The 70,006-nt window shown below is 37.5% G+C and overlaps 9 protein-coding genes across 11 annotated transcripts; 3 read left to right on the plus strand and 6 right to left on the minus strand.

Moving 5' to 3' along the window:
* Positions 1–8,798: 8,798 nt before the first annotated feature.
* LOC141648163 (uncharacterized) lies at positions 8,799–11,182 on the plus strand. The gene is made up of 3 exons (XM_074456651.1): positions 8,799–9,348; positions 10,312–10,419; positions 10,795–11,182. The coding sequence occupies exons 1-3, from the start codon at positions 8,938–8,940 to the stop codon at positions 10,825–10,827; spliced, it is 552 nt and encodes a 183-aa protein (XP_074312752.1). The 5' UTR covers positions 8,799–8,937; the 3' UTR covers positions 10,828–11,182.
* Positions 11,183–16,268: 5,086 nt separating this feature from the next.
* Positions 16,269–22,859, minus strand: LOC141648160 (magnesium transporter MRS2-3-like). 2 transcript variants are annotated; one of them, XM_074456648.1, is made up of 8 exons: positions 22,361–22,859; positions 20,500–20,748; positions 20,259–20,387; positions 19,206–19,366; positions 18,858–19,089; positions 18,009–18,310; positions 16,864–16,910; positions 16,269–16,519 (listed from the first exon to the last, which is right to left on the minus strand). In XM_074456648.1, exons 1-6 carry the CDS (start codon positions 22,739–22,741, stop codon positions 18,026–18,028), a joined length of 1,437 nt encoding a protein of 478 aa, XP_074312749.1. In that variant the 5' UTR covers positions 22,742–22,859; the 3' UTR covers positions 16,269–16,519; positions 16,864–16,910; positions 18,009–18,025. The 2 variants fall into 2 exon arrangements, with proteins under 2 accessions (XP_074312749.1, XP_074312750.1); XM_074456649.1 differs by lacking the exons at positions 16,269–16,519; positions 16,864–16,910 and adding an exon at positions 17,724–17,812 and having other exon boundaries at positions 17,909–18,310.
* LOC141649786 (uncharacterized) lies at positions 16,385–17,195 on the minus strand. Its single transcript, XM_074458466.1, has 3 exons — positions 16,985–17,195; positions 16,864–16,910; positions 16,385–16,519 (listed from the first exon to the last, which is right to left on the minus strand). Exons 1-3 carry the CDS (start codon positions 17,193–17,195, stop codon positions 16,385–16,387), a joined length of 393 nt encoding a protein of 130 aa, XP_074314567.1.
* A 1,583-nt stretch (positions 22,860–24,442) lies between the features above and the next one.
* LOC141648162 (serine carboxypeptidase-like 17) lies at positions 24,443–29,667 on the minus strand. The gene is made up of 14 exons (XM_074456650.1): positions 29,449–29,667; positions 29,012–29,148; positions 27,646–27,728; positions 27,356–27,478; positions 27,067–27,169; positions 26,922–26,959; positions 26,737–26,838; positions 26,368–26,454; positions 26,113–26,262; positions 25,654–25,725; positions 25,366–25,484; positions 25,140–25,265; positions 24,984–25,041; positions 24,443–24,761 (listed from the first exon to the last, which is right to left on the minus strand). The coding sequence occupies exons 1-14, from the start codon at positions 29,625–29,627 to the stop codon at positions 24,678–24,680; spliced, it is 1,461 nt and encodes a 486-aa protein (XP_074312751.1). The 5' UTR covers positions 29,628–29,667; the 3' UTR covers positions 24,443–24,677.
* An 8,652-nt stretch (positions 29,668–38,319) lies between these two features.
* On the minus strand, positions 38,320–39,625 carry LOC141646328 (splicing factor SF3a60 homolog). The gene is made up of 2 exons (XM_074454253.1): positions 39,519–39,625; positions 38,320–39,391 (listed from the first exon to the last, which is right to left on the minus strand). Exon 2 carries the CDS (start codon positions 39,325–39,327, stop codon positions 38,482–38,484), a length of 846 nt encoding a protein of 281 aa, XP_074310354.1. The 5' UTR covers positions 39,328–39,391; positions 39,519–39,625; the 3' UTR covers positions 38,320–38,481.
* Positions 39,626–40,152: 527 nt separating this feature from the next.
* LOC141648164 (putative F-box protein At1g23770) lies at positions 40,153–42,255 on the plus strand. Its single transcript, XM_074456652.1, has one exon. It carries the CDS (start codon positions 40,301–40,303, stop codon positions 42,014–42,016), a length of 1,716 nt encoding a protein of 571 aa, XP_074312753.1. The 5' UTR covers positions 40,153–40,300; the 3' UTR covers positions 42,017–42,255.
* Positions 42,256–42,487: 232 nt separating this feature from the next.
* On the minus strand, positions 42,488–44,804 carry LOC141649787 (uncharacterized). Its single transcript, XM_074458467.1, has 3 exons — positions 44,502–44,804; positions 43,756–43,820; positions 42,488–42,770 (listed from the first exon to the last, which is right to left on the minus strand). Exons 1-3 carry the CDS (start codon positions 44,802–44,804, stop codon positions 42,488–42,490), a joined length of 651 nt encoding a protein of 216 aa, XP_074314568.1.
* A 3,490-nt stretch (positions 44,805–48,294) lies between these two features.
* LOC141648166 (inositol-tetrakisphosphate 1-kinase 3-like) lies at positions 48,295–56,409 on the plus strand. Of its 2 annotated transcripts, XM_074456655.1 has the most exons (10): positions 48,295–48,946; positions 49,736–49,817; positions 51,215–51,247; positions 52,070–52,190; positions 52,443–52,535; positions 53,841–53,960; positions 54,069–54,245; positions 55,034–55,089; positions 55,179–55,263; positions 56,074–56,409. In XM_074456655.1, the coding sequence occupies exons 1-10, from the start codon at positions 48,780–48,782 to the stop codon at positions 56,163–56,165; spliced, it is 1,026 nt and encodes a 341-aa protein (XP_074312756.1). In that variant the 5' UTR covers positions 48,295–48,779; the 3' UTR covers positions 56,166–56,409. The 2 variants fall into 2 exon arrangements, with proteins under 2 accessions (XP_074312756.1, XP_074312757.1); XM_074456656.1 differs by lacking the exon at positions 53,841–53,960 and having other exon boundaries at positions 48,326–48,946.
* A 772-nt stretch (positions 56,410–57,181) lies between these two features.
* LOC141648165 (F-box/kelch-repeat protein At1g22040) lies at positions 57,182–60,267 on the minus strand. Its single transcript, XM_074456654.1, has 2 exons — positions 60,176–60,267; positions 57,182–59,040 (listed from the first exon to the last, which is right to left on the minus strand). Exon 2 carries the CDS (start codon positions 59,002–59,004, stop codon positions 57,631–57,633), a length of 1,374 nt encoding a protein of 457 aa, XP_074312755.1. The 5' UTR covers positions 59,005–59,040; positions 60,176–60,267; the 3' UTR covers positions 57,182–57,630.
* Between the last annotated feature and the right edge of the window lie 9,739 nt (positions 60,268–70,006).

The raw sequence follows: 70,006 nt of genomic DNA on the forward strand, positions 1-70,006 counted from the left end.
TTCGATCTAACTAATGAACCTAACCTAGGAACTAGGATGGCCTTGTCTTGGCCGTGAGGGTGGCCGTGGTTTGGGCCGTGAGTTGGCCGTGTCTCTCGTCTTTCTCATTTCGTTTTTCTTTTCTTGTTTATCATTTGTTCTTCGTTGTTTTGTAGCTTGTAATTTATAGTTTGTTTATCGAGTTGTAATTTTCGAGTTAGTTTTCTTTTATCGAGTCAAAACCTCTTTCAAAAAACCTTAGTCTTGTTTGGTTAGACGGTTGTTCCCCAATGCATGTAAGAGCGTAGTAAATCGCATGTTGTTTAAAGCAACATGGCCCGATTTATGCTAATGCATGCTTTGGTGCGTAGCCCAATGTCTAATTCGATAAGATCAAGCGAAAGCACACATCACGAGGAGTGACCCAAGGCCGTGGGTCATGTAAGCCGTGGGCCACCCCTCTTGTGCACGTTTTTCTAGGCCGATTGGCCGTGTGTGTTATCGTGTACGATTTTGTATGTAGCAATTGTATTTAGATCGAGTTGTATTTCTAATTTCTCATTGTGTCGGCATGAAATGCCCGGGTTGTAATAGGTAGATTCCAACGGCTCCCCCATTCCCCCTTTAAGCCTTGTTTGCTTTGTATGTTGTTAGATTAATCAACCCACATGCTAAATTACAACTTTGACAAAGTTAGTTTAGTTGTATCTAAATCAACATAGAAACTTCACATGTTAGGGTTTTGAAAACAATGTTTGCATTTCATATATCGTAGTAGCTATGACCTTGTTTGAAATCCGACACTTGACTTAGTAGAGGCCGTTATTGACGGGCGGGGTTAGGTGTCCTTATGGGCTTCCTAACACGTACCCTCACCCCTTACTCAAGATCTATGGTTTGTGGATCCGTCTAAATACCATTGGATTACGAGAGTCATTCAAATCGAGTTATATAGGGTACAAGTCTTTATCTTTAATCACTCGTAGTCGATTGGCTTTATGCTTTTCGATGAAAGGTGTAAAGTTGACTTGAACGGTTCCAAGTTCCCAAAAAACTTGGTGGCGACTCTAATATGTCTTAATTCGATTCGAAAGAACCTCGAGTCGATTATGCCTAGTGTGGATCCCGCGGACGCAGTTCCCGAGGGCCTTGTCCACACTTACATAAGAAGTTTGTAAAATACGAAGTAAATTCTTTTTATAGTTACCTCTCATCATTTATTAGGTTATGATTCTTGTTTTAATAGATCTATTTTACACAATTTTTGTGTAAAGCGGCCTATTACAGTATACCAAGAAATTATGCAAATAACTCAATTAAAAACCCAAAAAAAACCCCAAATTAAAAAACCCCAAACTTTGACCTCCCCCTCGCCGGCGGCTTCTCCGGTCGCCTCTCCGAGTCGCCGGCGAGACTCCTTCTAACGTTTGTTTCTCCTTCCCCTCACTGTCATCCGGTGAGTTGTTCGTATTAGCTGATCATTTGTGTTCATTTTCTTCAATCAATCGCGTTTGTCATTTTAGGGTTCGGGTTTGTTTCCGTTTTCGCCTTCGTGTAATCGACTGTTTACTCGCTTTTGTTGATTATTTCGTGACTGATTAGTCACCGGGGACGCCATCTCCTCCGATCGTCGTCCTTGGTGTTTGTTTCGTTGTCTGGGTTTTGCATTTAGTCGGGGTTTTTTCGTGACTGATTATTTCGTCCTTGTTTTTTCTGGGTTTTTGCATTTAGTCTGTTTGCTGGGCTTTGTTCTTGGTCGAGGGGCTTCTCCCTTTTCCGGTTTTTGAGTAGGTTCGATGCTGTGGTGTACTGGTCTGCTCCCGTTTTTTCAGTTTTTCTGAGTCGTTTCGGTGTTGTGGTTTGTTGTATCCCTTCTTCCGAATTGTGTAGCTATGTCTTCCGCTAATATTTATCAAAAGTTTCTTGAAACTTTTGCTAGTGCCCATGTCAGCGATGGGTTTATGGAGAATAATGGGGATAGGATGTTAGGCTACTTTATGAATTTGCAGGGGTCAACTCCGTTAATTTTAGCGGAGGTAAAAGAGCTTAAAGATAAGGGGAACGGTCTTTTTAGGCAAAATGATTTTGATAGTGCCGCGGAGTGTTACGATGAAGCTTGTAAATTACTTAGTTTGAGTTTGGGAGATATTGGAGGTGAAGATATTCAATCGGTATCCGACCTTCTTTGTTTTCTCTTATGTCTAATATGGCTGCATGTGCCCTGAAACTTGAGGAATACTGAGTGCCTCGGGTTTATCTTTGCATGATTTTGAACACATTCCCTCGTAATGTTAAGGCACTTTTTCGTAGGGCGGTTGCTTATATGAAGTTGAAAAGATTTTCGAAAGCTGAATTGGATCTGGTTAATGCTTTAATGGTGGAACCAAGTAATAAGGATGTGTTAAGGGAATTAGAGGTGGTAAAAGGTCATCTTCTCATAAAGGGAAATGGAAAAAGAGTGCTGGAAGTTGCTAATGAAGATTGCGTGGAGGAGAACAACAAGAAGTCAGATCATGTTTTGGCATCTGATGTGAGTATAAATGATAGGGGTGAAAGCGTGGTTACAGAGGTGATGGATGAACAAAGTGAGGTGAGTATAATGGATACTCAGAGTGTGAATATGGAAGAGACGAAGGTTCAAAGTATTGGTGCTAATAAGTCAGTTCTTGAGTTCTCCAAAAAGGGAGGTGGTAGTTCTACTTTAAGGATCCCAACAAGTGCTTATAAAAAGTTGCTGGAAGGGAGAACGGTGAGCTTTTACCGTAAACGTGATTTGTCAACTTTAACAATTCGAATCCTTAAGGGTGAGACTACTTAGGAGATAGACTTTATAAAAGAACAATGTCACCAGAAGAAGAGGAAGAAGAAAAAGAGGAGCGGTCCCAAAAAGGGGAAGTCTAAGATGATGGGGGCAATGAAGGAAAACATTATCCCCTCCGATATTATCAAGGTAGAACCTGATAGTCCTAGCGTAAGTTTGAGCTCGTCCTCTACTGGGGCCGGGACGTCTTGCGCATCTTCAGTTTGTGACAATTTTCCTCCTTCCGGTACTCATGTCCCCCAAGCTCAGGATGATTCTAATGACCATCAGCCTTTCGTCCTTTCACACTAGTAGAAAAAGTCTCATTGACATCGGTTATTTTACCCCATTTACATCGCTTTTGTGGCGATGTTTCTGGGGGCGACGTATTTAGTATTTTTATGTTAACATCGGTTTTAGAACCGATGTAAATAGAATACAATTAACATCGGTTATAGGTGAAAACCGATGTTAATTGTGTTTCAATTACATCGGTTTCCAAGTAAAACCGATGTTAATAGCATCTAATTTACATCGTTTTTGGTGTAGAACCGATGTAAATATGAACTTATTTACATCATTTATTAACTAAAACCGATGTAAATAGTTTTTTGTTATTTTAAAAAAAAATTACTTTTTAGGCGTTTTTAATGGGGAAACCGCCTCAAATGAGAGCTTCAATCAATTAAAAAAATTACATTTCCAAAACCCATAATTTATAAATATACATTGTTTTGAACATAAATATTCTTACATTTACACATAAATAGATACCTCTAGAATACCTCTGACTAAATAATGACATATTGATAGTAAGATACAAAATGAAATTAAAAAACTAATATAATAGTGTAATACTCCTTGTTTGTTCCATATATTTGAGCTCCTTCTAACTATCAACATTGCGTCGAGTTTTCATCCTTAACTCTTCATGGCTTGGCGGGGCAATTTGAAAACAAATCAATGTTTATTGGAGCCTGCATATGTACAATACTACAAATTACTATTGAGAAGGGAAATGGAATGCTTCGACAGACAAAATGGAATGCTTCGACAGACAAAAGAACGATGTTTATGTAATGAAATTATGAGTTATGACAATACCTTTCCAAGTTTTGCAAGGCCACAAAAACTGTATCAAATGGTACACCCATCAGTCCATTTCTTATCATAGATAGTAATCTCAGCTGCCAACGGAGATAACTTGTTGAGTGTTGGACATTCTTCGTGAGTTAGATTTATGATTTCCGTCGGTTGAAGAACCATCTTTCGATTCAATTTGTTTGGATCACTTAGCCGACGTAACATGGCAGCCTGCATTATAATATTATATAGAAAGACATGATGCGTTTTCATCAGCTTTCAAGTCAAATAATTTTAAGAACTGAATCAGCATATCAAGCATAGAACCTATGGCACAAACACTCAAACAAAACGTTGAAATAGGTCCGTTAGATACAGAATATTCTATGCTCACTTTAGGTCAAGCTGCTTAGAATTAATAAACAGCAGAACCAAATGGCGTTTCAACTGAAGACAAATTAACGAACACATGGAAACTTAGGTTCCAACACAACAATGTTCCAGTAGATTCAACTTTACTTGGTAGTTACTTATTGCTTCCAACCTTCAAACAAACATGAGCTGTTAAACTTAGCATGTCTTCCTAGAAATAAAATTCCTCATGTCTCAAAAATCGACTTTTAAGTATCCAAATGAAACACTATCAACTAAAACTACTACAGTATCACGTTTCAAATTTCAACAAAGTATCCGTCTATACAATTATGTCTAGTTCTAAGTTGGAATTGAACAAATACTTGTACATGTACATTAAACTTATTTCGCGAGCCAATTTAAGTGTCAACCAAGTGAAAGTAATACTCCGTACAAATTCTTGCCACTTATTAAATTCTGATTTACGGGTTAAATTGAACTTACTAAAGTTTGTTATAGAATCATAGAATTAAAAAGGATATTCTCTAAATTAAATGGCAGTGTTAATCAACTATGTTAAGACTGGTACTAATTTGTCACCCAAAACAATCAACAAAATCACAGTAAATCAAGGAAAGTTTGCAATCAAACGCATTGATATACCGGAGTAATGATAATCCATTGCAAATCAGGCTTATTCTTCCCATCACCACTACTCTTCTCTTTCACCTCCACACTCCCTGCAACATCTTCCCAACTCTTCCTCCCACGACTCCTCAGCTCCACTGCCATCTGTGCCTAAACTTACAGAAGTAAAGAACAATGACCAAAAAAAAGCTCAGAATTCCTAAACTAAGAGAATTCTAAAGTTTAGAACTGCAAGTTACTATTAATTAAAACGTGAAGTAGCAATTTTGACATCAAACAAATCAAACGCAGCAGCTAAAACTCGATTATCTAATAACAATTTTAAGTCTATAACCTCAATATTACGGAAGGGAATCAATCAAACAAACCAAATGGTTGGAGTAAATCTTTAACCTCATTGGACCAAAATTTTTAGCAATAGACTTGTCCATTGATTCAATTAAAAATTCATGGGGCAATCTTCTATTGTTAATTTTTCCGTGATCTCCTAGTTTAGTAAACCTGCAGGTAAATAGAATTGATAAACATGTTTATCTAATATGGAACTTATTAGTCCAATTTTCAAGTAGATTAAAAATTTGAGATAATAATTCAATAGCAACAAATATTTTGAATCAAATCATAATATACAAAACAAACTATAGATTACATTAATTAAAGCATTTTACCTATTTCCCAGAAGCCTCAAATTGATGCATATTGAATTCAATCAAATATGCTTAATTTGGAGCAAGATGAGAGACAGAGGAAAAGGGACGCGGTGATGATGGCAGATTTGTTTAGTAAAGAAGAGTGTTTTCAGGCTGTGTATGGAAGGAAGCCAAGTTGAATACAAATCAATGTTTATTGGAGCCTGCATATGTACAATACTACAAATTACTATTGTTCATTAAAAGTATCTACGTATTTGTTACCAATCTACAAAGTTTGACCTGAGTACTCATAGGAGAAGGGAAGAGAGAAACTTATTGCAGAGTCGACTTCTATTGCTATATTTTTCTCTTGGTGTCAAATGAGCCACAAGGGCAGTACAATATCGGGGTGGGGGAATTGGAACCTGGGGCCTATTGTCCAAATTACCTCCTCCTTAACCACTAGGCTAAGATATCTTCGGTCAATTGCTATATGGCTTGAGTAGCAGGTGAAATTACTAGTTATTTATTCTGCTTACAAAGGTAGCTCGACCTAACAACATGTTCGGCGTTTAAGAGGCCATACAAATATCCAATGTTAGAAGTTAGAGAAATGCTTACCAATCTATTCTAGAGTATGGTTGATAGCAACGTGCTTGAAAATGACCCTCCAATCGGCCTAGAAAATGTGTCGGACCTAGTCCCGAGAGACAAAATCCATGCCATTTTTAAATGATGTTGGGATGAAGCATGGCCATCAAAGCCGACTGGAAATCGATCATAAAATGGATATATCAAGAACATTGATTAAACCTTCCAAAGATACAATGACAGAGACAGAAATTGGATAGACTATGTCAGTATTTTATTTAGTTCATAACACTGGCATTGAACAATACCCGCTGCATTGCACAAATTTTCAGCACTGAGAAAGCTGAAACTCACATAATTTTTTACAGAGCGCATACTATTATATAATTAAACCGTTCACAAAAGGCGGTCCAAGAGAAACATCTTAGGCCTATCACTGATTCACTCCTAGTACAGAGATCAACAAACCACTGATTATCTTTCAGTAAGAACACAATACTATGCGCGAGTGAACTCATGTTGTTATGTTTGTCATCCTTCAGTATTCCGATGATTATAGTTTATTCATATCGTCAAACCCCGGTATCAGGTATTTGGACGATAAAAAGTGTCCAGTACAAGTAACTAAGCATTTAACAACATACTAAGGGATATCGTGCCATAGATCAACAAAACAACAACCCTATTAGTAAAGAGAGGCAGAAATAGAAGAATCTTATTTTATTGGTGTACACACAAATCTGACAACATTTTTTTTATTTTTGCGCTCAAACCAAATTCAAGTACATGTGACAATGACAGTATAAGACGTCATAAAATGACGGAATGTAAATTATGTGGTCGACGCCTTAGTAAAGCGTCAATAGGGAAGCGTCTTAAATACAAGGAATTTGTAGTAGTGAGAATAATTATAGCTCTTGAAAGCGACATGCGAATACAAAGAGAGAAACAAAAGAGTGAGAATAGGAGACCAACCTACTATAGCAACAAACGCTGTCGGGTTGAGTAGAGCATGTATCATAGATACACTGGTTTTCTCACTTCTAATGTTGTGTATTGCAGTCTTCAGAAGGCTGTGGAAACATGGTAATGACGAAGGTTTCATGACAAACTAACAATAAAAACAGATGGATCCATCTTTGGTTCTGTTTCTTAGTAATAATGGCTTAAAAGACGACAAGCTAAGAAAAATCAGTTTCAATACAAACACATCCAATTCAGATTAGGATACAGCCATGCACCCAAACAATCAAAATCATAATAATAATAAAATGAATTCAATAAAACCAATATAAAAGGTGAATTAATCAAATAATCCACAACATATATATTCATCTTCAAATATCTGAATATTCCTGCAAGATTTCTCCATAGTGCGTATAAAATATGAACATAATCATCAACAAGTTACAATATAGATACAATAACACAATAATTATACCAAAAAATCTAATTAAACATAAGAATCTAAAAATTAGGGTTTATACCTCAAACAGGAGAGAGAACAAGGGTGGGGTTAGTGACGGACCAGTATATGAATAGCGGTGCGGCGTGAGAGACGAGAAATCCTGGTGGTGACATTTGTGGTGGTAGAGGGTAAGGGGTGATGGCGAGAGGTCGAATGAAGAGGCGATGATAAGATCAACCAGTTACTATATGAGAAAGTGAAGCGTCATGGGAAAGAAGAGGCTAGGGTAGTTTTTTTTGTCTATTAATTGAGAATGCTTTAACCTCGGTCATTTAAAACCGATGTTAATAATACCGTAATTACATCGTTTGTGTTAAAATCGATGCTACAAGTATTTCTGTACATCGTTTTTTTTAAATAACCGATGTAAGGGAGAAAAACTGTACACGTTTTATATCAGTTTTTGTAAGAACCGATGTTTTTTATGAACATTTACATCGTTTCAACTAAAACCGATGTCTTTGTGGCGATGTCAATAGGACTTTTTCTACTAGTGTCAGCTCGTCCTAAGAAGGGTAAGATTCTCTCATTTGAGAAGCCATCAGGCGCCCCTGTTACTCCTCTGTTTTGCAGGTACCCCTCTACTCATCATGTGCAAGAGAGACGAAGAATCACCACGTTCAAGAGGAATCAAAGCAAAGGAGACGAACCTCCAAGACACAATTTATCTACTTTCTCAAAAAGTTTCTCAAAAAGTAGATCTCTCTCCCATAAATTTCTACGTCCTCGTGGCGTAAGTGTGTCTTGTTGGAGGTACTCTTCTGAGGCTCAGTTGTTAAAGAAGAGAAAAGAAATGTTCGTGCAATTGGCCAGCTCTGATCGTCCCGCTAAGAAGCCTATATTGATTGTCAACCCCATCTGTAATTTATTTGCTTTTCCTAATAATGTAGTAATTGATCCGACTCCGAGAGTCGGGTAGTTACTTTGTAAGAACATTTTCTTTACTGCTGTCAAAAAAAAAAAACTCAATTATTTAAAATACACCCATAATTTTGCGAATAAATAATTACAAAATAATAATCTACGGAATGATTAACTATTACTCATATATACTTGTATAATATTCTCATACATCATATTAAGGTGAGACGGTTTTTCAAGAGACTTATTACCAGTAATCACAAGAGTAGTGTGCTCCACCTAGCATCACCCATCTTCCCACCTTCCAACTGTAATTTTATTTCACATGTACTCTTCCATTTTATTTCATTCCCTTATAAACTCCTCACACCAACACTAGTTCCTTCACACTTCAACTTTTAGAATTGCATTTTTTTTTTCTCAAAAATAAAAAGTTGCATAATTCTAGAAACTAACTACACACTCCCATATACTTCTACATACTATCATCATATATACAGTATTACATTTACAAGTACAAAATGATGAATGTAATAGCACCTACAATAGAGTGCAATAGTGGATGTGAATCTGGTTGGACATTATACTTAGAACATTCTACTAGTAATAATATTTCTCTTACTTATAAAAACACAAGTTTTCAAGGTAAAAAGTTGAAAAGTTTTGATGAAAAACAAGCACATAAAGATGTGTTATTTTACGAGCAAGAAGATGATGATGAAGAAGAAGATTTATCAATGGTGTCTGATGCATCATCTGGTCCACCTCATTTTGATCATGATAATATTGATGAAGAAGTAGAGGACAATAATTTATATTATTATTGTAATAATAATACTAATGGGAAGAAAAGAACCATGACATTGTATAATAAGGCAAATGATGATTTTGCTCTTGATGATACTGCCAGCTCTCATGTTTTTGCCTCCAAGGTAATGTGTGTATAATTTTTTATAAATTTATTATTTTTGGACTAAATAAACATATGTTTAAAAAGTACTATAATGTCTTAATTAACAACTGTACGTGTGTACTGTGACGGAGTCAAGATTTGTCCTTAGGGTTGAAATTTTTAAGGAGGTGAATTACTAATGGCGGCGTAAGGTAAACTAGGAAGGAGATCGAAAATTTTACATTATTAAAGGGGGCAGCTATTAGATTAGGACCGTATGTAATAGGAAAATGAAAAGACGTCATCAGGTGACACTCAATTTGGGCGTCACTCTCTCACATAGGATGAGTGTGGACCCCTTCAATTAAGAATGGTTGTTAGAGGGTGACATCCAATTTGGGCGTCACCCGGTGACGCCCTATCACTATCGGGTGATATTGTGATGTTAAGTTTGAAAACCCCTTTGACATGCATAATGGAAAATGAATATGAAATGCATGTAAGAGGCCAGGCCGCCGGGGTAGTATAGAGTTTAGACAATAGATACACCTCAGTGACCATTAGCGGAGCCAAGATTTGAGCTTAGGGGTGGAAAAGTTTAAGGGAGACGGATGGGTAGTAATATAGGGTACACTCAATTTTATTTGAAAAATCTAATTAAAAACTTTGAAAATCTCAATCGGGGTAGGGCCCTACTAACCCTCCAGCTCCACCATACACTCAGTGCACAAATTCTTATTATAGACGGACATTATCCGTCTATACGTATAGACGGATACCATTTCCCCTCACAAAATACCCATTTGCCATAAAGTGAGAAGCACATGAAAGTGTCCCACCTTGTCCCCCCTACCCATTTTATTAGAGGTCTTTACCCGTCTGTTCGCCCCACCCGTCTATACCAATACCTACTGCACTCAGTGATAAGTATGAATCGGTGATGTTATTTCATTTTCCATACTTATATTACGTGTTATGTCACTTATGCATAATGTCTTTACAGGAGGTTGGCGGTATACGTGTGCAAAAAAATCGAGGTGCTTCATTAGAGAGAGTGATAGATTATTCGTCACAAGCTTATTCTGGTACTGATCAAGCTCATGCTCATCAGGTAATATTTTTTTATCATACTCCTGCTGTTCTTTACATTTATTTACCTTTTTTTTATTTTCTGTAAAGGATATTCTAATCAACGGTAAATAAATGAATTGCACAAATATAACTATGACACTAGCCTATTAAGTTACCCTTAAATCCTGCTCTAAGAACATTTTTTACCCATTTCACAAACTATATTATGCCGAAATTATTTGACTAATTTGTACTTTAAACCCATTTAATTACACAAGAATTTGTGATTGGCATAAGACAATTTTATTATAGACGAATTCGTGTCTCGATCGACTTAATTACTACTCCGTATGTTACATTAACTTGTGCTATAAATTACTAGTAATAATATTAACATGCATGTATCTTTGAACAGGTGGTTTTAGAGAAAAGAAAGAGCAGAAGGTAGCAAAGTAAAGCAGAAGGCTTATTAGTAGGATAGTTACGTGATTAAGTACTAGGAGACCCTTAATTAAAAGTCTCGGAGGAGCCTTCAATTTTCTTACAGTTTTGTTTATTAATTTTGTCTGTTAATTTAGTAGGAGACCCTTAAATCCAAGGGCAGATAAAAAGGTCCATTCATTCAGAAATAAAAAGTGGGTGTACTATGTTTCTCATAATAAATGTACTACGGACGAAGTATATGTCAACTCATTGTTGGAATAGCGAGCTAGTGACTAGAGATGTAACATCGCATGTAAGTCCTAAACTTACTACTGTGTATGTGATCCCAATACCATAAATTTCACTTTGACATCTCAACATCATCAAATCTTTAGCTACCAAGTACGGAGTTTTTTTTTTTTTTTTTTTTTTTTTTTTTTTTTTTTTTTTTATGACGAGGAGGTTGAGTCCCCTCGCCCACGATTCCCGCATCACCACATGCACTATAAAGGCACCCAAACCAGTAGTCGATCCGAGACCTCTCAACTCCCGCATTTTTTTTCAAGCGAGGTTTAACCCAAACCAAGACTTGACTAACACCACTTGGTTGTGATTTTTTTTTTTTTTTGGAAAATGAGATAACGTCATTAATAATAAGAAAATGATTATTGTTAGAATCGCGATTCAAAATACCATCCTATAATCCAAAAAGTGCAAAATAATTCAAATCGTCATATGATCGTTTGTAGGATCATTCAGGATCCAAAAAGTTCTTTCGCACTTGCAACTCTAAATTAAAGGTATACGAATGTATTGATATGATTATAGAGAAACACGCCATTAAATAAACCTTTACTATAATACTCGTACATCACAAATTATACCTTCGTACCAAAACCAAAAAAAAAACAAATTATACCAAATTTTTCTTACATAAGCTTGTTTATCCAAGCTATTTGTATGATCCTTGATTCGATCTCGTGATCCAATACTACCACTCCATTTTCGATTCAAAGTAGGCTCCATAAATAATGTAGAGTCCATCATGTTAACTAACTTTACATAAGACTATATAAGAGGATAGTAACGAATTGTGATATTACCAGGTGGCACCATTTTTATTTTTTTTTATTTTTTTTTTGGGAAATGCACATGGTGCCCTTGAGGTTTGCCCTTTTGCACGATATACCCAAAATTTTGATCCGGAAAACTTTAAGAGATTATAACTCGTGTTTAAGAAATCGAAATGTGACGAGGTTTTTTTTCAAATCGATCGTCTTTTCGAGAACTACGATTTGAAAAAAAAAAATCAAATTTGGAATTCGTTACCAAGAGATATGGTTACTCAAAGTTAGTTCGGTCAAAAAAACTTCGGAAAATTCACGTGATACCCTTAAACTTTGCCATTTTGCACATGGTACCCAACTTTTTAAGTTTGTGTACATTATACCCTTCATGTTTGATTTTCATGCACAACATATCTTTTTTGTCGCTGTAAAAATAAATCAATTGCGCATAACTCCTAGATCGGAATTCAGAATCGGCCAATTTTTTTTCGTTAAATGATTATCTCGTCATAATCTATGATTTGAGAAAAAAAAAATTGCTGACTGACATTTTATAGGGTTTTTTTAACGAAAACCTCAAATCAAACATATCTTCGATCATAAATTTCCGAATTACCAATTTCGTTTTATCAATTTATAGATCTCGAAGAGTTAATCAATTTGGAAAAAAAAATTAGTCAATTCCGATTTCTGGTCTATAATTTATGCTCAATTGAAAATTTTAAAAACGATAAAAAGGACATATTGTGCTTGAAAATCAAATTTCAAGTATATCATGTGCACAAACTTAAAAAGTTGGGTACCACGTGAAAAATGGCAAAATTCGAGGGTACCACGTGAATTTTCCGAAAAAACTTTGACATACTAAAACTCCTAGCCACGGGATCCAAATACGACTATTTTTTTTCCAACCGTAGTTCTCAAAAAGACGATCGATATGAAAAAAAACCCGTCACATTCCGATTTCTTAAACACGAGTTATGACCTCTTAAAGTTTTCCGGATCAAAATTTTGGGTATATACATTTTTTTTTGGTGACGAGGGAACCCGCAGCCGCTACCTTCGGTGCGCACTAGGTAAACCCTCGAATATATCAGTATATGTGATAGCCTGCAAACCACGTATAGCAGGTAAGCCACACACCCGAGGGTGCGTGATAGGCTCGAAGTCTATAAGGCATGGACTCGGGCCAAGAATGCTCCACAAAATTTTTGCTCTTAGGGAGGCTTGAATTTGGATCTCGTTGGAATTTCACAGTATCATTTATTTAGTATTTATAAAGTTAATTATGTTGATTTTTTACCAATATTTTCTCCTCAAATATTTAATGGAGGAATAATAGTGAAAGAATGTCATATTTTATATAACAAATCAAGAATCTTCATATATGAAGTATAATTTTTTTAAAAGAATCGTAGTTATTGTACATCTGAAAACGTTCAGTCAATTATCGACTATTTAAGGGAAGAACGAGCCGAACAAGCTTGTTTTCAGTGGAGAAAAATCTCGTACACCGTGGTGATCGACCCAAACAATCCAAAGACCAACAACCCAAAGAACCAAGTAAATTGAGAAATACGACTATAGAACGCACCCCAACCAATCTCCCAACGTAAAACCTAAAATGCAACCCAAGATTACAATAAAAACTCCTATAAAAGGAGATTATTAGAACAGAAAAAGAAAAAAAAATTAACTGTCATCAGTTTAATGTCATCAGCTTAAGACCATTTTAAATTGGTTAAATATCGTTTTAACTTAAGAGGGTCCTTACAAGAATTAGTGCCAAATTATACTAAGATCCGTCGTTGTTTCCTTCCATGTCCTGTCTGCTTTGAAAGTGGCATAAGTGCTGGTGCACTGGGAAGTCACACATTAATGTGCACTTTCTTACAACTTGTTCTCAAAATCTCTTCTAGATCACAAATTTTCATTTGAAATAGGTATATTTATTCTTAAGTTTAAGACTGATCTAGTTTAAATAAGAGTGATAGGGCGTCACGGGTGACGCTCAAATTAGGTGCCACCATCTCACAACTATTGTTAATTAAAGGGGTCCCCATTCACCCCATATGAGAGGGTGGCGCCCAAATTAGGTGTCACGTGGTGACGCCCTTTCATTTTCCGGATTGGATTATATTTGGCTTGATGAATTACATCCGTCTTAAGGGGGAGATGATTATGATAAAGAACATCATAGAACTAATATTATAATGTACTGTACAATGTAAATGAAAGATTTGATATGGAGTATTGGTTAAGACAAAAGCTTCCTGCATTTAGAATGCTTTTAGCATCCTAAGCTCACCTCACGTGTCCCTTCATTTTTTTAATCTCAAACCACTAAACATTCCATGTGATTTTCATTAATGTTGTTGTGTACCTAAAATTATCTGCATTTCTTGGCAAACTGTACGATCGAGTTATTACTGTTATTTGAATCGGTTCGGTTCTAATAATCGAATTTTATCATAGACCTAGTGGCTAGTACGCAACCCTACCGGTTAGTGGTGGAGCTAGCAAGGGTATTCGCCCCTGCTGACGGATAAAATTTCAAAGTTTTTGTAATAATTTACCATTCTTTTTCGAATTTCCCTTATACCATTACCCCTTCGCCCCCGCTGAGATAAAATCCTGGCTCCGCCGCTGCTATCAAACTAACCAGAGCGTCTATATTAACAACATAAAAAAGATTGTTTGATTACGTCGTAAATTGCATCGAATAACTTGTACTTCATCATAAAAAAAAATAAAAAAAATAATAATAATTTACTTTATCATTTTGTTTTATTAAATCATATTCCGAATCCAATGAATGATGAATCTTTAGTATCGTCCTTCCTAATAATGTATGACGAATTATGGAATGTACTGGATGATGTTGATGTCTGTGATCTGTCTAAGTGCAAGCATAAAGCAGAGAAGTATGGGAAGAACATGACATGTTATAAGAATCAGACACCAAAATGGTGCCTTCAATTCCCTGCAGTTTTGATAAAGGGAGCAACCTAACAGTATGGCTTCCTCACTTTTACTTTCTTGTTTTAGATTGTTTTTCTGGCCCATTTCTTCTTCTTTCCATTTAATTTTTCCCATCTTACATGGCCTGTGTTATTCAGACTCGATTAAAAGTTTCTGTAAAGATGATGGTCCAGCTTACTAATGTCAATTTCATGCGAGATAATGCGAATAGTCAGAACAACAAAGTTCATAACACCCTCAACTCGTTCATTGTTTCTTTTATTTTGTTAGCGCTTATTGTAACAGTGTGTTTATAGCATGCTTAAGAGCAACTCCAATGGATAGCTACAATCTCTTGTAGCTTGGATTTCCGTCTCATCATTTCAAGCAACCCTGCTTTCCGGCTACAAAGCCGTTTAGTGGTAAACTACAATACCATGTAGCTTGCATGGGTCACACAAGTTAAATTACTATTTTAACTTTAATTTTATTCAATTTTTCACTATATTATTCAAAGCATTAAATTTCAAGCATGTAGCTTGTGTAAGCTACATTAGCTTTCAAGCATACATTACTTTTTCTTCCCCAATGATTATGTTGTAGCTAGGTAATTTATGTAAATTGCAAGCAGGTCCAAAAATTGTACCATTGGAGTTGCTCTAATCTGTTTGCGCAGGGCAAATAGTAACAGCCACAACAATATAAACATTAGAGTTAATCTCAAAATGTTTTGATGTCGGCTAACATGATTTGTAATTTGACTGTCACAGACCGATCACACACCTCAACAATGAGATAAAAAGGAAAGTTAAAAGAAAATGGAAACGGGATAATATCGATATATATGACGATATGTCGTAAAATGGTTGGGTTAATTTGAATGTCCCCAACTCCCATGACAAAAGTGTTTAAAATTGGATGCAAAAGAGGCGCAATTTTGCAAACAGAGTTATCAGTTGTGAACAGTAATGCATGTGGAAAAGGCACTTGCAAGCATGATCTTACTGAAACGCTACTGCACTCACTTCCATCCATTGCTCCAACCTTAAACTATGTTTTCTTTTCCTTACATGATTGACAGGTATGAATGATATTTTAATGAAAGATAAACAAATGACTAGGACGGAGGGAGTATATGATTAAATATCGTCAAATGCACTCTAATGTGAATTCGTTTTCAGATAAAATATAATGATACAAGTTTCATAAAAAAATTTGCAAATTTTCAGGCTATCTAATTTATATTGTTCTTTACTTCTATTCGTAATCCTCGTTCAAACAATCTCGACTTTGACGGATCTTTCCCATGATATAAATCAATTACGGCAACTTTTGTAAAAGTAACAATAAGATAAGATTTCAATTACTCACATAATTTATATATACTTTTATATACATCTGTAAAAAAATTTTAGTTAAAAGGTTGAAATCAGTTGACTGTCAGAATCAAGAAATTTAGGATTGGAACGAGTATTAATCAAGTATAAACACCATCTCAGAAATTATAATAATTAAGAAAAATTGGGCATAAGAGTAGAGTGCAATGTGAGGGATCTACTTGTTCTTGTCTAACCACTCAAGAATGCCCTTTTCTGATTCTGAAAGTTCCTTCTCATCCTTAGCTCTTAGGGTCCCTTCCACAAATCCAAAGTAATCCTTGTAATTCCGCTTGTAGTAGTTATCTAACCGCTGCATTCATCGACCAACAGCTAATCAACAACATTTACCGGCCAATATGATATAAACTACAGTAACGCAAAAACAACGAGGACAAAGAAACACACTCATATTACGAACATAAAATGAAAACAATATCTGCAAGAGATTGAATTTATTTGGGGATGCATACAGTGAACCAAATTTGCGAAAAGTTTAGTTGACAGGACGGGCTTTTTTCTTTTGGTAAAAGGAGCCATAAAGCCATAATGCTAAGGTGATTTTACAACCACGCCTCGTATCTTTACCAATTAAGGTAGCTGATATCTGCGGATTAGCACTGTAAAACAAAGTTAGGAATAAATAAATGTGTGTACCTCCTTGTCATTCTTTTCCTTGTTCTCCTCCGACTTCTTTAAATACTCTGATCATTAAACACCATAAATTAGACATGATCTTCGAAATTAAAAGAGCAAAAACTACAAAATTGTTGATTACTTTGAAGAAGGGCTGTCTGAGAATCATTGGATTCAACAGCGAGCGCCGCCGCCACAATAGTAGTAGCAGTAGAGGATAGAAGAAGGCCTCTTCTTCCTGCTTGACCAACTTCTAATTTAGTAGTTGATGTCGGAATATTTGTGACGCGTCCATGGAGTTCTTGGCCATTACTACTGACTGCAAATTTGCTAGAGACAACTGCTAGATACATGCTTTCTTTTCCTTAGTATCTTTCTACATGAAAGCTTTACAATTTGTGGATTGAGATATTGTTTATGTGGCTGATATTTCTCATCACTTACAAATATCTATTCTGCCTATCAAAATGCTAGAGTGCTATTGTAAGTGTGCATAATGGAGTTAAAACAAACTTAAAACATGACAAAAATGCCCTAAATTTCGATTTACCAACAACAGTAAAGCCACCAGTTATTTATCACCTCCTAATATTATACCCTAAAAAGGGTTTCAGTTTTTTTTATCAATCTCTATAATACCCTAAAATGTAAAAAAAAAAAAAAAAAAAAAAAAAAAAAAAAAAAATTATGTAGCGAACGGAAAAAAATACTGTATTTATTATTGATTAGTATCAGAAACATAATGCCACATGATATTCGTTTCTGTAGCGTGAAAAAAAATAAAAAAAATTATTGGACACTGCGTGGAAAAAAGTTGTTCCACAGCAATAATCAGAAGATATTATGTACAAAAGGCGGACAATTAATCTTGTGCAAAACCATTTATTTGTACAGCCAAGTGATCAAGGCATTCGTTAAATGAGGTATATAGCATTGAAAAGGTTTGTGGTATGAATACAAGAGTTTTATACTCCCTCCGATTCACTGGAATCATACCATTTAAATCGAATACTCCTCACATATATTCAATTAATGGTATGATTCCAGTGAATGGGAGTATGAATACAACAGCTTAGACTGTCAAACTTTAAGAAATATATATGAAAGACGTTACGACAATGAGTGCAGACATCCTATAGATGAAAGCATGAAGCTTGAAAAAGCACCTGAACTGAAAGAGGACTTAAAGGAGACGCTTGTGTTTGCACCACGCAATAGCAAGGAAGTAGAGAACGACAGCACCTGTGGCCCCACCACCTACAGTCCATAAAAATTCTGGATCTCCGGCTTTGTCTGGGTCAAATAGTTCAATATGAATGTTCATCCCGAAAGCACCAGCAACAACCACAAATGCGCTCACGACCAGGGTGGCTGTAGTTAGCATGACCCCCATTTGCAAAAGTTGATTCTGCTTATCATCCAGCATTATATTGATATAATCTTCAGTGTCATCCACATACTCCCTTAACTATTATTGACAAGGAATAAAGAGGTATTAAAGACTGATTCTCATTTAATATATGGCTTTGCATGATGACATGGTTACTTAAAGAAAGCTCCTACACAAGTCAAATTTGAAAGATTTGAATTTTTAAGGATTGATTGGAGCAGAAAAATGCAATCGGATTCCTATGTGCATGACTTATAGATTAAAAGGTAAAATCTACTGCACTGCAATCAGGTTAGCCCCTAATAAAAAAATCATTTATTTTTCTTATTATTATTTTACCTTTTCATTGATGGTTTCAAATGATGCTTCACGTCAGCCGACACCAAATAATCTTGGGATTAAGGCTCAGTTGTTGTAGATGTAGTTCAATTTTTGAATAGCTAACAAATTCTAGGCTTATAAAAATTGTTAAATCAACTAACAGCTGCTAAAATTTTACAGAAATTGCAGATATTTGGTCCAATTTATACTCAATCTTGAGTTTGTTAAGACTAATTAGAAACGAAACAATGCAAGAAAAATTAGATTGGATAACTGCTGAATCAGATTTACATAACTCACACACCGTGGTCAGTTTGTTAAGCGTTCCATCAATCTGAACAAAATAAGCCTCCAAAAGCATTTCAAGCTCCTCTACATCAAGGTGTTTGCTTACGGCGCTATGTGTCATGCTGGTCCGTGTCCCGCTTCTGGCTAGGGTAGGAGCCATACCATAATGGTGGTCATGGAGATTGGCAGCATCACTTTCATATCTACCTGAACCCCCGTGAATTTCTGGTGGTATTTCAGCCGGTATCCTGGAACATAATAAATAAAAGCTCAGGGATTTTCAAGTTGAAAAAACTCAAATGAAAATAGCTGCTGCTAACCAAGGGAAAAAAAACAACACTTGACTGATAGAGTGATAGCTTACCTATCATCCATATCTGGTTGAACATCCTCATTCTCATCGTCAAGTTCATTCACAGAGGAAAGAGAAGATCCATCAAGGTTCTGTTCAGCCAGCTTTTCAGTAAGATACATCTCAGCCATATCATCATCGTCATCAAGTAGATGCTCAAGTTCATCCCTCACCTGAGCATATTTTGCAAAGGGAGCATCATATCAAAAGACATTCTTTTTATTTTTTTTCAAAAAGATCAGTAGTTATCTATGATGGCGTTATCTATCAGTACTTATTCTTATATGGTACCTAACTTGCATGTCTCGCCAAACCTCGAAAATAGCCAAAACATTGTTTTAAGCGCGTCTACAAACAGAAACAAATGATAACAGATTGGCCACAATAGGCACAAAAGCAATTAACTATAAATTAGAGAAGCACCCCACGGATCACATATGGTAGATAAAGGATCATGTCTACATTGCTGTTAAACGATCTACCATAGGTTCTCAATAAAAGAAAAACGAAAAAACAGAATAAAGAAACTCAATGGAGTAAGAATGTTGTTATCGAAGATGAGCTGGAGAAAGTAGTTGAAACAAAAAGACAATCAGAAGTACGTAGCTATAGCACGGCATATGTGAGAGAACTTTTTACGGGTTCTTTCTGCAGCAAATTACTAATAACATGAAAGTCAACAAACAAAAAAGAATCATGTTTTATTCGATGAGATTGTAGAGCGGAAAGTTAGTTTAGATTACCATAATTAAGGACAAATATATTCCTGATCTATACAAACCAGATACTTCTAGAAGGAAAAAAGGAATAGATCAGTTAAGGGATGAAGAGAGTAAAATAACCGAAAAAGTATTGAACTCCCTGCGTCCAATGGTAAGAACAACAACAACATTACTCCAGTGCCTCAATGGCTCCCGCAAATTGCGAGGTAAGGGAAACAGAGGTAAGAATGGTTCGTAAAATAAAAGAGTAAACAGAGGTTTTAAAAAAGTGATCTAAACAATTTTCCATAAATGAGTGCAGGGGTAAGCATTTGAGTTCTCCTTGCTTACTTAAGATACTAACCTTCTGGACACGCCCAGTTAGAGCAACAAGACGACTTTTAATTTGCCGAACACGCTCCAAGTTGAGGGTACTAATTTTAGAAGTTAACTTGTCCAAGGCTGGATGTGCTTCTTGCTCCAGTGTCCTTGCCTAAGTTAATAGTTAAACATAAGTAATAAATCCAGTAAACACATCAAAAACACAAATGATAATGTTAAGGATCGTCTCATTCAAAATTCTTATTTCTTATGCCTGGTATTACCTCATGGTCTAAGGAACTACAAGCTGCTTCAAGACAAGCCTCTAGTGCAATAAACTCGAATGGAAGGACCTTGACACCATCTTTATTTTTGAGATCTTCCTTCTCCTCTAACTTACCTGTCTCCTCATTCATCTCTCGACGTGGAGGGAAGCCACAAGAATCATCTACAGGGCTACCATCAATGCTTTCACCCTCTTCAAGAGCATATAGATTTGGCCACTCAGAATCATCAGCATCTCCACGTGCCTCCTTATGTTATAACAGATGGCGAAGAAGTAAAAGTTAAAACAAAAATAAAATGCAATCTAAAGGGAAAAAAGACAATTGTTGATCCCAGACCAACTCCAAAGTACAAAACCATTCTCATCGATACACGCAAAATAAGCTCAAGATACTATTGATGACAAAATAAGATGTAACGCCAGGAAAAGCTAAATAAGTGAACGGAAATAGTTTAGAAAAGCCCAAAGGAGATAGTAGGCAATCCATATTTGGTAACAGCTATCCCATGACGGAATAAAATGCAGAAAGGAAAACTAAAGTAAGTACATAATGGATGAATCTACTACAGGTACCCAGTAGGTCATAAATCCTACAAAGTACATCATTCAGGAATGGATAACCTGAATATCATCAGCATCAGTTGGGTAAGTAGGCCAAAGTGATTTGCTTAGCTGGCCCAGATCACTCGATTGTCAACTTTTGGTGTCTCTGATCCTAGTGCACTCTCTAAAACTATTCCTCGCACAACAATCTCCTACTGCCTAATTCAAAGCTAGCTACCTGTAAAAGACATACAAATGCACCTAGTCATCCAACACTAAATTATACATGTATTAACCTTTTTTACTTCTTCACTTGAATGCAGAATTATTCGCCTTCTATCCATTGACCATTGCAAGTTGATTATACTCTTATCCAACGGACGATGTCTGTCTAAACTACTCCGTACTAGTTATCTACCAATGCAATATTCATGCAAAGTCAAGAAGAGAAAACTAAGGGGAAACAGTGGAGTAAAACAAACAGAAGGGTGATCATGGTTACTCAACTACACAAATATCCGGAATGTGATACTCTATATAAAATAAACTTTCCTATTCGGACTATGACAGCTTAACCAACAGCATTTTGTAAGATCAATCGACCTTTTATCACATAAAAACCTCCAATCGCATTATTGTAAGCAATCCAAATATGAATAAGCAAAATTCTTCTATTTCGGCCTATGCCCTTATCGAATAACGAAGCTTGATGAGATACATACTACTCCGCATTAGACATTAAAATCACTCAACCCCACCCAATTTCCGTGGTACAAAACTGCGATTACATGATCCATATTGGCTATTAAACCCTTGGTCCTTTGCACCACTCATACAACTAACTAAATTTTCGGGAGCCATTGAGGCACTGAGGTAATGTTGTATATACTCTCTATCATTTGGTTGCCTATTCCATTTTGGGTGTCTAGTCAATCGTTTACCTCTTTATTTTAAGAATGCATTTGATGGGCAATTTGATCCTCCATACTCAAATTGGTCCATTTGTCTTCTAATAATCAGCCCCCCCTCCTCTTTCCTTGGTCTTTGTGTCAAAATCAAAGGTAAACAAATTACGGGACAGAGGCAGTAACTAACTACAACACTCCGAGTCCAACACTTGGATACAGACCCTGTCATTATTGTATACAACTAACTGCAACACTCCAAGTCCAACACTTGGATACAGACCCTGTTGATCATGTTTTTCCAAATGACACGAAATGAAAATTACCCTGATACATTGCGGGGTAAGGGGGAGTCGGATAAATTATATTTAATTAAATGACTATTACTTGACGATATTAAAAAAGTCAAACCTGAAGTTTAGTAGCTTGAAACAAACGCAACAACCTCCGTTGCAATTCATCAACAAAAGGAGTAACAGAAGGATCCTTAGAATTCAACAACAAAACCTCTTGTGCAGTAATAATCGCCTTAATATGTTCCAAATTAATAACAATAGCTTTCTCACGACCCAAAACCGTTGACGGGTACGATAAAAGCGGGTCGAGTATCCGTAAGTCTCGTGCGGGAAGACCCGTTCGTCTCATGATCGAGTGTTTTCCTGCTTCAACTACTTGACCCTGCCCCGTTTGATCAAGGACCAGCCATGCTCGGACACCCATGCCCTTTTTACGGTGGCCTAGACCCGGGACAAATCCGGGTCGGGTCAAGTCTGGCTCCTCGTCGGGTCTCATGGGTTTGTGTTCTGTACAGTATGATTATGATTATTCGAGTTTAGATGTTGGCGGCCGTGGAATTTTGTTTTGTAGCTGGGGCCTGGGGGAAGCTCGGGCGGCTGCGCGTTTATTGACTTCAGATGGTCACTGTCGACTTCTCGACTAGTGATGGACTTTGATGAGATTGTTTCCTAACAAGAAATTGAGAGCAAGTTTCTATTAAGGGTTTTGGATTGTATTTTGACAATATTTATTATTTAATGGTTCTAAATTTATTCATAAAAATAAAGGAAAATATAGATGAAAGAGAAAATTATTATTTAAAGAGATTATGAGACGGAATGGAGGAAAAGAAAATGGGGATGATCCATTTCCGTTTTATAGAGAGTAGTGATTTTGATTTTTTTGTCTCAATTTTTCTTTCTTTTTGAGGGACCTTCTAAGTTATTTTTTTATTTTTCATTAAAGTACCCTTCACAAAAAATATAAAAAATAAATATTAAAGAGTCAAGCGGGTCAGACCCTTCCGAGAAAAGAAAATCAACTTCAACTTCAAAAAACATCCCTTTACACGTTAGTTCTTCTCTCACATTATGTAAAAGAATAACAAATTTACGCGCGCATTAATTAATATCATTAGTATTTTATTTAATTTCCTCTTTTGAAACCTTAAATACAACGAGAAAAAGGATTGTACATCAGGTGTACTACTCATACTTAATGAGTTTTTGTGTATTTTTTTGAGTTCTGAGTTTATAAATTACTCCCTCCGTTCCGGTCAATTGTTGTCCTTTGGTTTTGGCACAAAGACCAAGGAATGAGAAAAATGCCAATAACTAAATGACAAGTGGAACAAATTGAACGAGAATAATCAAATTACTCATCAAGTTCATTCTTAAAATAGAAAGGACAACAAATGACTGAGACACCCCAAAATGGAAAAAGGACAACAAATGATCGGAAGAGAAGGAGTACATTTTAGTTTTATGACGTCAAAAATCAAATTTTCGTGAGCTTATATGTAATCTTTTTGAGTTATAATATAACTTTTTGAGATTGATGTTTAAGTAAATGAACTCAAAAACTTTATAATAAAACTTAAAAATTTTAAATTAAAACTAAAAACTATACGATCTAATGTAATACATCAGATGTATAATCCACTTACTGAAATATAACCCTTAGGCTGTATAAATCATTTTCTTTAACACACAAATTCTCATTTGTGACGAGTGACTAGTACTTGACCCGTTGCAAGCTTGTGACAGATATACCCGTCACAAGGCAGACTTGCCGTTTCTTTAATTAAAAAAGTGACTAATTTGATCTTGTGGTAATGTTATCTACATCCTCCTTTAGATTTTCTCTCCAATTTTCTCCTCTATATTTAAAATCACATTTATTTTACCCACTCCTTTGACATTTGTCCAAGCAAAACAAGCAGCATTATAAACCAATGTGAACCGAGAAGGTTGGAAAGAGAAGGTCAATAGAATACCTCATTTGATGCGACTTTGTAAATTAGAAGCATTTGCGTTGGGTAAGGAGAGAGTGTTCCACCTACACTATAGTCATATTCGACTCGAATCCTGTTGAACTTGAGACCTCTATATTTACATCCGATCAAACATTTACCTGTTGAACTAAGCTATGTGGGTGTGTAAGAGAATACACTCCTTGATTATTTATGCCTACTCAACAAATTAGACGAGAATATAATTACATCCGATCAAACATTTACCTCTTTATTAACATTCATAAATCAGGAGTACAACAGTCTTTAACAGCATGCAGTCGACAACGAGGAAAAAATATCACATTACAGATTAACAATACATCAGGAGAAGCACATTTCAAATGATTGGTGAAAAATTATCGGATACTTGCTTGAATTGGCTGCACATACTCAATCCTAACGAAGCTGGCCGGATTGCATTATTAGCACGAGACAGGATTATAAAGGAAAATAATTCACCCATCTATTGAAAATTTCGTAGCATTCTCTGCGATAATATTCTGCAGCTGCGTGACCTCCTCCCTGTAATTCCAAAATAATAATAAGTCATTAACTTACCATACAGTCCTGCAGCATTTAAGTAGGAAATCTCGTAAATTATACAGATGACATGAAAGAGTCACATTAACACTTCAAGTGTTGGACACAAGTCCAAAATGAAGTGCCGAGGTGTTATCGTGTTAATATGCAAAACACAGCCAATTTAAAGTGTCAAAATAATCTAAAGATGGATGTTTTGCTGACCTTCACAGTGGCGTAAGTCAGAGAATAGACTGGTTTCTTCACATATTTCCGTGTATAGCTACAACAGATTCATCATTAGTAAACTTATTTTAGAGACAACATAGATCATGGAAGAAACACTATTAAAAGTAATATGTATGCATTTCAGAACATTACCCGCCAACTTGAGCATCGACAAACCAAGGTCGCCAGTGCTCTGATAGAGTCAGATTTAGGGACTGTTTTAGGGAGTTTATCCATTCTACCACAGCAACAAACGGAATAACCATGTCTCGGTCACCACTGGTACCAACATGAAATCGACATTATCAGCGAGTTCAGTAATCAGAACGTATATAATTTAGAAGGGAAGAGAAAAATAGATAGATAAGGACTGAATTACGTAGTGACTAAAACGTTCAGGTTATATTTTGCGAGGTCTTGATGTACATTAACAACACTTGGTTGATCTTTTGTGTATGATATAGTCTTGTTGCACCTGTTCCAGCGCTTTACAGTACCCTAATCACATCATTTCAAGCATATAGCAGATGATCAATAATAATAATGAAGTATTACAATACTAAACTAAGGTTCTTCCAGACCCGAGAATAAAACTGAGAACTGGTTTCATTCATTTCTGTAAAAAAAAAAAAAAAAAAAGAAAAGAAAAAAGAAACTTGAATCATACCTCGCGGACATGTAAGGCCTCCTGGACTGATTTATCATTGGCCCAAGTTTCTGACAGACTGTAGTTAAAATTCTGCAAGGCAAAGAGGTTATTTTAGGAAAAGTTGGGCCCGTTAACAGCGGCAGCATTATCCGAATGCCTCAAAGTCTCTCCCCTATGGCTAGGTAAGGTGTGTTAGGTGTATATGTAGTCTTTTCCTGATGTTGATTCTTGATTCAACACACAAAAACAGTTTCTGTATGACCCAAATTAAAATGTCGTGTTGAGAATTGCATTGTTTGACTTCGGCTTCACACTATAAGAAGCTCAAACAGTTTATTAAGTCATTTTTCTTCCTTCCATCTTATTCCAAAACCATTACTAGTGGTTGGCGAGCTAGTCTGTGGTGCCTTTGGAATTGCAACTCAGCCGAAGGGCCCCATATGAAGGAAGGAAAAAAGCAGAGGCTAGAAGGCTTACCCGGCACAAAAGTTTTGAAAATTGAGGAGTTGAAAGGATATATTCATCCTTGTCCTCTATGAGAGATCTTCTATTCCATCTATCGTCTTGTGGTCTACCAAGTGAACATTTTGGCTCCAATATGTGATTAGGCCATATACCATTGACACACTAGTCAAAGATTGAAAAAAAGATAGAAGTTAGACCATTATATCTAAGTACCTCGGCCTTCAGTAAGGCTGTCACAGCATTTACAGTAAAAGGGAAGTTGCAAACCCTTTCATAAATGCCGAGAGCAAGGATGCATTCTGTGTTGTCCGGATCCACATTTACATAATTCTCGTTGCAAGATTTTTTTAGCGTCTGTTTGGTGAAATGAAGGAAAACATTTACAAATATCAGTCATAATTCAAAGCAGTACTCAATAAGCAAATTTAACTGCATTACAGTTTCGACTTGCCACAGTCCAACTTTAATTTACACAATAGAATTGCAAATGCAACTCATTGAGCGATGGTATTTACGACCTGAGTTGCAAACCAGTTAGCATTAAACTGACCGTGAGCATCTTGTTGCTCCATTTGCACCCAAAAAACAATAGAAGTTCAAAAATAGAGCCTAGAAGAAGTAGTTTATGCCAATTACATGATAATATTTATCTGAAATGAGTGCCATCCTATGAGCAAACGGTACTTTAGAATTCGAATCAATGAACTCGTCAGTATTAGGGCTTCCCACCATGTATCCCTGCAAGTATCCAAAAAATGTTAAAACATGTACCAAATTCGAGGGAAATGCAAGGAGTTTGGGACCTGATTTTTTCACCTTACCTTTAGGTTCACGTATGGCTGCTTATCAGCTTCATTACCTGCGGAGTGTTGAGTGAAAGCGTGAGGATATATATATATATCATTAAAGCAGCTTAAAAAATAGATGGTGTTCTTATTAAGTTCAGAACTATGGAGATGAAAAAACCTTCTACGACTAGTTTTGTTAGTAGTGGGACTATTATTCCGGAGTATGCATCACCGCCAACATAGAATGGAACCTGGAGATATTGCGGGTGCTCCTCCAACCACTGTATACCAATATACCATAACTCAAAAAATCAACCAATGTACACTAAATGAATAGGAGAATAACTAGTGATCTAGAGTTGCTACTAAACTTATGATCGTCATTAAAGAAGCGCAAACAATTTAATGAGCGGGTTTGCTTTGTTTCATCATATCATGTATTTAAATTAGACTAGATACGTACGTACCTTCATTAGGAATTGGTAAGCTTCATTTGCGGCTTGTGTGTCTGAGCTTGGCCATCCTTCGGGAGTAGTCGAGTACGAGAAGCCAGTTCCAACTGGTGAGTCTAGAAATATAATGCTAGCAGTCTGCACAAAAACATATACCATATCAATGCCTACGGTATATGTAATGTAGTAATATACCGTATAGAATTAATATAAATGGTATATACTCCCATATACCATATCTGTTACGACATCAGAGTATATGAGTCTTAAATTTCATTTATTTCCTTCCTCCCCGAGTATAATACCTTTGTCCAAGAATGCTCGTAAGATCTCAACCGGGGGAAACCCCCTTCTGTTAGAGAATGATCAAGGTCAAATTCTAGTGGACCTACAAAGTCACATTCATGTAAACTAAGTTAGATTACAGAAGATACTTAAGAGTTTCTTAGGAGACTGTTGAAATGTAGCATTTCCGAGTTCTGATAAACGACATTTTTTGCAGCATGTAGCTTGTGAATGCATTTCTGGAATAATCTTAACTTCCAAGTTCCTACAGCCTAAGTGTAGATGGCCTTAATGAATCATACAGATAATAGAACGAAACAAAACGATCCAACCTAGCTAATTAGTTACTAGATCAGTAATCATACAGTCCGGTGCTAAGTTACTGTTAGACCTGAGCGGCGTGCGCAGTTGACCATCTTACCATCGTTCATACGGAGTATAAACTTTCAACAAATTATTCGTACTAATTTAATGCCACCAAGAAATTGAAATTCTGCTAATATAAGGCCAAGAAATACTCCGTAGTAGGCACCGACAGAGTACAGAAATGAACAATCAATTACACAACCAACCTTATCACTAGAATTCTGGTGTAATACTTCATATTGAGGTACAGTGTACACCGTACATGTCAGTTATCGATGTTTAACCCATACTATCTCGAATTTACAGTAATCATTTAACATTGACTTTGACCGTTATTTATCTTAATTACTCGTAATGACACAAGGGAAAATTTGTCTTGCCTGATTTATTCTGAACAAGTAATGTATACTCCGTATTACAGTTTTCTCGATAAAATGGTGCTAATATTATACGGAGCACATTGTAAGAAAATGTCGGGTTAAACTAAAAGTCGTACGACTATTTATTAATGAATTGATCTTTTCTTTCCAAAAAAAAAAAAAAAAAAGTCGTACGACCAATAAAATCATATACGGCGATAATGAATAGGATGAAGGGAGTAATGTTTAGCCTAATTTGCTTTAAATGAGTTTCTGTTTTTTAAATTTAATTTTTCGAAAGTAGTTTTCAAGAAACACAAACATCATATTGATGTTTCTATTTTTATGGGCAAAACATGGTAATTGAGTTTTTGAGAATCTGCAATTAGCTTTTAAATTTATGATATGTTTGACAAAAAAGTGTTTTTATGTAAAAAAAAACACTTTAAAAAACAAGAGCAAACACACACTAGAAACATTATGGAAACATTATCTTATTATCCTCGTTATCCTTAGTGCACCAAATAGCCAAATATATTGACTTTTAGGCCTCAGTATGAGCTAAAAGTGCACTAAATTAGCAAAAGTAGTTTATATAACGAATAAGATTTTTACTTTGAATGATTGAGCAATAAATGAAAACAAAAAAAAGAGTACCTACCAATTTCATAAACAAGACCATTCCACGAAGAACAACCAGGACCACCCGTTAACCAAAGAAGCAGAGGATCAACCCTTGGATTATCTTCAGATTCAACAAAATAATAAAACATCTCTGAGTCTCCAACGCTTATGTACCTAACAGGGGCGAAACCAGGATTTCAATTACGGGTACTAATACTATTCTAGTTAAGCAAACCCGTTTAGTTGCATTTATTATTACATTGTTATAGGTGGTCATTTGTATGACAAAATTAATCTTCTTAATTAACTTTTTAATGTTTGTAGCGCGTGCCACCCTTTGCCTTTAGACCAATACATTTTTCTATAATATGATATATATGCATGATGTGTAAAGTTGACTTTAAAAACTACATATTTTGATAAGTAAGAAGATTAAAAAGTGGGACAAGGGAGTTCGATAAAAATATGACATACCCGGATTCGAGATTGAACGGGAGCTTGCCGGTGAAACCCGGAAGATATGAGACGGTCTCATAGGAGAATGTGGTATAGGATAAGATGGTAAGGACGAGGAAGATGAGGTGCAGGAAATGGGTAGTAGGTGCCATGAGTTCCATGAGAGTGAACAATTTGGCTACAAATTGTCGGAACATGTGTTTTGCTTGCTCATTTATAGCCTTGCGGCCCCTTTGTGTCTTTCTCACTTACTAGTACGAGATGTTGATGTGGCAAGACTAGCAACAACGAATTTTCGAGCTGGAATAATTTTTTTGCACAAAATCTCATTGAAGATGACACGTATCCGTCACTTTGGAGTGACGGATACCATTTTCTCTCACAAATGACCCAAATAGAGGAGAGATGGAAGCACATGGGGGTGCCCCACCTTGTCCCCCCTATCCGTTTTGTGAGTGGCATTATCCGTCACTTGCTCCGACCCGTCTTCAGCAAGACTAACTGAATTTTTTGGGTTACCTTAAAAAAAATTGATTTTGTTATCCTATATTTTAATATTATCTTCCTGTCTCACAAGATAATATTTTTTTTTGATTTACCATAATTATAATCCCCTATTTACTAAAAGAATAGGTAAAAATATAAATTTTCCCGCTTAAAAACATTTCCTAAAATAAGCTTTAATTTCTTTTTAGCATATTCTATAAGTGTGGAATCTCTCGGCAAAAGAAAAACTTTCATTGAAAAACTCATTTCATGCTTGATGCAATTTTGATTTTGATTTTTCAAATCAAAATATAACAATGAGAAACGTAAAAATAAAAAAGATTAGTTAGTTTAAATTTCAAAAATAATACACTAAAATGGTAAAACTATATATATAGCATACAGTGCACGAAATCTAAACTAGTTATTTACATTATTTGTCTCCAATGTGATAATCAGACCATAAATTTCGACACATCATATATAATCTAACACTTGTAACCTTTCCAGTTAAAAACTTACTTTTATGAAAAAGTATTAAATTAACAATTATAAATATAAATATCTTAATATTACATCATAACTGTGTATAATTTTTTACACATGCCATTGTTTTACACAATAATATATTGAAATATTAGGAATTTAACATCATATATTTCTGTACAAATGAGAATCAATTAAACATATACAAATTATACAAATTATTGTATTAAGTATTGTGATGCTTCTTTTTAGAATAAAATGTTCGGTTGAATGAAATAAAATTCTACTACTGATCAAAAATATATTATTACTGTTCCGGGTATAATTCCAGAGCAGATATTTGTTACCACTCGTGGCTCGTAGAATGATGTCTTTGCTTGAGTCCTCCTTGCGGTGTCCTGAAACGATGAACAAACTGAGGGCTCGGCTTTGGCCGAGCGTACTCACTCCGACGCTCAAGTCAGTAAACTTAGAGAGAAGTTGTTGTAACTTGGCTAAGAGTGTATTGTAGAGAGATAAGGAAGATAATACCAAATGAATAGTGGTTATTAGGTCAATTTGTGGATCCTTTCCTCAATGAAGGTTGAGGAGTATTTATAGGCTTTTACCTTTTGTCACGTAGTGGCCAAGTGGCCAAGTGGCTAGCAGGTGGAAAGACCGTTCTACCCTCGGCCGATGGACCTATGGCAGGCTGGCCGAGGGGTCTTGGATATGAGTACGCGAATCGTGTCACGGGGCTAGTTAGTTGTCCGGCCGAGACCCAGGTGACCGCCGATGGATTGCATCGGCTAGGCGCATCTAAGTTGTTGACTTTCTTTGTGGATATCTTTGACCTTGCTCAATATGTTGACTTGGTCAGCGGTGCAGAATATGCCCCATCAATTTGCCCCCAGCGTAGTCTATGCCGTGGTATGGGCTCCGATGTATGTTGAGCGTATATTCTGCGCAAGTATTTTTGCAAAATTGCTCTGCATCGGCTCCTTCTGATGCATCGGCGTGGTTCTTGTTAGGCCGTACCATGTCCCCCCTCCACATGGATGCGTAAAGGGCATCCGATGTGGAAAAGAATGTGACGCTGGCCGTGACCGGTCGAGAGTCGGTTGTTTTTGATTGCCCCGACCGGTGCTTCCTAGCTTGGTTGATCAGGTGGCCGACGGAGAGCAGATACCTAGGAATTTGTTGAGGAAGGTGAATAGGCGAAGAGATGTGAATGGGCGTGTTGAAGACGCTTGGTCACTATTGCATTGATTGACATTCAACTGTTGCAACGATTGACATTCCGTGGTTGCATGTCCGCACGTGTCGTTCGTTGATTGGTTGACGCTTCATGGGCTGTGCCCTGATTGGTCCTTCTTTATGGGCTTTTCCCTATAAATAGGGCAGTTCTTCCGTGATTTTGGCCACCAATTTCATTTTCTCAAATTTTCTCCAAAATCTTCATCTTTCTAAACTTTCAAGAGCTTCTCTTTCTTCCAATCTTCAGTCTTCGATCCGGCGAGTGTTTTTCTTCGAGGTAAACAAACAAATTCTCCTCTTATTTCGTTAGTAATTGTTTGTGAACATGTCTTCTGTTGATGCCGGGACTAGTACTTCTGCGCCGGGGGGTTCCCCGTCGCGTCTTGACGAGGAGGTGATACTGGAAGCCATCCCGCTAAGGTTTGGGGGCCCTAGGTCTCCTTCTCCCGTAGTTGTTCTGCCCCTCCTGGAGGAGTTGGAGGATGAGGATGATGCTGATGATGTTGATGATGTTGATGATGATGATGAGGGGGCTCCCGTTGATGGTGGGAGGACGACTATTCCGGATCATGGTGAGGCCTGCACGACTGGCCTCGACCGTGTCTGGACAAATAAATTCGCAAGCAGCTCCGGAGAGACTCTTTTCGGAGACCACTTCTCCCTCGGTGAGGGGTATAAAATTGTTATCCCTGGGGAGGGTCAGGCGGTATGCTGCCCTCCCCCGGGTCATATCGGCGTGCATATCAGGCACCTGGAGTATGGGCTCCGGTTTCCTTTGAATGAACACGTCATGGCTATCATCAAAGCTATGAACGTTGCCGTGGCCCAACTGCATCCGTTGGCCCTGAGGACGATAGTCGGCTTTGTGTGGCTCTGTGTCTTTAAGAGGGAGACCCCTACGGTTAACCTATTCCGCCGACTCCATAGTCTTCGGCCGTCAAAATCCGGCAAAGTGGGGTGGTATAGCGTACAGATGGAGCCAGGCTATGTCTCCGTGAACAAGCTTACTTCCTGCAAAGACTGGCAAGGGCGATGGGTGTACGTCCAAGTGCCGGAGGACTACCCATTGCCTCGGTCTTTCCAGAGCCCCGTTTACTTACGGTGCGAGACCCGGGAAGAGTATGAGAAACACGTCTCCCGGGGTAGCAAGGTCAAGATGGACGCTTCGTTTGTCCCTCTTACTGCGGATGAGAAGCGGGCAATGCGTTTGTTTGATGCCGAGGAGGGATGGTCGCCCCGACTCAGATTATTCTTCAGGATGAGATGCTATGCCGCGTCGGCCTCATACCGGCCCTCAACTGGGGTGAGTGGGGTCGGTGTGAGGCCCACCTTTGCTTGTTACGTTCCTTTTTCAGAGTTTTGTTTTACTTTATGTAACTCTTGCTTGATTTCTTGCAGATCGGTTTGGTCAGGATCTGTCTGAGAAGGACTTGAAGAGGCTAGGGCTTGATAAGGACGGGAAGGTTGTCCAGCGGCATCCTACGGCTGAGGCGCGTGATCGCAGACTAGCCCCTAACGAAATTATGGACAAGCAGACGAGGGGGCTGGATCAGGAGACGGCCCAAGCACGGGTTCTCGGAGGCGTGCCGAAGAGGTCAAAGAAGGCAGCGTCCAAGTCGGCGGCGGTTTCAATGCCAACTCCCTCTTCGACCCCAGTGGTCCAAAAGGATCATGTGGAGGTCATCAATATTACTGAGGGGGAGGTGACCGTTGCTAAGGTCCCTTCTCCGAAGAAGAGGAAAGATCCACCGTCTGCTTCCACCGTTGCCGGGGAGAAGCCTGCCTCCACCAGCCCTCCAACTAAGAGGGTCCAAACTGGTACGGATCTAACTTGTGGTTCGGATTTAGCCGGTTCGTTGGACATTCCAGATGACAGGCTTTCTGATGTGTCAATGCATGGTGACATGGATGCTCTGTGTAAATTTTTTGTAGATCCACCTTCGGCAGCCGGCGTTCTGACTGAACGGCAATCGGGGAAGCAGCCTGAGAAGGCTATTGAGCAGATGGGTGATAGAAATGTCACCGTTGACTCCTCAGCTCAGAAGATTTCTCCCACCGAGCTCGTGGCGGAGGGTGAGAAAATATATAAGAGATTGGCGAAGTGGACCCGTCTAGCCGGCTCCCTCATCATGGAGCAGGAAAAGGCCATGGTCCAATCTGGGCCACTGACTGCAAAGCTTAAGCTTGATCTTTCTGCTGCGAGGGGGGAAGCCGGGAAGGCTAAGCGGGATCTTCTTGCTGCCGAGAAGCGTGTGGAGGAATCTGAGAAGCTGCTGAGGGCCGAGAGGGTCAAGGTTGAGGATGCTGATGCCGCCACGGCCAAAATGATGGAGGAGCTGGAGAGGTATAAAGGCGCCTACGACGCTGTGGTTGCCAAGAGGGACGAGTGGGAGGGTCTGTTTCAGAAGCAGGCGGAGGCGCTCAGGGACGCACATGCTATCCTTGCTCAAAAAGAGAAGGATATTGAAATGCTTCAAGATGATCTCCTCCCTAAAATGTGCGTCCAATTCCGGGACCAGGCCGAGAAGGCGACCAGGGAGGCAATCAGACGGCTCATCACCGACGGTTCCTTCCCGTGGGATAAATTTGATCAGCTCCTGGATGAGATGTCCGATCTTTGCGGAAGCGTGCTCGCCGAGAAGCGGAGGCGGCGAAGGCGGCTCAGATAGCGTTGGCCAAGGCGGCCTATGATGCAACGGAGGCCGAAAAGGAGGCTGAGAGGCTAAAGGCGCTTGAGAATGTCGAGCCTTTTCTTAAGCCGGCCACCGAAGATGCTGCTGCCTCTGATGGAGGGCAGCAACAGGCATAGGGAGACGGGCGGTCGTCACCAGACTCACCCGGCGTCTCGGATAGCTTTAGCTGTTCGGGGGCCAACTATTGAGCCTTTCCTCCCTGCCATCTTTTGGCGCTTCAATTGACATGCTTGTAATCTTTTGCTTTTCTTTTCCTTGTTTGTAAAAAACTTTCTTGGTAGGTTGTGTTTAGGCTTACCCCTATGGGGACGGCTGTCGTCTGTATTCTTCTTTCAATCATTTTTAACAAAGTTTGTCCCATTGGCCTTTGGCCTGGCCGAGGCTTTGATCACAATTCTTTGTTTATCTTCTTGCGTTATTAATTGAGTGCCTTCGTTTTTACCTTTAGTATGGCTGAGGCAGCTTGAATGCATATCTCAACTGCGTAACATCTTTGCTTGACAGGGCTCGATAGCAATTCTTCTAGCGTACCGGTCATTGTGTCCCCGTCGCTCTCGGCTAATTGCCGAGGTAACCGGGGTTATGGCTTGATAGCAATTCTTCTAGCGTACCGGTCATTGTGTCCCCGTCGCTCTTGGCCAATTGCCGAGGTAACCGGGGTTATGGCTCGATAGCAATTCTTCTAGCGTACCGGTCATTGTGTCCCCGTCGCTCTCGGCCAATTGCCGAGGTAACCGGGGTTATGGCTCGATAGCAATTCTTCTAGCGTACCGGTCATTGTGTCCCCGTCGCTCTCGGCCAATTGCCGAGGTAACCGGGGTTATGGCTCGATAGCAATTCTTCTAGCGTACCGGTCATTGTGTCCCCGTCGCTCTCGGCCAATTGCCGAGGTAACCGGGGTTATGGCTCGATAGAAATTCTTCTCTTTGGGTGGCAATTATGGAGGGGACAAGCACTTGGATGGAAAACTTGGCTGTTTCTTCACTTATGATCACGCGTTGGGGTGTCCACATTGGGTTTGAACACCTCCGCCGCTATACAAAGTACTTTCTTAAGTTGTCGGTGTTCCAATGGCTCATTAAAGGCACACCCTCCATGTCTGTCAGTCGGTACGTACCCGGCCTCATTTCTTCAACCACCTTGTAGGGACCTTCCCAGTTGGCCGTTAGTTACCATGAATATTTCCTTTGTTGGTGGCGGCCGACTTCCTTAGGACTAGATCTCCTACTTTTAAGTCCCTCTTGTGGACTCTTCGGTTGTAGGCTCTTCTCATCCGGTTTTGGTATACTGCCAAGTTGAGGCGTGCTGTGTCTCGGCTTTCTTCGACCAGATCTAGGGAGGTCTTAAGGCCTTCCTCATTTTCGTCTGGGTTAAAGGTAGCCGTTCTGAATGTTGGCACCGTCGCTTCAATTGGTAGGACTGCTTCGGATCCGTAGATTAAGTGGAAAGGAGTGTACCCCGTTGCTTCCTTCTCCGTGGTCCGTAGGGACCACAGTACGCCGGGTAGTTCATCGGCCCATCTTCCTTTAAGGTCTTCCACTGTCTTCTTCAAACCGTTGAGGATTGTCTTATTGGTCGCCTCCTTTGTCCGTTGCGTTCTCGTGGGTGGCGGACGGATGAGTATGCATACTTGATGCCAAGCTCTTCTAACCAGTTCATTATCAGGTCACTCCAAAATTCTCGGCCGTGGTCAAATACCATGACTTGGGGCAATCCAAAACGGGTTATAACATTTTCCCAGATTACCTTTCTAACGGCCGCTGTGGTCTTCGCCGGTACCGCTACGGCTTCAACCCATTTGGTGAAGTAATCAACGGCGACGATCAAGAACTTCCTTCCTCCGGAGGCCGTTGGAAACGGCCCTAGCATGTCCATCCCCCACTGTGCGAAAGGAAGGGGGCTGAGCACCGGTTGTAGGTGGTCGTTGAAGTGCCGGGGTAGGGTGGTCGAAGAAGTGACATGTCGCATGGGGGAGGGTACTACGTGTGGCGGCGGATTCAGGGGGAGGGTAGATGTTACGGAGGGTATATGACGGTGGCTATGAAGGGGGGAGGGAAGTTTGGCCAGTGGGTTGAGGTGTGGGAGGGCATATGGGATGGTCGGCGCTCGGAGGGGGCGGGGAGATCGAGATGGTCGGCGACTCGGCGTAGCAAATAGCAGGTCCCTTTATAAAATAAGATGAACAATTATATTACAATAATTTATTAAATTTTAAAATGCGATTTTCAAAGATAACTCGTGCATGCACGGGTTCAAAAGCTAATTTACATTATTTGTCAGCGTATCATATAAGAAATTGATTTTCAAAGACAACCCCTCGTGTTTCCCGTCCTCCAAAATTGTGATTAGCATGTATAGTCAGCGTATCATATAAGAATGCTCGCCGGAGAACAAGTTTGAGAGCGAGAGCAATATCCTTACTTTTAGTAGCGACGGTTAAATTGCCGTTACTAACATGACAATAATCAATATCAACAAGGTTAGAAATTTTTTTGGGATATTCTACGGTGTTCCCCCGTGGTTTTCGGTTTTCTGCGTTGTACCCCTCCTTTTTTATATTTTATGGTATACCCCTAAACTCTATACATTAATCTATACCACGACCTTATTTATTATCTTTGCTAACTTAGTTTCTTAAATGACCTATTAAATCGTCTATTTATCATCCCAATTACTCGATAACCTACTTATTTACTTATTAGTTCGCCGAATTACTCATTAGCCCAAGAAATAATATACGAAACTAACTAAAAGTTCAAAAAATCTCCATTATCATGTCATGAATCATAACAGATGTTTTTAATAGTAGTTGGTGCTTATTAAAAGTGATTTGTGATGTTTCTCATATATAATGTTGTTATATAATTAATAAGTCAGAATAAAGGTCAAAGTACAGTCGTTTGATAGTGATAAAGTTAGTGGAGAGTTAAATGATGCTATGATGGAGAAATAAGTAAAAAATTTATGGGTATAATATAGAATTTAAAAAAAAGAGGGGTACAACATACAAAACCGAAAAACTCAGGGTACACTGTAGAATATCCCAATTTTTTTTTAGATTCTCCGACATGATTTTCTTTTTTGGTGAAAAGAAGCCGGGTTACTCCAAAACTAAAAGTACAAGTACAACCCAAGATGTGTGAGTCTAGTGGAATTCCAGGGTAATCTCAAAGCCTCCTAAGGAGGAATTGCGAGGTTCTGGGTTCGATTCCCTAGATGAACACTTTCCTGGGGACCTGACGCCCGGAGAGGGAATAATCCCATGGAAAGAACTCGCACAGACAGCGCCAAGCGGTGGGGTCAGATCCAGGAGAGGATCCAACCTCCTCGTCATCAAGAAAAAAAAAAAAAAAGTACAAGTACAAAACAAAACAAAACAAATACTCAAGAAGCGTTAAAGGGAACAACACGAGGCCAAGAAACGCCTCTAATGAGATGTCCTAGTACTCATATCCAAATTGGTTAAAAAAAAAAAAACAAACCAAGAGGATTATGTGCAGGCCGGGGCATGTGCTCCCGCACAGGTTGCATGGTCCCAAGGCCGGCCTGAGCATTGAACAACTTTTTAAGCCGATCCTAAATCATTCTGTAACTAACGTTCTGCCGTTACTGTTTATGTTGCTGCGTTGATTAGGCTCTCCATTGATTCAAGAGCTACGAAAAACATATTTCGTCTTAAAATTTAGAGTGTATTATCTGCTGTAAGTAGTATATACTGTAACACAAATTCTCCCTTATGACGGAGGATATTCACAAACTCAGAATATTGCACTCATATTTGTCTCTCACAAAAACCCATAGGGGGTGAGAGAAGGAGCACATGGGGTGGGTGCCCACCTTGTCCCCTCTACCCATTTCCACTCAGAAATTAACCGTCGCAAGATCCGACCCGTCACAAGGGAAACCTACTGATACTGTAAACTGTACCATTACGGAAATATCAGGAAGCATTCAATGATTGAGAATTGAGAATCTATTTTTCAGCAGGCTAAGCCGGAAAGGCGATAAGATAGTAATCAGTTTGAATTCTAAAGCATGTTCATAATGATTAACAAGTACAAGTAAACAAATGAGAAATTCAAAGATACAATTTAATAAAATTTGATAAAGCGGGTCATAAATTAAAGGGAAGTAAATGGAGAAATGGAGATCAGATCAAGCCTTGTCTGGAAAGGTCTTTAAAAGTCTTGGTATCATAGACATTACCATCAGCGTCTTCAAATTCCTCGTCCACCTCAGGGCGCCATTTCAACAACCCCTGCCTCTCCTTAACAAGTTGCCATAGATTACAAGCCTCTTGTATGCTGGTAATCTCATGGAAGCTTTTGGTATTAGGGATTCCAAGGCAACGCATCCCATTCTGGTGTCGTGCTCCTTTGAAGTGCATCTCGAAAGCCCTGCGCCCAAAGTAAGTGTGGTCCCCACAAATCTCGCACTTAAACTCTTGTCTAAGACCATGTAGCTTATACAGCCAATAAGGTATAGGTCTCCCATCCCATCCCATCGGCAACTTCAGCGGATTATATATCTCCTTATCATCATCATCGCCATCCTTGTCATTATCACTTTCAACATCATCCTCATCTTCAGCATCAACATCTCGCTCACCTGGAGTCATGGCTTGCTTGTTCTGCACGTGTTGTCTAGTTTGCTCAAGCGTATGGCTTAGTATCTCACACAACTTTTTCACTTTCGCTTCCAACAAAACCGTCTCCTTCTCCTTCTCCTCCTTCTTCAAATGTCGTCTTTCCAATTTATTGTTCTTGGCTAGTAGGAGTCTTTCAGCTCTTTGCCTGACCGTACCTCCGGACTTAACGCCAAGGGTATCCAAACCCTCCTTGAGTTTTTCCAATCCTAACTCCATCAATTCCTCCACCGTGTTAGCATCGACCATCAATGCCTCAGGTTCGGGTCTAGGCCTCTTTTTACCCCTCAATTCCTCCTCCAAATCCTTGAATATCCTGTCCAAGAACATTAAAGGCCGAGCACGGTCCATGAAAGAAATCAAGTAATTCAACACGTCTTCAATGTAAACACGATACTGGGCCGTGGGCTTAAACCTGGAAGGGATCGTCTGTTCATCATCAATACCAGGGAAATTCCGAAGATATTGAATGTAGTCTAATTGGTGGCCGAATTTAGAATTCTTGTATTTGTTATATAACAGATGAAGGTCTAAATACTTACCAAACCCTTCTTCTCCGCTGAAGGTTACAGATTGTGCAATTTGCGCCTCCACTTGAGAAAGCAACTGTATGATATCCTCGCCATCGCGAACCACCTCCTTTGAACGCCCGTTATGTTTATTAGACTCCTTTATTTCATTAAGCATTCCATAGAATACGGTGAAGACATTGTTTTGGTTTTTACTAGCTTCCATGATTGCTGATTTTTTGTAATTGTTTTGCTCTAATTTGTTTTGATAGTAATCTGAGGTGAACCAAGGGCTGTTTATATAGCAAGCAAAGAGTGATCTACGTCGGTTTACGCCCTACACTCCTAGTTTAAGGAGGAAAAAGACGCTTATACGGGTAACTTTCCTAAACACGGTTTAACTTTCCTAATCACACGGATAACTTTCATAATTACATGGATATAGGATTTAATTGAATTTTATAAATTAACTTCATTACTTGTCACTCAAAATAACCAACTTATTTACTCACAAAAAAGGAAAAAAAAAAACACCAAATAACCTTTTTAGTGTACCAAAAATTAAAATTTAACCAAATTTATTTTTATGGTTGATATACTCCCTCCGTCCTAATTATTGTTTATTTTTAATTTTTGCACATAATACCCGTCGCAATATCCGACCCGTCGCAAGGGAGACCTACTGAAATTAGAATCAACAAACCTCTTGTCCTTTTGTTCTTCTTTTCACCATCTTCTTGAGTTCTTTCCACATATCAATATTTCCCCCAAAAAAATCAATCGATTTCTCAGTCTCTTCTCTTCACAAAGCAACCATGAAACTAAGACTTAGATCATTAGAATCAAAAGAAACCCACAAAATTGAAGTCCCAAATCAATGTAATCTTCAACAATTGAAGCAAACCCTATACCTCCAACTTTTCCCTTCAGCATCATCTTCTACACTTCAACACAATTTGTTCCTATCTCTCAACAGAAAGGATGAGCTTTTCGGGTTGTCGCCGGATGAATCTCTTCAATCTCTTGGTATTACTTCAGGTGATCTCATATACTTTACTCAAAACCCTAATGTTTTTTCATCGCAAAACCCTAATTTGGTGCATAATATTGATAATCCCTCTGAAAGTAGTTCTAGGAATGATCAAGATGTGAATTTGATGAATACCCAGATGTTAGATTGTGGTAAATTAGGTGAATTTGATGTTTCTTGTGATAAAAGTAAAGAATTGGGGGTTGCCCAGATTGATGAATCGGTGAATACCCAGAAGTTTGATGCTGTTAAATTGGATGAAATTGCTGGTTCTAGTGATACGAATCGAGAATTATCGAAATCGAGTAACCCTAGTGATAGTGGAGAATTGGTGAATCCTCCAATGATAGAGACTACTAAGTTAGATGAAGAGGGTGGTTCCAATTCGCGTGCTCGAGAATTGATGGATAGTGGAATGGAACTTTCTTCGGGATTGAGTAACCCTGATGATCAAAAGGCTATGGAGGTTATCGAGGGAACCGATGAAATGGAGGTTGATGATGAGTCTTTAAATAATGTGAATACTAGGATTTCTGTGCCCAGTTTTCTGAAGAAGGTGTTTGTCAAGGAGGTGGGAGATGGTGCTACTAACGGTGGTAATCATAAGCTTCTGGTGATTGCTGTCCATGCCGTTTTGTTGGAATCCGGCTTTGTAGGTTATGACCCAATTTCAGGCAGGAAAGTTGATGGTTTTCATCTTCCAGATGTGTGGCCTTCATCAGCATTTGGTATATCTTTGCATTATACGCTTCCAGAGATTTCCACTTCGGAATTAGTTGAAACTGTTGTTTTGAAGTTTCAGACTTTGGGGAAGTATGTCAATGTATATGGGTCTTTACCTAAAAAAGGATTTAGAATCCACCGAGTTTGCTTGGATGAACCAAAGATTATTCCCGCTTTGAACTATGTCCGGAGAATGAATGATGATACTGAGTCTGAGAAAGATAGGGATGGATCCATTAAACTGTACCCAAATCAAGAAATTTTCGACTTTTGGAAAATAGTTAAGGACGGGCTTTCATACCCACTCTTAATTGAACTTTGCGAGGAAGTGGGTTTGGTCCCTCCTCCTTGCTTCATGCTCCTCCCCACTGAGCTCAAACTCAATATTTTGGAGTCTCTTCCGGCCGTAGACGTTGCTAGTGTCGCCTGTGTATCTTCAGAACTGCGTTTTGTTGCTTCAAATAATGATCTTTGGAAACTGAAATACGAAGAAGAGTTTGGAGATGTGGCAAGTTCATCACGTGAAGTTCAATGGAAATCAAAATTTACTAATGCTTGGGAGATCAGGAAGAAGAGAAAGAGGGTTTGTATACCATTTCCATGGAGAGAACCTCCCCATTTTAGGCCTTTATTTCCAGGACGAAGAGATCCAAATCCCTTTGGAGTTCCATTTGTTATTGGGGGAGACTATGATCGGTTGCCAGCTTTCGGAATGCCTCAGCATCCAGGAAGGAGGATTTTCAGGAGGAATTGTGATCTTGGAGGGTTTGGTGTATAACCCAAGGTCATCAGCCTACTTTTCATGTCAAGGTGCAAAAAAATACTCTATAGATAGATAGCTTGTTTTTATGTTTAGTATATATAGTTCAATTCTGTTGGAAATTTCCGTTTGGCACCAAGACGAGAGATAATAAAGTACTCCATATGCGGTTTTGCTTTCTCTGTTTCTTCCCCGAGTTGTAAAATGTTAGATTTTGTATAGTTAATGTGATATAATAAGTGCTACTTCTTGGTTAACATCTGTTTTCTCTTCCAGTATATATATGGTTCACATATATGCCGTATTAAGTGTGTCACGTTTTCGTATTGGAGCTTACTATGAATTAGGCAGTCATGATGATGTATACTGTGTGATTGAGGAACTATCAATAGGCAAATGAAATTCAATGTTTTGGAACTTCTGAGAGATCATTGTATTTTGTGACCCATCATCATGTGCTTACTGGTTTCTCTGCCAAGACCATGCAGCTTATATAGCCGATAAGGTAGGTATAGGCTTCTCGTCCCACCCCATCGGAAGCTTCAGCGGATTGTTTCTTTCCTTTTCATCATCACCATCCTTTTTGTCGCTTTCCGCCTCATCCTCCTCGTCCTCATCTTGCTCACCTTGTCTCATAGCTTGCTTGTTCTGCACATGCTGTCTAGTCTGCTCAAGTGTATCGCGTAGCATCTCACACAACTTCACTTTAGCTTCCAAGATGGCGATATCAGCTTCACGAACCACCTCTTTAGAACGACCATTACTGGACTCCCTAATGTCATCAAGCATCTTATAAAATACATTGTTATTTCCTCTTCTTTCAAAATTTTTGTTTTCACCACCATCCGTGATTGACGATTTTCACTTTCCAGCGACCATTACTGAGACACCCCAATATGGAAAATGACCACAAATGATCGGGACGGAGGGAGTATTATAGTATGAAATTACATTTAAGTTGACGAACTTCTTCCAACATCATGACATCACCAAATAAGTTAAAAAAAGGCACGGGCATAATCATAAATAAAATCCAAATTTTCAGACAAAATAGATGAAACATTCCAAAATTTGAGCATAAGAACACAAATTCTCATTTAAGACCGACAATATCCGTCTTAACTTTAAAACGGCCTTAAGAATTGGAATATTACTTGTAATATTAGCTCGGGTTAGTTGGCCATCTAGTTGTTTAAGGGCCTCTAATTATCCTAGGTTTATACTCTAACTGGTTTATTTTCCTTGATACAGTTCATCGTTGTAAACAAAAAAATATAATGGATAATATAGAATGACACGTAAAACTAGATGTATACCCTAATTATAATGAAAAAACAATTATTTAGGTTCTGTTTGGTAAAATTAGTTGAAACCTAAAAAGCTAGCTGAAAACTGAAAAACTAACTGAAATTTGAAAAGGTAACTGAAAAAGAGGGAGTTAATAAGGTAACTAATTATAAAAGCAATATTTTGATAATGACGTAAATGGAGATGAAATTATTTAATATTATAGATCTGATCTTGGTCATTATTATACTGAAAGTTTTGGATATAAAACCGACCCGATTTCCCCTCTTTTGCAATCAGTGTCACTGCGAACACTTTAAGCAAAAGTTGTTTATTTCTAACTCTATTACATCTTACACTTAAAGAAGGTCAAAAAAAGATCTGATCTTGGTCATTATTGTACTGAAAGTCTAAAAGAAACGAAATCAATTTTAGTTTCCTCGCTTCCTAATCACGAGTAGCAACATTACCTAAGTACCTCACGGACTCCCGCCAATGGCTTCAAAAAGGGGTCGGATGTAGGCTGCTTTTCCCCCTAAGACAGGAATGCGGAGAATTAATTCACAATGACTCGTAATTAAGAGTGTGCGATCTAGGGCTACTTCATAATATAAGAAGCAAAACCTATTTAGTGAGCTATTTTGTTTTTCTTCTATCAATTCATGTTTCAACTAGTTTTACCAAATATATTTTTATTTAGCTTATAATCGATGCTTGAATAGTTGAATTAATTAAGGTGTTTCTAAGAAAAACATTACAATTTACCGAATACAGAATCAAGCAAAATCCCCCAAATTTATTAAAAGACGGGATAAGAAATTAACAAAAAGCTGGGCTCAAAGTAGAACATATCAAAATTGCGAACAACTGGAAGGAAGAAAGCCGGACACAAACAACAACAACAGCAATAATAATTATAATAATAATTAGTAATACTTGTAAGCATGAGAAATAGTATCTGGAATAACCTAGAATTCACAACAATTCAGGGGCGGGGGATATTTAGATTTAAGATATTTTGGGCATAGAATTGTAGTCGGGATATTCATAGATACAGATCTGGCTAATGAAGGTGGGAGGCGGTGCGTGTATCGAGCACATCATAAAAAAGAATTAGAGAGGTGAGGCCAACAGAGGCTAAGGCATAGGGAGGGTAGAAGATACGACCAGGAGGTGTAAAAAGAAAACCCCCGGCGACAGTACGTGCGACAAGTACATGTCTAACGTCCGCCTTATAAGGGCCGGTGCCACCACGGAGCTTGTAATGAGCAAACAAACCAACCTCGGCACAGAGATTAAAAAACGAACACATTCCACCAAAACGAGGAGATTTGGCGAGTGCCCTGCGTACTCCTTGTCTGTCTTTCGCCAAGTAGCTGAAGAAACCAAAAAAGGTACCAAGACTAAATCCAGCGCCTACTTCATTGATGATGGTGGCTAAGTTATCTGGCCGACCAATACTTAGGTATGCAACCCTACTTGGCGGCTGCCCGCTATATGCTTCTTCTGACTTTTCCATTTTCCCTTTCTTTTTCTTCTCTTTCTTATTATATAGAGTATACCTTATACGGAGTATATAAATAAAACTGGTTTGGGATCAATATATATATATAGAGGGGCGGGGATTACCTTCTCATCAAGTCATCATCAATTCCCGGGAAGTCTTTAAGATAAATCGACGTAGTCAGACCGAATTTTGCATTGATTGATATATGCATTATAAAACCCATGAACATCTAAATATTTCCCAAACCCTGGCCTTCTTCGCCACTCAAGACTTTACTTTTTTCGCTTCGACTTGAGAAAGCAACTGTTCTATATAATCGCCATATCACCATCCGCCTCTTTAATTTCGAACCACCATTACTGGACTCCCTAATGTCATCAACCATCTTATAAAATACATCTTTTCTAATTAGATCCGATAAGAATGTAATTAAGATTATCTATCTCAAATGATAAAGTCCTACATCCTCACACGCCATTTCTTAAACACCAAAAGTTACTATAGTATGAAATTACTAATCCATTAACTGTTACACCGCCAAATAAGTTAACAAAACAAAAGGCACAAGCATAAGCATAAATAAAATCTAAATTTTCAGACAAAAAAATGGAACATTCCAAAATTTGAGCTTAAGAATACAAATTCTCGTTTAAGACCGACATTATCCGTTTTAACTTTAAAACGGCCTTAAGAATTGGAGTACTACTTGTAATATTAATTAGCTCGGGTTAGTTGGTCATCTAGTAGTTTAAGGGCCTCTTAATTTCCTAGGTTTATACTGGAGTTGGTTTATTCTCCAATGTGGTATCTTTACATGTGTAACTCATATGGGTTGGAACTTTATTCTCAACATTTCAGGTACCTGATTTTTCAAATGTTATTTTATGTAGAGTTTCATTTCAGGTAGCTTATTTGCCAAACACTTGCAGAAAAATCAGATAGCTGAGATTTTGGTCAAATAAGCTATACTTCGATGAAACTAATGATGCAAATTTTTGTTTGTCGGGGAATAAACCTCTTAGAGCATCCGCAATGGCTAAGCTCCCCATATTTCTTCTCTCTTTTTATTATTTATCCACCTCTTTTTCCACTAATTTTTCCATCTATCATCCTCAATTCATACTTACATCTACACTTGTCAAACGGGTCAGACTGGTTAGGTCATACGGGTTGGGTCATAATACGGGCCAGGTCACATACGGGTCGGGCTATGGTCAGAATATGAGTCTAGAAATAATTTTTAACGTATTTTTAAACGATTTTTAAAATTAATAAAATACTTTTAAAAAAAGTAAAATATATTTTAATCATATTTAACGTTTACATTAATTATATTGACATAATTATTAAAATGAAGTTTTTTTAATAATTATTTTATTATTAAATATTATAAAAACTTTATAAAAAATAATTTTTTAACTATTTTTTCAAATATTAATATTTTAATATAATTCATGATTTATCTTTGACCCAGCTGGTCGACCCGTTAGGGTGGGGTTTCGCCCTAAAATAGCGGGTTATTTTGGGTTCGAGACAAACGTGTCGCGGGTCGAAAAATCCGGATTTGTAACCATGAAAAAACGGGTCGGACGAGTCGAGTTTTCACGTCGGGTCAAATTTTGACAGGTCTAGTTACATATATGTCACAGTGAAGTTCGCCAATAATAATAATTTACACCCAAATACTCCCTCCATTCAACTGCACCCTACACATTTGTATCAATAGGTCTTGGTATAGACGGGTGGGGCGAACAGACGGGTAAAGACCTCTAATAAAATGGGTAGGGGGACAAGGTGGGGCACCCCCCATGTGCTTCCCACTTTATGGCAAATGGGTATTTTGTGAGGGAAAATGGTATCCGTCTATACGTATAGACGGATAGTGTCCGTCTATAATGAGAATTTGTGCATTTGTATTTTACATGGTAAATATTCTTTACTTTGTTTGGAAATCTCCTCTAAAAATGGTGGACCCTCAAATTAAGGGGAGTTTTGTGCAATAATGAGGTTTTCCATATACACAAATTCTCATTGAAGACATGACATATCCGTCACAAGCTGAAGACGGATACCATTTTACCTCACAATGTATCCACTTTTTCTCTCTCTGCAACACTATTCATCTGGTCCCCTTTCTCCACTAACCCATTTTGTTACCATTTTATCTCACAAAATATCCGTCACAAATGGTAACCCGTCACAAGGGAGACCAATTGTTCCATATAAGGAAAGAAAATGTATATGGGGAAGTAGTTTTTAGACCTGACAAAATCAACCCGATCCGATTGACCCGACTCGAGAAGACTGAACCGAGATCCGAAATTGACCCGAATTGCCGCATCCGAATGACACCCGAAACCCGAATTGATCCGATCCGATCCAAAAATGACCGAGCTTTCATGGACTCGTAACAAACCGATCCAAAATGACCCGATCTTAAACCACTCAATCGGAAAATGACCTGACATAACATACCTTTAGGAGTCGTTTGGTTCAATGCGTAGGAATGGAATGGAATGAGAAACCATAGTAGTATGGGGTTCTAATTCAATTCCTTTAAAAATTGGTTCATTTTAATAATAAGTATGAAGGAATGGAGTTGGAATCCAAGGGGAAGAGGTGGGTATGGGATTCCAAGAGGTTGGGGTGGAGTTAGAATCCATTGGATATCTAAAACTCCATTCCAAAATCACCAAACCAAACACTTGAATGGACTCAATCCATTCCATTCAATTCCAAAGTAGTCAACCAAACACTCCCTTAATTGATCTCAAAAGACTTGAAATGCCTTTTTTCTCTTAATCATTGACCCGAAAATGACCGGTCTGAAACAACCCAACCCGCTTAACCCGAAAATGGCCCGACAAATGTACCCGAAACAACCCGAAAACTCGAAAGAACCCGACCCGAACTAAACAAATCCGTGTTGACCCGACCCAAATTAACCTGACCCGAACCCGACCCGTTAACCCCATTTGGCCAGATCTAAATAGTTTTCCAGCTTTTGAATGCTCTGAAGTCCTAATGAGCAACTCGCAAAAGTCTACTACTAGTGAGAAATGACATGTGGGACTATAATTGTTGTTTACTTTAATCTTGTGAAAAATGACATCATTTGTCTTTAACCTTATACAATTAATGATTAATACATCATTTGATAGAATATTCTCTAAATAACATCTTCTCTAATTAGATCCGATAAGAATGAAATTATCATCATCTATCTCAAATCCCACATCATTCCACGCCATTTCTTAAAACACCAAAAATTATTACTATATGACATTACATTAATTAATAAAAAAAAAAGTCTCACTTTATGATTTTCGTCTGAAGGCTTCAAACGAGTCATATATAACTCATTTAAAGTTAAATATGACCCAATTTAATTGTAATATTTTATCAAAAAAATCAATTTATATGATCACATTTATAAGGCCGTATAAAAGCTTTAGACGAAGTAAACTCCATCTGAAACAAGAATTAATGAATAAAAAATTACATTTAAGTTGACGAACTTCGTCCAACAACATGACACCACCAAATAAGTTAACAAAAGACACGGGCATAATCAAAATCAAATAAAATCCAATTTTTCAGACCAAAAAAATGGAACATTCCAAAGTTTGAGCTTTTGCAAATTGCAATTTACTCAATTAGAACTTAAAATCCTCCTCGTTTCTCTCTTGTCTTTCTTCTTCCTTCCTTTCTTCCCGGACTTGTAATTTCGAATATTCGCCTCTTTTTGATCCTCATTCCATTTTCAACTCTCCCAATATCTACCCCCGCCATTAACACACAAACTCTTCACTCAACAATAATTACATAAAAATAAAATTAAAGAAATAGGGTGGGAATAATTTCTTCATAATTTTGAGTTTTGGGCATTACCCACTTCATATTTCTTTGTTAATTGAATTGGGTATTGATTATTTTTTCATTTGATTCAAGAATTAGAAAACCCCTATTTCGATTGAAGGAGTTGGTATGAGGTTAAATGGAGAAATTAGGGAAATTATGGAAGACGATGAGGAATTGAATTCAATTTCTAATTCGGTTGATTCGGGTTTTGCCCAGAAAGTCGTAGTTGGGTATGCTTTGACGGCGAAAAAGAAAGAGAGTTTCTTGCAACCTAAATTTGAAGTTATTGCTAGGTATTTATTAGTACATGTTTACACATTTTCGTTCTTTTATGTCAATAGATTGAATTAGAAAGATGTGATTTTGTTGGATTATTGTTACTTTGTCAATTGTTTGATCGCCATGTTCTTGGGTGTTTTGCATATAGTCTTGTGTAAGACGGTTTTACAATAACCGACTTTTATTTTTACCGAAAAAGGCAGACAAAAGAAATTGATACAGTTATGTAACAGAGTATTTGTGTGGATAATTTAAGATCAATAATTCAATTTGAATACTTGGGAGTTTTGTTTTGCATAATTTAATATTAGTATATGGTTAGCTCAAAGCTCTCTTCTTTACAAGTAGGCAAGTTGCTCGTGGAATATTCATTAGCATTTATGCTTTCAGGCTAATTACCTTTTTTTAGTGACTAGGTCCAAATCATGTTGACTTTTCTTAGGGTACAAGTTTCCAACTGTTCGTACGGATTACATAAATTACTTATTTTGTTTTGTTTTGTTTTGTGTACTTGACATAACCGTGTAGTTTTTGTAGAATTGTTGGGACACCAACTTGCCCTACTACAGTCCTGCTGCGGCTGTCGTTGGATTGCTCGCTGACGTGTATGATTCATTGTTATCGTTTTTCAAAACCAAGGAATGCTTGTTTAGTGAACTAATGATAATAACTAAGGCAGTTGATGGAGTATATTTATGTTATGTTTGAAAATTTCCTTGTATGGATAACGTTTCCATGGGGATAAAGATGACAGGATGCGTCTTTAATGACTAGTTATGAGAGCTTAGTTACTTCTGATGCAGGAAAAAGGGGATTTTACTTGTTCCAATTGATCAAAACCAGCCGCTCTCGGATCAGGGTCCTTTTGATGTTGTTTTGCACAAGGTTCGTTCTTGCTTATTAGAGTGTAGATGCGATTCCGAGTCACTTCATTTTTTCAATTCTTTTTCTTGAGGATAAGTTTATTGCATTGCTTGTCGAGTTGCCATCATTATGTTCAACACGACATATTTGTCAACATTATCTTGTGGAAAGGAAAGAAATGCAGTTGGATCCTTACCTCTTGTGTCTTTCTCTTCATTTCTATACTATACTCGTTGACGATCTTCCGAACTACATTGTGTCATTTTCCCTTGTTTTTAACCGATAAATAGGGCTAGAAAAAGGTACTACATTGATAAAGTTATCTTTAAAATAGGGAAGTATTTTCTGAGATGTGTAGAAGTTTGGTAGATACTAATAGTGGGACATTCACAAGTAATCATGAGATTTTCATGGTAAATTTTCGATGGTTAATCCAGACTTCACAAATATGTCAAGCAAAGTGCCTTTTTTGTACTTTCATTGGCCATTTAGCGTCTTGTAGTGTCTTTGCTTATTTAGACCTTTGTGGAATAGAAAGCTCCGCTTCGGTCTCTCTTTTCATAATTCCAAAATCTATATATCAGAGTTCAGACTATAATCTACATTTACTTCTTCATTAATGTGGAAGTGTATATTTTCCTTTTTTGTGCTGGAAGCAACTATCGATGCTGTCATTGTTTGCTAAGTGTAGAAGGTCATGCGCTGTTTCAGGGTGTGCCAAATAAGTGCCCACCATGAACTCTTACAAATAAATATTTATAAGTCTTTTAATTGGACAACAAGCTATGGTGGATCAGTTGGTAGAGGTGTTTTCATGCAGTTGGAACGTTTGAAGGTCTTAGGATCGACTCCCATTGTAACATTGTTGTCTATTTTTTTGTTAAACTGATATTTTTGTATGTTATTTGGGCTTGGGCCATCTCTTTCATTAATAAGCCAAAAATTGTTAGCCGTGCAAATTGAACCCTAGACCTCACAATAATATACCAACAACATAACCATTGAACCACTTGTCCTTATAATTATTAGAATACAATATATCTTATAATAAGTGGTGTACAAAGTAAATTCAGTGAAATCTAATGCATTTTGGAGAAAAAATCAACGTAAAACATTATTTATTAAAAAAAATTATCGATCTAACCAATTAATTTGCCATTTTATTTTACTTTTTACGACATTATTTTAGAGAAAAAAGTTTCAAAATATTGAAATGTTTTTTAAGATAAAAAAAAAGCGTTGAAAAAAAATTTTGGTGCCCCCCTTATACAAAATTCCTGCGTCCGCCCCTGCTCCCCACCTGTTTTCTTTTCTTGTACACATCCGTGACTAGCCGAAATTGTGCTCTTTCTAGTTTGTACTTCTTTATCATTATCAATCCGTACCAGTCTCTCTTATCTATCTTGTCTTTCTTACAGCTGTTAGGAAGCGAATGGAGCCAGATTCTTGAGGTGTGTCATTCTTTACACTACTTAGTATTTCCAAAGCTTCTGTTTGAAGTTTGAATATTTTGCAGTTTCATGATGTCATTGATTCTGTGAAGTTGCATATTTCATATCACGCACCCTTACCAAGTGATGTACTTGACCGGAGACAAAACGAACTGTGTTATATATCCCCAGATGAGAGATATGCTGCATTGTCTTACTAAATGTCATTTCTCGCCTTCTCGGGGAACAATAGTCTTTATAGTACCTTGTCCATAACTTTGAAATTCAATGTGCTTATTGTGGGCATTTCCGTGTATTTCTCGGTGCTTGATTTTGATTAGTACATGAGGTAGTTTGAACTTTTACGCTTTATTTGGATACTTGTCAAGGAGGGAAGGGGAGAAGACAGGGCGCTTTGGTTGAAGAATATCAGTTTTGTTCCAAAGCTTTCCTGTGCTGGTAGAATTTATTAATTCACTTGTATGAGCGAAATGGATCCCTCCATTTTCATTCCTTACAAATCCCTCGAATTCAACTTGCTAACCAAACAAGGGAGTTTATCCCTTTCTTTCCCTCAAGATCTCTACATCCAAACAAAGGGTTAAGCATCTCTCTTTAGTTTAATGAACTCTTACCAGAGCATGTTGAAGGATATAGGCAACCAAGAGTCTTAGAGATCCTGCACTCTTGCTGAATTAGATTTGCTATTTAAGTTCGGAGTTATTTGTTTGATTCATTTCTTAGCCCAACCTGTAATCTTCTCAGATTGAGGTGTCCTAGCAAAAGTTTAAAACTTTTGTCTTACCATTTTCTTTTGTTTAATTTGTTCTCTTGTTTTTGAAGGATTACAGGCTGAAGCATCCTGAAGTGACAGTCCTCGATCCTCCTTATGCAATACAATGTGTACACAACCGACAGTCAATGCTTGAAGAGGTTGCTGCTTTAAACTTGGCTGATTCTTGTGGTAAAGTCTAGTGCTTGTCATGAATGCCTATGTCTCATAGCCTTACTACATACGTCTAACTGTTTCATGAATATATAAACTTGCTATACTGGCTTTACTGTCGTTGTATTCTTATATTGCTTTTATGTCACCCTCCTTGCTTGTATTCCCTCTCTTTGTTATTTTGTTTTAAATTATGTTAGTACCCTCTGTATGTATGTTATCTCTTCTGGAGTACATTGGAATTGACCTGAATTTATTTTTTTCACGTAGGCAGAGTATGCGTGCCAAAACAGCTGGTTGTTGAAAAAGACTCCTCGTCAATTCCGAGTAAAGTTGCTAAAGCTGGATTAAAACTGCCCTTGGGTATATCATTTGTGCTTGAGTCTTCTTTCTTGGCTGCTATATATTTCTTTATCGTCAGTACTCCCAAGCTTTTAAATCTGAACATTTCCTTGTTGCTTGTTGAACTTGCTGCATATCCCCCTCCACCGTGGGCCCAAAATAAGAACATAAAAAACTTTCCTAGTTAATGAGGGTTATTAAAAATCAAAGATGCGGAGAAATAGAGTTTTACTGGAGTGACTACATCTTAAGTGCTGAGAGCTTGGAATGTGCTCCCTCAATCCTAATTATACTGTCAAATAATGTTTACTTTGACCAGTGTTTTCTTACAATGTTGTACATTGTTTATAATTACATAAAAATGATAATATGAAAATTCTCCCTCCATTCTTTTTTGTTCCTCCCAAATTCCTTTTTGGGATTTTTTTGTTCCTCCCATTTCACGTCTTTCCATTTTTGGTAAGTTAGCTTAACTATAATAATCATAATGGTTAACTACTAGCTCTGACTTTTCAACACTAACCCCTTTAGGCCACCTCTCCTCCATTCTATTCTTCTTTGTCAAAGAAGCCTCCCCCCTCCGCCATTGCCCATCGCCGGCGACGTCTCCTCCATCCACCATCGTTGGCAATTTCAACGTGCTTTTGTCAATCACCGCACTATATTAACCCCTCGCCGATGACATTGAGATCCCTCCTCCCGAATGCCTGTCACACAACTAGAATGTCATTCCCGTCTACACAACCGGAAAAAAGGAGAAGAGTGTTGGGTGTCATCTCTCCCTGATTTAATCCTTCCAATGTGCTCAGACCTATAACAAAAGTAAAATAATGTTGAAAAATTATATGCATAGGTGTGGGGGTCGAACCTAGGTGCTTTCAATGGTGATTTTTACGGGCCCAGTTATGGTGGTCTCTGAGAAGACTACGGTGGCGGTAAGTCTATGGCGGTAGTCGTAAACATTTAGCTGCTTTTGGTTTACTATAACTTTAAGCAAACTTTTTTTTTTTCCTTTTAAAATTAGAGCCCCCTTGTATGTTTACTCACTTAAATGTTGTATTCCTTAAGAGTCGTGCCAAAAGTAAATGGAAGGAACAAAAGAGAATGAAGAGTAGTTGTTTTGAAAGACCAAACATGAGAAATTTTACATTATATATCTGTATAAATTTGAAGAACTTTTGGTCTATGTTGATGCTGGTTAACCACCAGACTCATATTTGGAGCAATAAATTTGGATGGAGGTAGTGTTTATTATTTTCCTCATATTTTGTTATGTTTGCCTGTGTACGGTGATTTTGAAGCTGCAAATTTGGATTGTAAGTGCAGTTGCAAAGCCATTGTATGTAGATGGAACCGCAAAGTCACACAAATTATTCCTTGCTTATGATAATGTTTCATTATCTAATCTGGAACCTCCCTTGGTTCTTCAGGAATTTGTTAACCATGGTAAGTTTTTGTATTAGATGGATTGTCATAGTTTGCTTTCTTATAGTCATATCCGTCTTTTATGTAAAATTTCATCTGTATAATTTGCACATACTCTCATACTTGCAGGCGGTGTCATGTTCAAGGTCTATGTTGTCGGTGACGCTATAAAAGTTACCCGTCGTTTCTCTCTACCTGATGTCTGCAAACGTGAACTATCGAAGAATGTTGGGGTTTTTCAGTTTCCAAGAGTTTCTTGTGCTGCAGCGAATGCTGATGAGGCAGATCTAGAGCCCGGTGTTGCTGGTACGAGTTTAAGCCTTATCCTTATAAATGTTAATTCTGATGTGATTGTAGTTGCACATGTTTTCTAGAACTTGTATTGTTGTATATTACATTCATTCTCCACCAGACCACCACACAATCATGCGTAAAACGGAAACATAAATTATCGAATGAACAAGCCAGAATGGAATTCTATACTATCACATGAGACAAAGGGAGTACCATCAATGGACTGAATGAGAAGTTGTTGGGCATACTGGAATATTTGACATGTGATGGTTGTAGAAGTTCTATCTACTGCAGACATGTTTATGGCATACTTAAAAGCGTGAATTTATCCAAGTTTAGGCTGCAGCATTGATGATGCCACAATGCAATGTAGTAATCCTGTTGAATAGATTCATTCCCTCGCTCTTTGAATGACCCCTTCATATGCTGCAGCCTTTCTCTTTCTCTTTTATATTTCCGGCTCGGTGAAGGGGGCATTATGTGGTTAAGTAACTATTTTGTTGAGGCAGAGATGAGGCTAGGGAGCCCAGACCCAAACACACAGGCCCAGTTGGGGATTCACCGCAAAACCAATTTGCAATAATAGAAGTGGCCTTGCCAATTCAAATTGATACGGCTTCTTCAATCGAAAGGATGTCGAGAGCTTGAGAGCTCACCAATACGACATTTCGCTTTACCTTTCTTGGAGGGGTTTTTGGTGGTGAGGATGGAAGGAACATTTATCGTCTTTTGTAAATGTCAAATTTGCTTTCCTAACAATTAAGTCTTGAGAACATTGGCTTACATTTTCTTTTGCGCAGAGCTTCCTCCGAGACCATTACTAGAGAGGCTGGTTGGGGAGCTTCGCCTGAGAATGGTAATCCCCTTGTTTATTACTCCGTGTTTCACTAAGCTCCAAGTTTTAAAGTCACACCATCATTTTCTAACATATGCTACATCCTTCAGGGCCTTCAGCTGTTTAACATTGACATGATCCGTGAGCATGGAACTCAAGATATGTTTTATGTGATCGACATCAACTACTTCCCGGGTAAGTGCTTACTTTTGCAATACTCTTCTGGATTCGATATGTGATTTATGCTACAAGTATTGGCCGATCCTCTAGCATTAGTATAAAGAAGTAAAAAAAAAAAAATGCACATCAATTACACATTCATCAGAAAATGATAGGACATCATCAGGCTGTACTGAGCTATAATAATACCATACTCCCATCTAGGGATCAGATATCCGAACCGAAACCGATTTCGGATCGGATATCCGTATCCTAAACTCACAAATTTCATTATTTGATATCTGATCCGAAACATTCGGATATCCGATTTTAGTATCCGAAAATTTCGGATCGGATATCCAAATATCCGTTATCCGATCCGATTTCAAGACTATTACTTTCTCTGTACTTTTCTTTATCTTAGAAATCAATTTTCAATGTAAACTTTTTACAATAATTTGACTCTAAATCTTCCTTACTTTTACAATTCCAGCAAGTTTCTTTTTGGACTAGAACAAAATCTAGTGGTAATAAATCATATGTAGTCATAAATCTAATAAATTATCGGATATCGGATATCCAAAAATTTTTAAACTACTATCTGATATTGAATCCGTATCCGAAAGTTTTTGATCGGATATCCGATCCGAACTGCTTTTCGGATCAAGTATCCACTTTTTCGGATCGGATATCGGAATCAGTTTGGATAATCGGATTTTTTACTCAACCAGTCCCATCTATTATGATATCAATGTTTTAGAACCTCTTTCAATACGACATGGGTGTAAAAAATTACAAGTTCAATTTTTATATGATTATCTTCGTTGTGATTTGCCATTTTATCAGGTTACGGAAAGGTGCCAGATTATGAACACATATTTACTGATTTTCTGGTGGGGCTTGCGGACCGGAAAGCTAGAAAGCAACTGTGTACATAAATGTTAGGAGGGTCATAACACTAGTGAACAGCTTTGGTCATTCCAAGAGAAATGGGGATACATGTCGTCGTAACTTGGAAGATCCTTAGTTGCATTTGTAATATTGCGAAACTGGTATGGAATTACCATATAGCCCTCTGAAAACGTTTTTGATTCGGTTACTGGGTTAAGGTTCAAATGTTTGCCTATCGAAATATATGATCGTGGGATCTTTGTTGTATCAATGAATTGTTCATTTCCTGAATGTCGTCTCTCTTTTATCAGTGCAATGGCCAGTGGACTTGGCAGGAGCTATCTTCATGCTTTTGGCAGGAATTTGGGTTACCTAAATCCGGTTACCAGTGAAGCTGTGTACATACATATAATTGTAGCCCCGCATTTTTTTATTTCTAATGAATTTCTTTAATCTGAATTTTGTCGATTGTTATAATTCTACTAGTAGAAAACGGGTTAAAAATGTCGTCTTGTTCTTTATTCTTGCGTTCTTTAGTGCCCTTGGGGCTGTTCCAAATTTTGTGATGATAAACTAGGTATTGAGTAATGAGTACACTAAATCTCGGCGTAAATCTTCCTCCAATCAGTGATACACCAAACAATCTCTTTTAAAACCTACATAAATTCAGAGTCTCAAAATGCTCCGATGAGGTCCCAACTGAAGTATGAAGCTGAAGCTCTGGCCATTTGGGAAGATCTACGGCGGGGCTTAAAAAATAAGGGGAGGGGAGAGGGGGGGGGGGGGGTGGTTTACATTGGCGGGTTTCTGATGTGCCCAACTGATTCTGCAACTCCTGGGCCATGAAGAGACTCAGCACTCTATTAATGGTTGCAAGTAATCTCTCTTAAGACGGACACTTCTACCTTAAACAAGAATTTCTGTAATGGTTGTGGATGACATAACGTTTTTATTTGCTAATTTCCGTTGTTTCAGTCTGAAATTATTTCTCCCAACTTTAGGAAGCACAAACGAGACAAGCCGGCAATGAAACTGTAAGTTCTCCCCTTTCCACAACTTATGAGAAAAAAAAAGGTGCTCTGATTCATTCTGTATTTACTATTTACATGATTGGAAAAATTACATTGTAGATTATGTTGAGCATCAAGAAACTAGTAAACTAGTAAAGTGATGAAAAAAAGGAGAAAAAAAAGGATTTCCTTATAAGCAGCCTTATAAACGGAAAAACACATCACCATCCAGTTCTTGGTCTCTCTTGTAACTGGTAGCAAATTGTGACGAAGGAAATGCAACCATTTTATGATAAAAGTAACCAACCATCCACAAGTTCCTACATATCAGATAATGGTTATATTTTATCATAAAATGGGTCATATTTCTCCGTCACAATCTTGTGACGTCTCACAAATGAGAATTTGTGCATCACCAATTCACCATCTGCCATTGCCCATAAAAAACATACTCCAAACTTTAAGAAGCCTCTTAATCATTTTCAACCAAAATTGCTCGAAATCAGATGCCAAGGACTTGGCAACTAATCAACTCGGCAGAATCAGCTTGTCTATGTGTGATGACTTTCCAAAACAAGCCCGATTGGGAAGATTCAACAGGATTTCCATCGGAATTTGCAGTCCCTTGCAAAACTACAAAATTACAGTTTGCATCTTTAATGATCACATGAAGCTTTCCAGATAAACCAGTAAGAAGATATGGTGATTCACCATTCGTCTGGTCATAATTCACCGGGACTTCTCCGTGTACGAGTTTCCAAGAATCAACTCGATGATCATATACTTTAATCTTTGCACTCTCCCAAGAACCTGACAGTTCTATCGCATATAATTCATCGTCGACTACAGCACTTAGTTTTGTTCCTGCCTGCTTAGCAGGCCAGCCTTCACCCATACCAACAGGCATTTCAGTCCATGAGTTCGTCTCAGGGTCATATATCTCACCACCGGCGTCAACAAAGAAAGGCCAGCAATATAGGCTTTGAGGTACATATAATTTACCTTTGTATGTTGTCAATCCTGTGGCCATAGGCTTGAGAAAATCTGCTAGAAAAGCAGTAGGCATGACCTGAGCTTTTGAAAAGGGCATGTTAGGAATTTCAGACCATTGACCCGTCTCCGGGTCAAACACTTCGGCTGACTGTAAGGGCGCTATTCCGTTGCGAAATTTGCTGACCCCACCAACGGCGTAGAGTTTATTGTTTATCACTCCAGTTTTGCTATATGCTCTACCGGTTAACATGGGGGTACCTTCAGTCCAGATGTTTAAAATAGGATCATAACACCAAACACACCTGAGGGTTGAGAACCTTGATAGTCCTCCGATTACGTAAAGGTAACCATTCATGACCGCCATAGAACAACCACAAAACTCGTTTTTCCAACGTGGATCACTTCCACCAAGCCAAAATTTTATAGCATCTGGTATTTTCATCATTGATCCCCACGAATCCCATATTTTATGAAGGGCTACAGGTTTCCGAGATTCATCTTGGAGGCGATAAGGCATCGGTGGAAGCTTCAACCATATCTGAGAGACAGGATCCAAGGCATGCCATAATAAGACTCCTTCACAACGAGATAGCATGAAGAGCCACTCCTCTGTCAAATTAAATTCTCTTCTCAAATTATATATCTCTGGATTAGTGACAGCCTCTTTCCAACACCGAGAAACCTGCTTGAGTCGTAAATAGTGAATTCTAGGTACTCTGGCAAGAATCTGAAGAGATATCTCATCTGGAAGATACGGAATTAATCTTGTGGTTGAATCAAAGTAGCTTGTTACCCTTTGCCGTTTACAAGGGTCACCCGAGAAACCCTCATTATGGTTGCTAGTACAACTACTGTTATTGTTCAAGCTAAATACACCACCCATGAAGTGGACCTCAATTTGGAACCATAAATCTTAACCCTGAAAATGCACAAGTCAAGAGCCAACAAATTACAAAAGGCTATTTGAGCGCAACGAAAATAATAAAGAAACACAAATTCTTAAAAGTGGCAATCTCACACGAGCTTTTGGTGGAATCGCTTTCTTAGTTTCTTTACCTTACTACCTGCTTCCAATTCTTACTAATTGTATGTCTCATGATTTCTAACATGAGACAGTCTCACAAAAGACTAACTGAGCGACATTCTTTGGCAGAGGTCGGAATTATCACCCAATTTTCAGCAAGCCATTAGAATTCTTGTGGAACGTAATAATGAAATAAATTCACCCCTACCCCATTCGTGACTAAAAAAAAAATATGGAGACAAGAGAACATTATCTTCCCTATTCTCAGGGTGTGTTTGGATAGCAAAAGTGAAGGAAAGGGGGAGGAGGGGGGGAGGAGGGAAGGGAAAGGGAGAGAAGGGAAGGGAAGGGGGAATGAAGTGTGGTTTGGATACAATTTCCCTCCAAATCTTGCCTATTGTGGAGAGATTTTGATTAGGCTTGTCCAAATCTCTCGCCGTCATCCAAACAAGGATTTTAAATCCCCTACTCTCCCTCCCTTTCTTTCCCCTCCAAATTCCTCAATCCAAACAGACCTCTCTAGCTATAAGTATCACCTAGTGAACAACAGTCCAAACCCGAAATCGGATAACAAGCAATCAAACCACAAAAAGCTATAATTCCATATAAAGCTTCAATCTTTTCTATCCAATGATCAACAATGAATTTACAATTAGATTGAACACTGATGCAAAACCCCTCTTGGTTCAAACTTCGAACAGATTCACACCAACAATATGAAACCCTAATTCACAAAAATTACCAGTAATTCCAATCTTTCCTATCAATTGAACAACAATTGTTCGACGAATTCATCAAAAAGCAAAATTATTGATATACCTAATTACCTACAGATTATGCTCTACAGATGAACAGCTAATAACGGTTAATTACATACAAAGATAGAATTACAATCAATTAAAATATTAACAATCCGTTAAAAATTAACACAAACAAGATTAGCGACAAATTACATGATAATTACGAATCGAACTGAGAAATAAGTAATTTATAGAGCGATTATCTAATCAAATTATGATGTTAAGCATACCTTGTTCGATCAATTCGGGAGAGAGAGAAGAGATGAAGGTAAGTATCACAGCCGACGTAGCAGCTTTTATATAATAATATAATAATAATAAAAAGGATGTATATTTTGTATTTGTAGTCATTCTTAAATCTCATTGTCATATACGAAGCATAACTCTTTTTTATTTTTTTAATAATATATCTAGTTCTATATAAATATCCCCTTTATTCGGCTCATTTGTTTACGGTTTTTTTTATTTTTGGCATCTCATTCAATTGTTTATCTTTCTAGTTTGAGAATGTTTTTAATGAATAATTTGATCATTTATATTTTTGAGAAAAGATAATTATCATTAATAAAAAGTCATACGACATCTACAACATATGTCAAGCTCAATCGGATACAAATCGATTACAACCATAGGAAATAAATTCTTGTTCAAAGAATGAAACACTGCAACAGAGTCTCTATCATCAATTCGCCGCAAAAGGCTTTCATCCATAAGAGGATCTCCGAATCTTCCTTGACGAGTATCCATTTCTCCGAATCTTCCTTGATCATTTATATCACTAACAAGTGTTTTTCCTGCCCACATTACCTGCCAAATTTAGACACATTTGCAAAGTAATTTACTAATCAAACCCTATCTCGAAATATATGTATTATATCGATGAATTTTTACGGCTTCCTTTATTGTACCCCTCTGTGGCTTCTCTCCTATTCTTGTAAATATAAGACCATCCTCAAGTAAGGTTACCAACAGGATCGTGATCATGTTGGGTCACGCTAATGACGTAATTAAGTAGTATTAAGACGATATTTAGGACGACCTTGAGTTAGAAAGGGGCAACCGGTAACCTTGAGTTAAAAAAATTGGTAAATGTTGGTGACCTTACATGTTTCATATTTCTGTTGGTTTACAACATTAAAAAACCAAAAGTACAAAAAGGTGTCAGGAAGTTGTTGTACACAACTGGAATCTCAACTTCTATCTCCTTTCGTCCTTGCTTGTCCTTCTTGCTTCGCTTTTCAGCTGTAGCGTTTCCCTTCCCAAGTCCCTATTTAAGACCATCCCCAAGCATAATATCAACTTAATCACGTCACCAAAAAATTTCCTCTTGATCGCACCTTATTAATCTTGACCACTTTCACCTTCCCAAACAGAAAGTCACGACCTAGGTCATTAACTCAATCATTTTTTCACTTTCCAACATTTCAAATCATTTACCACATTCACTACCCCACCAAAACTTTTCTTTTACTTTTACAATTATTATTTAATAACATACTACAACTAAGTTATTTTTGTTATTTTTAAAATAAAAACTACTCAAATATGTTAAGTAAATTAATTTTATAGTGTACATTTAAAAAAAATGGTAATAAATAAACTTTATTGAAAACATGATTCAACATATAAAAAACCGCATACATAATTAAAAAAAACATGATCTTAAAAAACATTAAATACTACGAAATAATAAAATGCATTCTAAACCAATTCGAGTTTCGGAAGTTTTGCCAAATATGCTCAATGAAATCATTTTTCAGAGCGATAAGAGTAGCACCATCACGAATCTCGCCATGAATTTCTATGAATCGTTCTTGAGGTGATCTGCTAAGACGATGATATTCATACGGATCATCACTAGCTGAACTCGGATGATCTTCTTTGAACTCTGCGATTATGTTTTCATAGTTAAGATATGTTTCTCTTTCATCTTCAACTATCATATTATGCATAATAATACAAGACAAAAGAATCTTCCCCATATTAGCTCGATCCCAAACAAGACAAGGGCGTTTGATGAACGCAAATCGAGCTTGTAGGACGCCAAAAGCACGTTCCACATCTTTTCGACAACTCTCTTGTCGAGCTGAAAATAACCTATGCTTTTGAATTTGTGGCGCATTAATTGTTTTAACAAATGTTGCCCAACCAGGATATATACCAATATACCATCAGCAAGATAATATCCAATATTATACTCCGTACCATTAACCGAAAAATTAACAGGTGCGGCAGATTCTTCTAAAACGTCATTAAAGAGTGGAGAACGGTCAAGCACAATAATATCATTAAGCGAACCTGGTGTGCCGAAAAAGGCATGTCATATCCATAAATCATACGAAGTGACCGCTTCCAAAATGACCGTTGGCTTTGAACTTCTCCCGGCATATTGTCCCGCCCATGCTGTGGGATAATTTTTCCATTCCCAGTGCATGCAGTTAATGCTACCCAACATACCAAGAAATCCACGAGCTTGCCCCATACGAATTAACCTTCCTAAATCTTGAGGGTTTGGCCTGTGTAGATACTCTCTCCCAAAGGAGCCATTTACACCTTCGACGAACAATTTAAGAGAGTCCCTTACGGATATATCGCTTATACGCAAATATTCATCTAGTGAATCAGTAGAAGTACCACGTGCTAGAACTCTTAAAGCAGCCGTGCATCTCTGTAATGGTTAGAAACTAGGCCTCCCATTACAGCTGACTCTTTGTTGGAAAACGCGATCATTGGCGGATAAAGCATTAACTATGGCATGAATAGATGCCTGTGCATGCAAAATCTACGGCGAAATATCTCTTCGGGATAAACCGGATCCATAAAGTAGTCATTGTACAATTGATTATGACCTTCTTCACGATTCCTCTCAATGTTTCTCCTACGACGTCTAGGAGGAGGATTTGGTTGACGAATTCTTATGTTAACGTATTCATTCATACGTTGGGCTATAAGGTTTTGTATAGCCTAAGATCTTTCATCGGCTTCGGCTTTCCATTGGTAATCGGAAAGCCTATTTTGATCGACAATATTATCGTTTGATGAATCAGAATCGGAATTTGACTCAGACATTCTAATAGTTTTTTTGTGAGTGATTTGAAAGAAGGAAAATGGAGGAGTGATTTTGTTCAACAATTATATGGGGGTATATATAAGTTTTTTATGTAACGGGTATATTTATATTTGAATGGCTATAATCAATCCAACTGGTATATTTATAATCTAATGGATATAATCAATCTAACTGCTATATTTCTAATCTAATGGATATAATCAATCTAACTGCTATATTTCTAATCTAATGGCTATTATTAATCCAACGGCTATATTTCTAATCTAATGGCTAAAATCAATCCAACGGAACAACTATATGTCTAATCTCATGTCGGTTCTATTGACAATATGTCGATTCTATTGATGATCGTATTTAAAATATTAGTTGACGGTTTACATAAAAAATCAGATAAACGCAACATTTACATAAACATTTACAAAATATTAGTAGAAAAAATATAAAAAAAATCCACACATTCATCTCGTTCATTTTAGGAGATATCAGTAGAAAAATAAAAAAAATCCACACATACAAAATATTAGTAGAAAAAATACAAAATATCAGTCCAATTTATGAGAAAAAATAAAAAAATAAAAATAAAAAGGGAACATAATCTCAACCACCCAACTAGTTCATAAAAATACAAATAAAAAAAAAATACAAAATATCAGCATTCATATCTCTTATATATCCATACATTCATCTCAACCACCCAACCGACACTCTCAACCCAAAAAATCATATATATTCATATCTCTTTCTTTCTTGCGATTAATCTTGTTACATTCATAAATAAAAAAATTCTGATTCATTCTTGCAAATAAAAGGGGTTCCAAAAAATCCCATAACATTCAAGCGGCTTGGGTTTTATTTCGATTTGGGTTTTAGTTCGTTCAGGTTTTATTTTATTCTTTTCATTCAAGCGAGTTGGGATTTCATTCTCATCATCGATTTTGGAATTGTTCATTTCATTCATGCAGGTAAATTCTTATTACATTCTTGCTATATCCAGTTATGGGATTTTGGTATCTGATGTATTAAAAACGATTCGGGTTCGGTTTCATTCATCATCGTGTTTGGTTTTATTTTGGTTCTCTGATGTTAGTTTGACTGTAATCATGCATACGAATTTGGTTTTCTGATTTATTGAAAATGATTTAATTCAACCATCACTTAGATTTTAACTCAATCACGAGTTTTTCGATGTTGGCCCGGGTTTATACTCTTCAATCACAAATTTTAATTCAATCACAATTTAATTCAATCACTTAGATTTTATTGAAAACAGTTTTATTTTGGTTTTCTGATGTTAGTTTGACGGTAATCACGTGGACTAAATATTAGACATATATTTGTCTGATAATAATTCAACCAACAATAATAATTCAACCAACAATAAAAACAGAAAATAAAAACAGATTTAATAAACTAAATATCAGACATATATTTGTCGATTAGCTTGCCCTTCATTTCTTGATCTTTTGGGTTTAAATTTTGTTGCGAGAGCAATGTGTTCAACCAACCCATCTCCATTTTTGTTTTTATTTTTTGAATTCTAATTTGTTCAATTTGAAAATTTGTTGCAAGCCGTTTTTGCCGAAAATCAATTTGCTCTTTCGTAGTGAGTCTATTTCCGTCCATTATTTCTCGGTCGTCCGCACTAAACATAGAATCAAGCACGACTACATGTGTTTTTTCATTCTGCTTCTTTTTAGCCGCCTTCCGTCCTTCGGGTCGGTCATTTGCGTCGGAATAAAGACTAGTCGGGGTTGGGACATTAACAGTAGATGGGGTTCCAACATTTACACTAGACGGGGTCCCGACATTTACATTAGAAGGGTTAGAATCCATTTCCGACATTGACCTTTTTGAACCCGACTTAGAGTTTCCTGGGAGCTCAAATTTATGTTTTCGTGAGCTCCACTTAGGGTGTTTACTCATGATTTTATCGTAAACATTAAAGTCATCAAAATCGTTACCATTGTTTAACTTACGAAACAATTTCTGAGCTAATTCTATGTCGTCTTTGATGTTAGTGTCGCTTGCCGGTGGTCGATTTAGAACTTGTGTGTAGCAATCAACCCATTTGATCACTATTATATTAAGTCGTTTATAGCGACTTTTCATTCCCTCGATACTCCTAATCCCAAGTTTATTTTGTTTTTGATTTTCCGTATGACCTTTTTCATACAACTGAAATACATCATTCCATCTTGTGACGGTTCTTTGTTTTTTTCCAAGTATTGAGTCGGTACTACACATAATCCATGTGAACATAAGAGCTTCTTCCTCCTTTTCGGTTCAATTCCGATCATCCACTTTGGAATTTGATTGATTTTTTGTGGATGCTAATTTTGTTTTTGATTTTTTTGCACAAAAAAGAGGGTTTCTGATAAAAAATCTTGAGTCTGAAGTTGGGACAACAAGATTTAATTTCCAAAAACATCGATATGTTGATTATTTTTGGCTACCCAGAATTAATTCCGTAAAATTAGAAATTGGAGTACTTTGATTTAAATCGAAATTTTGAGAGTCTTGATCTGTTGAATAATCGTCAATAGCATAACTTGAAAAATCAAACTCGTTTAAATCCATAATATATATGAAAATTGAGAATTTTATAAGTGTTTGTGTTATATTTTTCAGAATTACTTTTTTCACATACGGACTTTACTCTTTCACAAACATTTTTTCATTAACTTTCCATATTATACCAGTTTTCCTAGAACAAAACAAATTAACTCTTATATGTACCTTTTTCCCTAAAATCGAATATAAGTGCTTTAAAGGCTTAAACAATGGTTCAAAATTCTTCAATTAATGAAGTAATGTAGTTGTTTATGAGTTATTATTATGTTTTGTTGAGTTTTATATAATTTAACCATAAAATTAGGGTTTATAATTGGTGATGGTGTGTTGGTGGGTAAAAGGTATCGAAGCATTGATTACTGATGCCTACTACTTTTCTTTTGATTGATTGAATCATTCATTTATTCCTAACATTTAGGTATATGCGTAGATTTGTCATGAACAATTCTTATGTAATTCTAGCTTACATTGAAACAAATCTTTTTTTTTTTATATCTACAGATTTTGTTAAATCAAATGTGTGAATGTATGTTTTGATTAGCGCATTATCTCTTTTATTATTTCATGGCTATGTTTATGGCCAATTCCAATGTAAAATTGTTTACCTCTAAAATGTTGATAGCAGAACGTTTTTACTTGAAGTTAGGCGAAGCACGAGTCGACTGGAGTAAGGTCAGACGAAGTAGGTTGCTGAAGGAAGGTGAAAGGAAGGGAGATGAAAAAAATTGTCTGAGTGAAGAGGAAAAAATATGACAAGGGTAAAATTGTAAAATGCGAATGTGAAAGAGTAAAATGCGTATGTGAAAAAGCACAACCCATATTTTTTTATGTTTGTAATTTGTTTTAGGTTTTCTTACTTCTACTGATTAGCATTTTTTACTTTTACTTTTATAGTGTTTTTTACATTTTTTTACTACACATTTAATATTATGGTTGCTTGGTAGGAGTTGAGGAAATTATAGGTGAGAAATTAAAGAAGGACTTGGGAAGGGAAGCGCTGGAGCTGAAAAGTGAAGCAATAAGGACAAGCAAAGACGAAAAGAGATAGAAGTTGAGATTCCAGCTCCTGACACCTTTTTGTACTTTTATTTTGTTTTTGTTTTTTTAATGTTGTAAACCAACATAAATATGACACGTGTAAGGTCACCAACATTTACCAATTTCTTAACTCAAGGTCATCGGTTGGCCCTTTCTAACTCAAGGTCGTCCTAAATATCGTCTTAATACTACTTAATTACGTCATTAGCATGACCCAACAAGGTCACGACCCGGTTGGTGACCTTGCTTGGGGATGGTCTAATTTCTCATCTATAATTTCCTCAACTCCTACCAAACAACTATAATATTAAATGTGTAGTAAAAAAATGTAAAAAGTAGTATAAAAGTAGAAGTAAAAAATGCAAATCAGTAGAAGTAAAAAACCTAAAATAAATTACAAACATAAAAAAATATAACTCAAACACTTATAAAATTGTCAATTTTCATATATATTATGTATTTAAACGAATTTGATTTTTCAAGTTATGCTATTGACGGTTATTCAACATATCAAGACTCTCAAAATTTCGATTTAAATCAAAGTACTCCCATTCCTACTTTTACTGAATTAATTTCGGGTAGCCGAAAATAATCAAAATATCGATGTTTTTGGAAATCAAATCTTGTTGTCCCAACTTCAGACTCAAGATTTTGTATCAGAAACCCCGTTTTTTCTGCAAAAAAAAAAAATCATTAGCATCCACAAAAAATCAATTCAATTCCAAAGTGGATGATCGGAATTGGACCGAAAAGGAGGAAGAAGCTCATATGTCCGCATGGATTATGTGTATACCGACTCAATACTTGAAAAAAAATCAAAGAACCATCACAAGATGGAAAGATGTATTTCAGTTGTATGAAAAACGTCGTACGAAAAATCAAAATCAAAATCAAAATAAACTTGGGATTAGGAGTTTCGAGGGAATGAAAAATCGCTATAAACGACTCAATACAATAGTGAGCAAATGGGTTGGTTCCTACACACAAGTTCTAAATCGACCACCGGCAAGCGGCACTAACATCAAAGATGACATAGAACTAGCTCAGAAATTGTTTCGTAAGTTAAACTGATAGTGGGTAGAGATCACCGTACCCAATCAAACAAATTCTCAACTAGTAAGAGTAGTCGAGGTCGAACCACAAGGAGATCAAGGTCGAGTACTAGTTTTTCTCTCAAATTATGAGTTAGCTACGTGAATCATGAAACTGGTTGATATCAAACTAAGAAACTAAATTAATAACTAACTAAGGTAATCAAAGTAAGAAAACAAGTAATAGAAATAATAATGGTCTAAACAATAAAGAAAGAGCCAGGATCCGATATTCTCCACTAACATGTTCATTTACTATAATAAATCCGTCAATTAGTTGTCAAGGAGACGTGTTAAGGGGAAACGCCTATAATTTGCCTACTAACTCCCTCTTGGGCTCATAATAAGACACTAGTCGCCCCCGATCTACATCCCTCTCGGGTTCGTAAGTCGGACTCCTTAATTTAATACCCAAATATCTGAGTAATGATCAAGGTTATTTGTAACACCCCCATACTCCAAGTGCCTTACCAGGACCACTCAGGTATGAGGATGTCACCATCTCGGTTGCCCGAGGTATGATAATCAAATAGACAAAACAGAAACAACATTTATTATAAGTAATTTAATGAATAAGTACAATCCTCGAAACCAAACTGAAAGTACAATACATTATGCCAAACTATCTGTTCTCAACTGAAATATAAATAAATACTAAACTACAGCGGAAGACTCTATCGTCATGTCGTGGCCATCCCAGCTATCCCAGTATCATCTCTATACCTGTTCAATATCTGCTCACCATCCCCGAATGGATCACCGCAGGTTTTACAAAACAACACCGGGGTCAGTACTAATCACACAATCAATATAGATAACAACAATAAGACAAACAGACAGCTGAGCTGTCACACACACACACACACACACACCACCAACTCCCATCGTCTCAATATCGACCGTCCTTTGGACCAGCCCGCCGATGGGGGACCGCAGCCGTTCCCACCTAAGCCCCGCTCATCGTACGAGCGATAACCCTGTCCATTAATGTGCACATCTCCTTTCGTGGCGGGTTCCACGAAGGGCGAAACTAGGGCGTGAGATCACTCCCGCAAGTGACCCCACTCAGCCGAGAACGCATCTCGAGAACCATCAACAAACACAATCACAATCACAATCACAATCACAATCATCATATCAAACAACTAACTACAAAGACATCACCAATATCCCATTATGGGACTAATGCGAGTAGGAAATCCTACCCGGAAAGCACAACACGCAGACGGTATCTACAATTTGTCTCAAAACGCCTCTTCTACGAATTCTCCTCCTAACATATAACACATAAAGACTACCAATTACTTACTATTCATAAAACCCCCAAATCCTAAATTAGGGTTTGACCAAACCTAGCAAAACATTATATAAATTATATTAAAAGCTTACCCTCGACGCAAGGAATCCAACGACACGAACTACGATACGAACTGACCGTCTGAACTCCGGGAATTGCTAAGAATGCGATTAGGAAGATGAACTGGTTGCTTTCTCTCTTAAACAGGGTTTTAGGTTTTGCAAAAGTGATTTAAAACAATGACGATTATGTTTAAATACCTTAATCGCATAATTAACAAAACCCGAGAAAACTCCCGTAAAACCGGACACTCGATCGAGTACCCAAGGTACTCGATCGAGTACCCCCTTACTCGATCGAGTGCCTAAGGCTACTTGATAGAGTACCCCCTTACTCTATCGAGTACCTAAGGCTACTTGATAGAGTACCCCCTTACTCTATCGAGTACCTAAGGCTACTTGATAGAGTACCCTACAGGTCAGAAACTTTTCTAAAACGCAACTTACCCTTACTCGACGAGTAAGGCCTACTCGATAGAGTACCCCAAGACTTATAAATACGGAGTATTACGGTCTTCCCTCCTTAAAAAGAACTTCGTCCCCGAAGTTCAACCCATACTCAAAAACAACCATACTAACTCGACCCGGACACAACAACATAACTAAGAACTCAACAACTCGACCAAACATAAAACATGAACTCTTAACACCTACTCCACCAACTATGTTTACTTCCTTAACATGACTCACGATATCGTATCCACCACATATATATCTCTCACGACACCAACTTCATACATAACCAACCACCATCCACTAACACTGCTAGCTCCATAATATCATCCACTATCAAATCCAAAATCAAGACACTCCTAGACATCAAACGGAATGTTACATTCTACCACCCTTAAAAGGAACTTCGTCCTCGAAGTTTACTCAGACTCATAACATCATCCTCCAACTGTCAACATTATATAAAATATTCCCACACTCTG

The sequence above is a fragment of the Silene latifolia genome, chromosome 3 (genome assembly GCF_048544455.1).
Source record: "Silene latifolia isolate original U9 population chromosome 3, ASM4854445v1, whole genome shotgun sequence".
NCBI lineage: Eukaryota > Viridiplantae > Streptophyta > Magnoliopsida > Caryophyllales > Caryophyllaceae > Silene > Silene latifolia.

Bases quoted from the DNA above. Each gene is read 5' to 3' on its own strand.
- LOC141648166 (XM_074456655.1), top strand. From the start codon at position 48,780: ATGAGGTTAAATGGAGAAATTAGGGAAATTATGGAAGACGATGAGGAA. The intron at 48,947-49,735 runs GTATTTATTAGT...CTTCTGATGCAG, and splicing joins AAATTTGAAGTTATTGCTAG to GAAAAAGGGGATTTTACTTG. The intron at 54,246-55,033 runs GTACGAGTTTAA...TCTTTTGCGCAG, and splicing joins TCTAGAGCCCGGTGTTGCTG to AGCTTCCTCCGAGACCATTA.
- LOC141646328 (XM_074454253.1), bottom strand. From the start codon at position 39,327: ATGGACCGTGCTCGGCCTTTAATGTTCTTGGACAGGATATTCAAGGAT.
- LOC141648163 (XM_074456651.1), top strand. From the start codon at position 8,938: ATGATGAATGTAATAGCACCTACAATAGAGTGCAATAGTGGATGTGAA. The intron at 9,349-10,311 runs GTAATGTGTGTA...ATGTCTTTACAG, and splicing joins CTCATGTTTTTGCCTCCAAG to GAGGTTGGCGGTATACGTGT. The intron at 10,420-10,794 runs GTAATATTTTTT...ATCTTTGAACAG, and splicing joins ATCAAGCTCATGCTCATCAG to GTGGTTTTAGAGAAAAGAAA.
- LOC141648165 (XM_074456654.1), bottom strand. From the start codon at position 59,004: ATGGGTGGTGTATTTAGCTTGAACAATAACAGTAGTTGTACTAGCAAC.
- LOC141648164 (XM_074456652.1), top strand. From the start codon at position 40,301: ATGAAACTAAGACTTAGATCATTAGAATCAAAAGAAACCCACAAAATT.
- LOC141648162 (XM_074456650.1), bottom strand. From the start codon at position 29,627: ATGTTCCGACAATTTGTAGCCAAATTGTTCACTCTCATGGAACTCATG. The intron at 27,170-27,355 runs GTACGTACGTAT...ATTGGTATACAG, and splicing joins CTTACCAATTCCTAATGAAG to TGGTTGGAGGAGCACCCGCA. The intron at 25,726-26,112 runs GTAAGCCTTCTA...TTTGCCTTGCAG, and splicing joins TTTCAAAACTTTTGTGCCGG to AATTTTAACTACAGTCTGTC.
- LOC141649787 (XM_074458467.1), bottom strand. From the start codon at position 44,804: ATGGAAAAGTCAGAAGAAGCATATAGCGGGCAGCCGCCAAGTAGGGTT. The intron at 43,821-44,501 runs GTACTTGTCGCA...TTCCTGTCTTAG, and splicing joins ATAAGGCGGACGTTAGACAT to GGGGAAAAGCAGCCTACATC. The intron at 42,771-43,755 runs GTAATGTTGCTA...TGATGACATTAG, and splicing joins GGAGTCCGTGAGGTACTTAG to GGAGTCCAGTAATGGTCGTT.
- LOC141649786 (XM_074458466.1), bottom strand. From the start codon at position 17,195: ATGTATCTAGCAGTTGTCTCTAGCAAATTTGCAGTCAGTAGTAATGGC. The intron at 16,911-16,984 runs GTAATCAACAAT...TTTAATGATCAG, and splicing joins TCAGACAGCCCTTCTTCAAA to AGTATTTAAAGAAGTCGGAG. The intron at 16,520-16,863 runs GTACACACATTT...CGATGAATGCAG, and splicing joins AGGAAAAGAATGACAAGGAG to CGGTTAGATAACTACTACAA.
- LOC141648160 (XM_074456648.1), bottom strand. From the start codon at position 22,741: ATGAGACCCGACGAGGAGCCAGACTTGACCCGACCCGGATTTGTCCCG. The intron at 20,388-20,499 runs GTAATACCAGGC...CTATTAACTTAG, and splicing joins GTAGTTCCTTAGACCATGAG to GCAAGGACACTGGAGCAAGA. The intron at 19,367-20,258 runs GTTAGTATCTTA...AAATATGCTCAG, and splicing joins TAACTGGGCGTGTCCAGAAG to GTGAGGGATGAACTTGAGCA.